The sequence below is a fragment of the Microcaecilia unicolor genome, chromosome 4, assembly GCF_901765095.1.
Source record: "Microcaecilia unicolor chromosome 4, aMicUni1.1, whole genome shotgun sequence".
NCBI lineage: Eukaryota > Metazoa > Chordata > Amphibia > Gymnophiona > Siphonopidae > Microcaecilia > Microcaecilia unicolor.
The window spans coordinates 266426267-266478039 of NC_044034.1; the positions used below are offsets into that span (position 1 = coordinate 266426267).

Here is a 51773-nt window from a genome sequence, read left to right on the forward strand (position 1 = left end):
AACCCAAGTCCGAGTTGTTTGTTTTGGTTTGTTATTTTGAAACTACTAAAGTAGACTTTGAGCTCTATGAGGTGAATAGATGCTAAGACACAAGCAGCATCCAAAGGAGGGACAAGCGAGACTCGGTGGAAAATAGTGGCAGCCGAAGGGGGAGGAGCAGGACTTGGTGACGTATGAGCAAGACCTGGTGGTGACAATGGGTCAGAGTTAGATCACCACACCTGTGGCAATCTCCCCAACAAACCTACCTCAGCTGATAGCTGAAGCACTCACCAGCCTGGTCCTTAACCTTATATCTTATACAAAATAAAAAACAAGAACTCCCAAGTTACTTAGAAATAAAAAGAAAGTTTATTTCAAAGGAAAAGAATAAAGAATAAGTTTAGTTCAGCAGCATAAGCACAAAGCAAGTCTGAAATATAAAAGAGAAACAGTCCAATCCACCCAGTCAGCCCTAAGGCCCCTCCCCCCATATCTTCATTCACCTCTCCTTCCTTTGTGTTCTCAATCCCCTATCCTTCTTCACCTCTTCCCTGTGCTGTCTTCTCCAACTCCCTTCAAAGTCAACTCCATTACCCCCCTTTTTTCTCCCCCTTATACTTACCTTGAAAGAACCAAAGAAATTAACAAGATATATAAGACATGTCAAGAAAATAACTTTATTTTTATAAACACAAATTAACATTAATATACAGATCCATCCAAATGTATGCAAATGTGTCACATAATTGCTGCCAAAACCCAGAGGCTGTGTGTCACATAATTGTTGTCAAAACCCAGAGGCTGTGATTATAGTATTGGATCCATGTGCCTTATTTAAACTGAGGCCCCAAACTGACCAGTACTGTCGGCGTGATCCTTTTATTTGGATTGGGGGCTAAAAAATTGTCTCCTATTGTTTAAGATTCTTTCAACACATCACAATGTTGACTATGGGTCATTTAGTCTGTCCATCTGCAAACAACATCCCTTCGAGTGGGCTAATTCATGCCAAATCTTGGTTAAAACCCATCCCTGGGCCCTGAATTTACCATTTTGAAAATGACCTCACTTATGTCAACGTGATTTTGAAAGGGTCATGTTGAAAAGTGCTGAAAAGTTACATAAGGAGAATGCTTACCGTCTTCCTTCTTTAAAATCTATCTTGAAGGAAGTGTAGTGGAAATAGACCATTCTGAAAATTTGGCCCAAATAACACACTCTAGGTTCTTTTAGTCAAAAATATTAGAGCTACAATTGTGACATTTTTTATCAAATTTATCATGTTTGACATCAGATTTGCCATTCCCTTGTGTGACAGTTGCACTGATAATAGTTCCAGTGTCAAAACAGATTTCTCTGTATTGAATGATATCTTTCTATTTTCTGTGATATTTATATTCCAAAAAGAAAGTTAGAATAGCACACGTGTTGATGTATTATATTGGCTACAGTGATGTCTTAACAGGCAGGGCCTAGTGGCCTTGAAATATATGTTGTATCACTATATGACATGGATAAACCAAGATAACACAGAAGCCATTGTACTGAGTCCTCAAAAACAATTTCAACAAATCCCACAAGAGGAGCATGCCAACTAAAGAATCATTTTCTTCAACAGTTACTATGTGCAAGTATGCACACGTCGACAACAAATTTTTTAAAAAGATCTTTAACTGTAGACTTAGTTGGCAAAGATAGTGGGTAATTTATCTCAAGCAATAAAACATCACCCCCACTAATTTTTTGATTGTGCTATTAAATCTTTCATGGCTTTCTGTAACCAAGTGATGTATCTTGAAATTTTAGTGAAAACAAATGTTTCTAAATTACTCAGCTCCGATGGGCAAGATCCCAGAATTCCTATCAGAAACCATGTACCTTTATGCTCCACAGCAAAATGGCTTCCTCCAGCCAGGCGGCCATTTAGAAGTTCTTGTGAAGTCCCACAAAACACTCTGTTCGTATGAGTGATGTTGAGGATGTTTTCACAGGTCTCTTTTTCAAGAGGTGAGACCTGGAATTGAATGAGGGATCCCTGCAGCTGTCCTTCCTCCTGAAGCTTCCAGCTGCTGACTATGCCCGAGTTCTCCGGCATCAGTACATATTCAGCAAAGTCTCTCTCAGGAATACAGATGGGAAGACAGTAGTCACTGTAGTTGAGGTTTGTGTGGAGTTGAAGAAGTGCAATGTTGTTCTCGCCAGTTTCTGCCACATACCTCATATGTACATGTATGTTTTTCACTTGGATTATCTGTTTACTAAACATTGGTTCATGGTCTTGGATTTTTCCTATAAAGTAAGTGAGTTAGCCAGTGTTAAGAACAATTATATCATGTGCTACAAAAGCCACAACTCATGCCCTCAAAAATCAGATGGCTGACATTTCATGACAATACTGTTCTTTAGAGTTCAGGTCTGCTGTATTTATCAGTATGATAAATATTGCATTATGGGGCTGGGCCAGTAAAATGTACCATAATTTATGCATTCAAAACTAGCGAAGAAGATAATTTTCAAAGCCATGGTTACACTCTCCCCCCCCCCCCCCCCCCCACAATGCTGTCCTCACATAAGAAATGAGATATGGCTTCCTGCTGCCCTTTTATTTCATCACAGGTCAAATCCTGATGATGTAGATTGCTTTGATTGGTTCCCTGAAGCTATTTGATAAATTTAAACTTGTACTAAAAAACTTATTATACCCAAGCCTTCCTTTTGGAATAATACATTGGAGTTGTGGTCCCCGTTGGTGGTGTGCCTCATGACAGCTTACAAGTCATAATTTTATACACTTGTGCCTTGTGTTTCATAACCTTCCTATTGTGTTCCACCCCTCTTCTTTACTACATTGTTCTATTGGCAGCATTAAGGAATGAATTGTATTTTTATACTCTTGTAATTCTCAGTTTGGCTTTTTAGTTACTCTTTTCCTTTTTTGGATTTATTGTAAACTGTTTATATATTTGTTTTTTCTTTGCAGTATGTATCATATAAAGTTGAGATCTCCCATTCAACCTTTCCCCTTTATAGATCTCGTGTTTCTGGGTGCACTGCTATTTCTGTTTGTCTTCTGTTACTGATATTTGTCTACCATTTATGAACCTGTTCCATCAGCCCCGACCAGTGCCTATTTCCTGATTATGAGTTTGCCTGTCGATTCTGTACTGTTCCTGATTCATTGGTGTTGACCCAGCTTATCTGGTCATGTTTCTGGCCTTCAGTCCTGTATTTCTCCAGCTTTCTATTATCTTGGCTCATGCTTTAAGTCCTGGCAACTTCTAAATACCAAGGGCTCAATCCATAAGGAAAGGTGAATACTCGCAGCGTCTAGATTTGTCTGGATGACAAATCCAGGAGTGGGGAACACCAGGGACCATTGTCTAGGCTGCAATGGTCCCTGGTGTTCCCCACTCCTAGATTTGTCATCCGGTTGTAACAGCCATTCTATGGGTACAGCAGTGCTTTACCTACACAATGGCTTTCTATAAAGATTTTCCACACATTAAATATGTGTACAGCCTGTAGGTATGTACATTTTCCATAGTGAGCAGAGGAATTCCTGAGGGTGAAATTGCAGGGAAGTGTACACTTATATGCATACTTTTGAACACTGAAATGTATATTTAATCCCCCCCCCCCCCCAAAAAAAAAAAAAAACATGCACACCAGATACCAGGGGTAAATATGTGCACATGGGTTTTCCTGGGGCAATTTTCAAAGTGAAAATGTGTGTGTACCTTTGCTTTGAAAATCCACAAAGACCACATAGTGAAAAGTGTGCACATGCTAAGTTTTAAATTTGTCCCCTAAATTAGTGCAAGGCCACTCTAGTCCTCAACTGTTGCAAACTAGTATGTGAGAAACAATATCACAGTGACTGAAATGTCAGGGGCCTGGGGAAAGGAAGAAGGGATATAGATCACCTTGAAAAGAGATGATGGAGCCTCTTTCCACATGGGTGTTGTCTACAGACCTCCGACACAATCAGAGGAACTACATAAAGATCTGGTTATAGATATCAAAAGTTGGGAAAGAAGAGAGAGGAGAAAGAAGTTGCTGGGAGATTTCAACCTGCCAGATGTGGATTGGAAACTTCCATCTGCAGAATCAGAAAGAAGTAGAGAGGTCGTGGATGCCTTTCAAAGTGCTCTGCTCATACAAATGGTGATGGAACCCACGAGAGAAGGAGCGACACTGATCTGGTGTTCACAAATAGGGAAACTGTGTCTAATATCTGAGTGGGTGCCCACCTGCGCAGCAGTGATCATCAAACAGTTTAGTTTTGATATAACAGCTAAAGTGGAAGGTAGCCACTCAGACTCCAAGTCCAGGATTTCAACCATGCTAACTTTAGTAAAATGGGGGAATACCTGAAGAAAGAGCCGATGGACTGGGAGGACATACAAGAAATGGAAAGGCAGTGGTCCAGGCTGAAAGGAGCTATAAATATGGCTACAAACCTTTATGTAAGGAGAGTAAATAAAAGCAAGAGAAAAAGGAAACTGATATGGTTCTTCAAGCAAGTTGCTGAAAAAAAAGGCTAATTGGTGCCATGTGAAAAAACTGAAATTGACACCTCTTCTTCGATGATGGCAGCTTTCACACAGCTCTGCCTCTGGTAGTGGTGGCAGCTTCAGCACAGCACTCCTCTTTCTTTCTCCTTCTACCCAGCATCCCCTTCTCATTCCCCTATCCAGTCCACTGCTCAGCATCATCATCCCCCAAGCCCCTTTTGTCTTTCCTTTCTACCCAAATGGGGTGGAAGGACATGGTGGAGGACAGCCGGAATTGGGCCACCTCCTTAAACAGCATGCCCTGTGTTGCTGCACAGGTCATATACCCTGAAAAGCCAGCTCGGCTTTAAGGTTGCCAAATATGAAAACATTGAAAAACTGACTATGTTACCCTTTACCTGCAACAACCTCGACAGAACTTGGGTTATTTTTCTGGGCACATGCAGCTGTAGTCAGCACAAAGTTCTGGTTTAGTATAACACCACTACAGAAATCCTTTCCATCTGAGTTTATTATCAGCACCTTTGAAAACAAAGAATTGGTGTATGTAATGATATATACAAGAAAAGTAGAATCAAGAAATAGCAACCAATGAAACAACTTCAAATAATTATTCAATTGAAAAAAAAAAATAAAAAGTCCCAACATATTTTATTATGCTGCAAAAGACCTAAAGTACAAGACAAGCCACAAAACTTGCAAAATTGCTGTAAAACTCAATACATATAAAGACATTTATTTCTCATTGCTGAAGTTTTGGCTCATATTTTGAAGAAAGTTGGTATTAAAATTCTTTTTTTCTATAGTGTGCTTGACCATTATTTTGTAACACATTTTCATCAAATATTTCTTAATAATTATTAAATGAATCATATAATATATGCTCTATAATTTTGACTCTTCGTTTCTTCTTTTTTTGTCCTGCAGTTCTCATGTGTCCTTTTGGTGTCCATCTAAATTGGAACTTGACCCAGCTAAGACTACACTTGCCATGAAAGCTTTAATTCAAATCCATTTGTGTTTTTACTACTTCCCTTATCAAGTCCACTCAGACAGGCAGTGGTTCTCTTTGAAAGCTGTACCATGTGTTCTTAAGCAAATTATTAGATCAGAGATGTAATTAGGCTTTTTAGTACCTGGGCCAAGCAAGTGTATTTGTCCTGTCTCCTCACCCCTGTCTTGTTTTCTACTCTCTTTTCTCTCCATCCTCTGCACCCTGATCCTCAATCCTTTTTCACATTCTTCCCTTTTCCTTCCCCAGCCTGGATGGTAGCACAGTGGTGGTCTTCCTGTCTTTTCTTCTGCTGGTAGTCCAAACTTGCATTTCAGTCATTTTTCCGTGTCTCATGAGCTTTGCCCGACTCACCCACCCCCTTGTTATGTACCTGCACTAAATGTCACTGCTGAGTGATGACTGGGACTCCCACTCAAGGGCTGTGAATACTGCCATTGCAGTATCCACAGCACGAGGAGGCCAAAGGAGGAGCCTAGGCTGGGAATCAAACTGTGGTCTTTGCACAACACCCAGAACTACCAGGGCCAGCTCTAGAAGGAAGGTTTGGGGGGTATATCTAGTTTAAGGGGTGCTTTATCCCTGGTCTCACATGACCCTTTCCCTACTTTACCCCAGGCAATCCTCTTTCTTCGGTTATCCAACCTGGGAGTAGTCTAGTGGTCAAAACAATGAACTGAGACAATTAAGCTATATAATGTTATAGCATAGGTACAATCAGAGCAGGTACATATAGAAGTAACTAAGTACAATAAAGCACCATTTATTTCAAGATCCATGAATCAGAAACTCTAATCCTGAACAAACTGTGGTCTCTTATCAATTATCTGGAAACATCTATGATCCTAAAATTGGATACAAGAGCAGTAGTCACCCTAAATCCTAAGGAGTTTTCTATTGGTTATTTTAAGATGGATATTTTTAGGTCAATTGGAGGGGCATAATCGAACAGGGCCAGCCATCTACATGGGCGGCCATCTCTAAGGCCGGCCCCATAAAGCGGCATACCTGACCGTATTATCGAAACAAGATGGCCGGCCATCTTTCATTTCAATAATACGGTCGGGGCCGGCCAAATCTCAACATTTGGGCCTGCGTTAGAGATGGCCGGCGTTAGAGATCGCCACCATTGGTTTCCCGCCGATAATGTAAACTAATGGCGGCCATCTCAAACCCGGCCAAATCTAAGCCATTTGGTCATGGGAGGAGCCAGCATTTATAGTACAGTGGTCCCCCTCACATGCCAGGACACCAACCGGGCACCCTAGGGGGCACTGCAGTGGACTTTACAAATTGCTTCCAGGTGCATAGCTCCCTTACCTTGTGTGCTGAGCCCCACCCAAAACCCCCAAACCCACTATCCACAACTGTACACCACTACCATAGCCCTTATGGGTGAAGGGGGGCACCTATATGTGGGTACAGTGGGTTTCGGGTGGGTTTTGGAGGGCTCACATTTATCAAACCAAAAGTGTAACAGGTGGCGGGGTGTGGGCCTGGGTCCGCCTGCCTGAAGTGCACTGCAGTACTCACTAAAAACTGCTCCAGGGACCTGCATAGTGCTGTGATGGAGCTGGGTATGACATTTGAGGCTGGCACAAAAATGTAAAAAACTTTTTTTTTGGGTGGGAGGGGGTTGGTGACCACTGAGGGAGTAAGGGGAGGTGATCCCCCATTCCCTACGGTGGTCATCTGGTCAGTTCGGGCACTTATTTGAGGCGGCCTTAAAAATAAATGGACCAAGTGAAGCCGGCCAAGTGCTCATCAGAGCCAGCCTTCTTTTTTCCATTATTGGCCGAAGCCGGCCATCTCGTAACCACGTCCCCATCCCTCCTTCCGTACCCTGCCAAAACGCTCCCTTTAACTTTGGCCAGCCCTGCGACAGAAAGCAGTTGAAGCCGGCCAAAATTGGCTTTCGATTATACCAATTTGGCCGGCTTTAGGAGAAGGCCGGCCATCTCCCGATTTGTGTCGGAAGATGGCCGGCCTTCTCCTTTGAAAATAAGCAGGTTAGTCAGCTCCCACTTGTGGGGAAACGTCTTGAGCATATTTGGTGAGCCATTTAGAAATGGTGGATGTTCTAGGAACTGGAGAGGTGGACTGTTGTGCAGGATACAGAGTAGAGACCACATCTGTAGGTCTTGTAGATGGGATGTGCAGAGTGCTGTATCAAGAAAAGAGATGAAAATGATGGTATTGAATCTCTAAGCTGCAACTGGAAAATATAAGTGTAGTGCAAACTGTTGGATTGGTTTAGACCCTTTTTGCTAGGACCCAATGCAGCAAGTTAGATAGGGGTAGATGTATTCTCCTTTTAGGCCAAAGGAGTGTTGGGTACCTCAGAAATCTAGTTTGTCCCTAGTATTGTTTAATGTAATCCTTAGCAAATTTGTTAAATAATCTAGGATTATCGTTTCACATGTATGCAGATGATATCCAGATTTTTGTATGTGGTCTGAGGATAAGGATGAAGTTTGTGAGTAGGTTTAATCAGGGGTTGAGAGAAGTTGAGAGCTGGTTATAGATTAGTAAATTGAAGCTTAACCATTCAAAAACAGAGCTGTTATGGTTGCACCGGGCCAGGCTTTTGACTGCCCAGGCATTAGGCTGGCAGATCAGGTTTTGAAAGCTTGGAAGAGATTAAAGTGGTGTTTTATTGACAAATAAGAAAAAGATTGCTGCAGTGATGAAGACATACTGATATTATTTGTGAAATATTCCTTAATAACATTCCTATTTTGAGTAGGTAGAGTTGGCCACATTAGTACATGCATACATTATTTCTCAGCTTGTCTATCGGAACACCTTGTATGTGGAATTACCTAAATATCAACTGTGGAATATGCAGTTAATTCAGAGTATTGCCATAAGAGTAACTAATAGGTATGACATTATATGAACATATTCTTCCCGTTTTAAGGAAATGTCACCATTTGTCTATAAAGCAAAGTATTCATTTTAAATTTTAGTGTTTTAAGGTTTTACAAGGATTAGCTCATGAGGTACTAATGGTTCATATTAGGCAATATAGACTGATTAGGGCTTTTTTGTCTCAAAAGATTTGGTTGGAAAGACAAGAAAGTATAATATTGAGTGAAATGTGGAAGACTGCCTTTTCCTATGTGGGTCCTAAATTTCCTAATGAGGTGAAAGATATTGCCAGTATTTTACATGTATATAAACATTGTAAAGCATGGCTATTTCAGCTGGTCTATGGGCTATGATTGCTGGTGAGAACTGGGGATGGGTTGAGGATGGAGGGACAGCGATGAATAGGAGATAGTTTAGGTTTGTATTGATTCCTCATGCTTGTATTGGATTATATTTTACTGTAAATCATTTGTGGCTTTTTGGAGAAATGATATATAAAAATAAATGACACTATCCTAAAAAATTTACATATTTTGTGACATTCATTATTCAAAAGGGTCTTGATCCTGATCTACTGTACCTGAATGTAGCTCACCTTGAACATCTGAGAAAGGCAGGTGCTAAATCCAAAATCGACCTCCTCCTCCCTCTACCACCACCCTCCTACCATTCTGGATACGTGGTGCCTTATTATAGTAAATCAGAAATGATGAGCACACCCTTTGGATTTATAAGACAAGTGTTATAAAGATCTCAGGGGCCCTTTTATTAAGGTGCACTGAAAAATGGGCTGCGCAAGTGTAGGTGCGTGTTTTGGGCGCACACAGATCCATTTTTCTGGCGCACATAGCAGACACTCATCAAAAATGAAATTACCGCAAGGGCCATGTGGTAGCTGGGCAGTAACTCAAAATTGACGTACGTTGGGTGTGCATATGTGGCTTAGTAAAAAGGGCCCCTCAAAAAGGTGAATATTTAAGCCTATTACCTGCCATGGAAATCTGTTTTGAAGAGTCTGCTTGGCACTGGTTGTCTTTGTTTCCATACTAACATCAGGAGCTAAAATTCTTCCACAGGCATATGGATCTACAATGTTAAATTTGAATATATAAATTATTTTTATTGACCACTTCTACAAAACCTGCTTAAGGCAACTTAAAGGAGAGTAAAATACATGTAGCACAATTTCTACCAAATTTAAAATGCATAGCAAAGTAAATAAAACACATAAAACAACAGCATCCCCTCCACTCTGTTCAACCAGCCCAAAACTCAATCAAATTATCAAATTAAATATGTCCTCCTACAGTGAAGCATATTTCTGAGACATTTAAATGCAAAGCTTTTTATAGGATAAAAGAATATAAAATTATGTTGCATCTCTTTGACTTCTGTTGATGGTCACTGACTTTGAGTTCCATGAAAATTTTGGTTCTTGATCTTATAATTATTTCCTCATTCTGTACCCATGATAAAACCTTTTTATATTTAGGCTGTCTATATTTTATGGACTATGATAGGATGTCCCAGACCTGTCCTAATGACCCTCACAACCAGTGTAGCTTTCAGCATGCTTATAGTCAATATGCAAGGCTATTTTGGTTTAGGTTTATTTAGTAGATATACCACATTTAGGGCTACATTCTATTAAAAAATGAGCACCAAACACTATTCTTTAAACGGCGCTCAAAGTTGGGCATCGTATATAGAACAGTACTTAGCACTGGTATCTGCACCTAATTTTAGGCGTGAAGATTTACACCAACTGAAACCTGATGTAAATCCTACTGCCTAAATTAGGCATGGATCTGCCTTATTCTATAACACTGTGCACAAATTCTAGGAATGCCCCTGACCTGCCCATGCCCCTTCCTTGGCCACATCCCCTTTTTGGATCCACAAGTAAAATTTGTGCATGCATCTTTATAGATTACTGACTACAAACACGCATGCATAAATTCAAATTAGTGCCAATTAGCACTAATAATTGATGGTTTGTGCCTGATTATTGACATTAATTGGCTCATTGAATAAACTGTGTGAGCAACTTTGAGCACCATATATAGAATTAGGGGGTTAGTGTTAATGACAAGGTAGTTTACAAAAATAGAGAGACACTGGGAACTGAGGACTTTTAGATTGGTCTTGTACATCTTCATTGTGGGTATCCTGAAAACCTGATTGGCTGTAGGGTCACAAAAATAAATTAATACTATTACTAATACTATTAATAGTAACATAGTAACATAGTAGATGATGGCAGAAAAAGACCTGCATGGTCCATCCAGTCTGCCCAACAAGATAAACTCATATGTGCTACTTTTTGTGTATACCTTACGTTGATTTGTACCTGTCCTTTTCAGGGCACAGACAGTGTAAGTCTGCCCAGCACTATCCCCGCCTCCCACCCACCAGCCCCGCCTCCCACCACCGGCTCTGGCACTGACCGTATAAGTCTGCCCAGCACTATCCCCGCCTCCCGCCACCGGCTGTGCCACCCAATCTTGGCTAAGCTCCTTAGGATCTATTCCTTCTGAACAGGATTCCTTTATGTTTATCCCACGCGTGCTTGAATTCTGTTACTGTTTTCATTTCCACCACCTCCCGCAGGAGGGCATTCCAAGCATCCATTACTCTCTCCGTGAAAAAATACTTCCTGGCATTTTTCTTGAGTCTGCCCCCCTTCAATCTCATTTTATGTCCTCTCGTTCTACCTCCTTTGCATCTCCGGAAAAGGTTCGTTTGCGGATTAATACTTTTCAAATATTTGAACGTCTGTATCATATCACCCCTGTTTCTCCTTTCTTCCAGAGTATACATGTTCAGGTCATCAAGTCTCTCCTCATACGTCTTGTAACGCAAATCCCTTACCATTCTCGTAGCTTTTCTTTGCACCGCTTCAATTCTTTTTACATCCTTCACAAGGTACGGCTTCCAAAACTGAACACAATACTCCAGGTGGGGCCTCACCAATGACTTATACAGTGTCATCAACACCCTTTGGTTGTTTTACATAAAACTTGACACAAATTTTAATAATAATATATCTGAGGTCCTTTTTACTGCAAAATTCCAATGCACAAAAATTATGCTCTGGACTAAAGGGAGAAGTTATCAATAAGGGCTACCATTAAGGTGGGTTGTTTTGCCACAAGTTGTATTATTTTAGCATATAATCCATTTTGTGCATTGAGACCCTGTGCTAAAATATCATGACTTATAAAATAACCCATTTTAACAAGGGCCATTGTTGATATGTTCCCCCTCATTCTCTTTGGTTATGTCTTCAAATAGGTTCATTTTTTGCATAACATGAAAGGAATGCTTCTGTGCTTGCATATGTTAGATTATCTCAGTCTTTTATATTCACTGCTAATGCTCATCTTGAATTGTGCCAAAAAAGCCTCCTCGTGGTATTCATAACTTGTAATATATACAGTCAACATATCAAGATGTACTTGGATTCTATTTAATCAAACTGGTGACACCCAATACAACTGGGACAATTTCAGGAAATTTCCACCACATTTTCTTGGTCTTTAATTGCATTTATAGTACTTAATGATCTTCTCTGTCTCCATATCTAGTACAGTCACTTGGGACTGACACTTCTTTTAATAATAGAGAAATGTCCAAAGTGTCACAACTTCCTTCACCACAATTTAATCAGGGTCATGATACCAGTGTTTATCTGACACAGCAATGTTGCATTTTTTTTACATGGTTTCAAGTGGAGGAGACACGCTACCTTATTGTGCTGTTCTGTATGCAGGTGTTTTCACATCAGTCGTTCATACCCAGTGATGAGATGTGTGACTTTTTCCAGTTCAGTTCTACAAAATCTGGGTTTTTTTTTTCCTGTTTCAACAGTTTCTTCTTTAAAGGATGTGAACTATCTTGTTTGTAGTCCACTATCTTGTGCTGAAATTATCAGTCTCGTATTTAGGTTTATATTCACCTCTTCTTAATCATTCATATGTCGGGTTTTGATCTCTGTGTTGCTTCTGAAGTAACCCTCTTTATTTCCTTCTTTACACAGTTTTTCCTTGTCTACTGGTTTAATTCTTTTAAATAACTTTTTTTTTTCTTATTTTGCAAATTCTTTTCCTTCCTTCCCCATATGGGCTGGTGAATTCTCCCTCATTCTTTCTATTTATTTTCTCTTTGTGAAATGCTTCACCTAGTTTAAAGATGAAAATTAATTGTGGATGTTTACTTTAATACTTTAGCATATCTTGCATACTTGGATTGCATTAAATATGCCTGTAAGCCTTTGATTATGGCTCTGTTTATTTAGGGAGGTAGTTATTAAGGTGCATTACATCCATAATGCATGTTGTTTGCCCTTTAACACGTGAGCTATATTACCATAATGCGTGTAAATCTAAACTACAGTGCAATAACACTAAGGGGTCTTTTTACTAAGGTGCGCTAAAAAATGAGCTGCGCTAGTGTATTGCGTGTTTTGGGCACATGCAGATCCATTTTCAGCGCACCTGTAAAATAGACCTTTTTAAAATTTTTGCCGAAAATGGATGTGCGACAAAATAAAAATTGGTGCGCGTCCTTACCGCCACCCATTGACTTAGCGGTAAGGTCCCATGTGGTAACCGGGTGATAATCATCTACATGCGTAGAATGACGATTACCGCCTGGTTTCCGCTATGCACAGGAAAATAAAAATTATTTTCTGGCGCGCATAGTGGATGCATGTAAAAAAATTAAATTACTGCCCAGGTCTCACGGTAGCCAGGCGGTAACTCCAAATTGACACACATTGGGCGCACATAGGTGCGTACACGGCTTATTAAAAGGGCCCCTAATAGAATACAAAGCATGCAAATGCACGTGAAATATCTAATTACTATGTAAATTGAAAAACACAGTTTGCAACGAGCACCACAAGCTGCATTATTTCTGGAAAAATAATGCCAGGAACATGCTGACATTATTTTTCTAGTCAAGAACATTGTTCCCTAAGCTACAGCCATTTAAAGGGGCTGGCACACAAATTCCAGAGCTGCCCTCCCTCACCCTTCTCCCTGATGGTCTCTCAGTCATATATACCCAGGGCCGTGCCAACCCGGTAAGCGGGGTAAGCACCGCAGGGGGGCGCCTGCCTAGAAGGGCGCTGCGCCGGGCGCTGCCATCCAGTGCTATTTCAAAATCAAAATGAAAAAAAAAAAAACCTTACCGCGTTGGCGCGTCGGTGCATTAGCGCTTATGCGCATGCTTCTGCTGCCTTCCCGCGCGCAGCGCTCGGCTCTTTGGCACCACCCTGCTTCCCATGCGCCTTGGAGCCTCGCTTTCAAAGGGTCACGTCTGCTGGACTTCCATCAGTTTTTGTAGCCCGCTGGCGCCGAAAATTGCAGCAGTTGTGGAGGCACTGGCCCTCATGGACTGAGTGAAATTTCACTCCCGGCGCACAAGCTCTCCCTATCGCTATGGCCTGCTGGTTCACCCTGAGAGGTCGATTTGAAGCCGGTGATGGCAGCTTGCCTCATATGGGGGGTCGAAGACTGTCATGCATTTGCAATAACCTTCTCCTTTCATCATCAAGGTAAGAAAAAGGCAAAAAACTTGCCTTTAAGAGAACAAATGTTTTCTCGCTAGTCTCGCGGTAGAAGCCAAGCTTAGGGCCATCGGCGGGTGTTTGTACTGCGTGGCTTTCTGCATTGGCGGTCTTTGTCAGCGCTCGCTAACATCGCGGTTACACATGGCTGCTTCAGCACAAGGCCTGCTGGATTGGGGCCGTGTCTTGGTGTGCTCATTGCTGGACAGAGACGAGGATCTGACCCGCTCTAAACCTCAGGAGTTATGGCTGGAGATTGGTCCGTGGATTTGCCAATCTGTTGTAATTAAACAGTTAAGAAAATCTGTGTCCAGCAGAGCTGGTGAGCGGCCAGGCTGCAGTGGAGGGTGTGCAGGCATCTGTTGTGCACGAGGGACATGATTAGTCAGTCTAAAGCATTGAAATGAAATAAATAATAAATGTGCTGGGCTGGTGCAGGTATTAGTTGGTTCACGCTCTCTCGTTGTGCAGATGGTGTATGTATAATCCAGGGATTACTTGAACAGTGCTGTACCCCTGTGCGAGTTTGGCTGCAGACTGACGGAAGCAGAAGGTTAGGTTCGTCTCATCTGGTTGTTGACCAACATGATTGAGGAAATGTCTGATGCTCGATACATGAATGATCTGTTTTGCTTTTGTGGATTTCTTTACGAAATCCGTTGATGAGACAATTTGAGAGAGAGAGATCAGAGATCCACCATTGGCTTCTTGAAGTTGGACACTTCATTTTTCCAGTTAATTAATATTGTGCTGTCTCTTAGTTTTTCCCAGAGACAACCAAGCTAAAATTTGAATTTAAAATCTTAATTCCTTTTTTTTTTTAGGAGGGCCATCGGGGAGGGAAGGGGCAACAATAGGAGAGAAAAATATACCAGAGGGAGGAAGAGTCTGGGAGAGGAGGAAAGAGAGAAAGATAGGTAGGTAGCGGAACCGGGAGCAAGCAGCTAGACGCAATTTAATGTGTTAAAATGATTAATGCAAGTTAAGAATTTTAATGCATTAATTGTGTTAAAATGCGTTAAATGTACAGCCCTACTTTATATATATTTTTGTCCAGTAGTTTAGATTTAGATAAAAAAACATTTTGAAGCCTAGTGTCAGTAGGAGTTGGAGTCGGATGGTTGGCGTTGGAGGTTTGGTATATTGAAAGGTCTATGGAGCAGGGACTGTCTCTTCATGTTCAAATGTACAGTGCTGCGTCTAGTAGCGCTATAGAAACGCTAAGTAGTAGTAACAAATGTGGGGGGGGGGGGGGCGCCAACTGACAGTATGCAGGGGGGCACCAGAGACCCTTGGCACGGCCCTGTATATACCCCTCCCAAAACCCACCCTCTCTATGGCCATACCTCCCAGCACACACCTACCTCCCTAAAAGCCACACCTACCCTCCTGTAGGCCCCTACCTCACAAATTCCCTCGGACTAGAGGTATCAGGGTAGAATCCATCCTACAGAATAGAAGCCATCCTTAGTAGCTACTTCCCTTGCCAGCGTCAAGTTCAAAATGGCACTGGCAACCAGTGTTGTATAGTAGCTAAGAAAATGTAACTAGTTTCTGCACTTAAAGTAAAAGTTTTGTTACTTTTACTTGTAAAGGAGTACAGGATAACATTTGTTACTTTTACTACTACTACTACTACTATTTATCATTTCTATAGCGCTACAAGGCATACGCAGCGCTGTACACCATACACAAAAAAAACTGTCCCTGCTCAAAGAGCTTACAATCTAGATAAGACAGGTAAACAGAACAATTAAGGGTAAGGGAATAATAGGTGAGGTTGAAGGACAGGGCAAGTGACTAGTGGTTAGGAGTCAAAAGCAGTGGTAAAGAGGTGGGCTTTAAGTTTGGACTTGAAAACGGCCAAAGACGGGGCTAGATTCACAGGCTCAAGAAGTCTATTCCAGGCATGGGGTGCAGCAAGACAAAAGGAATGGAGTCTAGAATTAGCAGTAGAGGAGAAGGGGACGGATAAGAGAGATTTATCTACAGAATGGAGTACTCGAGGGGGGCATAGAGAGAGACGAGAGTGGAGAGGTACTGGGGAGCAGCAGAGTGAATACACTTATAGGTCAATAAAAGATGCTTGAACTGAATACGGAAACGGATAGGGAGCCAGTGAAGTGATTTAAGGAGGGGGCTAATGTGAGCTTAGCGACTTTGGCGGAAAATGAGTCACGCAGTAGAGTTTTGGACTGATTAAAGAGGAGAGAGATGGCTAAGAGGGAGGCCGATGAGAAGCAGGTTACAATAATCAAGACGAGAGGTGATAAGAGTGTGGATAACGGTTCTGGCAGAGTTCTCAGAGATGAAGGGATGCATTTTGCTAATGTTATAGAGAAAGAAACAACAGGTTTTGGCAATCTGTTGAATATGTGCAGAGAAGGAGAGAGAGAGGAGTCAAAGATGACCCCAAGGTTACGAGCTGATGAGAGAGGGAGAATGAGAGTGCCATCCACAGAAAGAGAGAAAGGGGGGAGAGGAGAGGTAGACTTAGGGGGAAAGATGAGAAGCTCAGTTTTGGCCATGTTAAGTTTTAGATGACGGGACATCCAGGCAGCTATGTCAGATAGGCAGGCTGAAACCTTGGACTGGATGTTGGTTGAGATTTCAGGAGTAGAGAGGTAAATTTGGGAGTCATCAGCATAGAGATGGTATTGAAAGCCATGAAATGATATCAGAGAGCCAAGGGGAAAAGTGTAGATGGAGAACAGGAGAGGACCGAGAACAGAACAGAGGCGTAGCTAGGTTTTGACGTCTGGGGGAACAAACGTTTGTAAAATAGGCATCAGAAGGGTAGGCCGGCCATACCATCCCACAGCAGAGAAGGTGCAAGTAGACATTCTTGGAAAAGACAAGGCACTGCTAATGCGCCCCAAGCCTAGGGGACACTGGTAGCTGCTTTGGAGTCTCATTGGGATTAGCACATCTTCCAAGGGGAATGTACCTAGGCTACTACTACTACTACTACTACTATTTAACATTTCTAAAGCGCTACCAGGGTTACGCAGCGCTGTACAGTCTAACAAAGAAGGACAGTCCCTGCTCAAAGGAGCTTACTTTGACTCTAAATGCAGAAAACCCAGCATATAAAGCACCAATTATGAGCTCAAAATTCAAAAGATTTATGCTCTTTTCTGAGAGCTATGCCCATCTCTGGGTATTTTGATTGCCTTGCTCTCCCCTCCCATTTTTCCTTTTGCCTAGTTTTCTTTTCACTATCCTTGGTACAATTGTAATAGAATGCTTGGATATCCTTTCCCTCAGTAACAGCAACACAAAATCCTTCCACTGCCAGATACTGTACTGTGTGAAGCATCACAAAAACCTGCAAATATGCTACTCAAACTATGTAGCAAACCTGCAACATTATCAGTTGGGGCTGGAGGCTTCCCACAGGCAGATTACAGCAACAGTTAAGATGAACAGTTAAGATCAAGAAACAGGATGTTCTCACTGAAATTTTGCCATCTATATAGTATAGAACAGTATAGAAAAATCAGCACAAAATACTGAGATTATAACTGCGGTTTGTACCAGCTATAATACTTTTTAAGCTGTTCTAGTGATGTTCAATTTTTATTTCATGATATTTATATCTACATATGGGAAACTTGTAAATAAATTAAAAAGCTATCATGTAAGTAAAACAGAAAAAAAAATCTTTTGTCCTGCACCTTTTAAGGCACTGCCTATCCAACTGGAACAGCTTTAGACCATGCATTTATTTTTTTTTTAATAATCTTTTGCTATTGCTTTAGCATTTGCTATTGTTTTGAGTGAACTAAAGTCCGTATAATGTTCTGTCTCCATGTGCATGGAGGCAGGTTGCCTGTTTATATGTATATGTTGGACATTGTTTATATCAGATTACATTATTTGTAACAGTTTGCAGTGCTTTTGCCCTTAAGAAGGGCAGGAAGTGCTTTTGGACTTCAAACTTAGGGCCCTGTTTTTTAGTGTGCGCTAAAAATTAGCATGCGCTGTGTAGGCACCCATAGGAATATTGTGGGCTCCTACACAGCACGTGATAAAGGACGTTAGCATACCTTTGTAAACAGAGCCCTTAGTCTTCCTGCAGTGCTCTCTGATAGGCTGTTATTGAGCAGATGTCCCTGCTCCCTATGCCTTATGGGATTTTTCCTGTTGTCTGACCCTTGTCCCTATGTATGCTGGGTTGTAGTGGGTCCACTACTTTCTCCAGTAGGGTGGAGAGAATTTGCATGCATGCTTTTTCTAAGAACTGTAAACTGACTTGCTGTACCTTGTTGCATGCTTCCCCCCCCCCCCCTCAAACTACTGTAATATCACCAGGTTTTACCATTTAAAAGTATTTACAACATTACTCTTCAGCACAGTGCTGAGAGCTCCCAGCTTATCTTTGCAGTGAGAGAGATCTGGTTGAGACAGACTCCAATCTGCTGGGCAGAAACTCTTGTTCAACACTTCTGTCATATTTAAAGTCATTTTTCTTTTGTTTGATTTGCATTAAAGAAAATTTTGGTTCAAGAGTTCTGAGTCTTCACATTAATGTTGTATACTCTGGTTTAAGCTACAGTCTATCACAGGCAGTGAAAGCACTGAACAATATGACTTTTCTACTGGCAGGCCCATTTTATATGCACTGAGTCATGCAGTAGGTAATGTGCTCTAACAGTGTTATCGCACACTATTAGTAAATGACCCTGTTATTATGAAAATAAGGTTACCCAGGCCTTCACCATGGGCTATAATGTCGAAACTTCCAGTTAGAGTGGCCGTGGGAGTAAATTATTATTGGCCCGTCTCATACAAGGTGGGCTATTGTCTAACATCTATATAAGTGACTCAGTGAATCACCAGGAGGAGTTGTCAATGAGAGAGCAAAACAGAGCTGAAGTAGATATATTTTTTTCTTCTCTGTAACCTTCTGCAGAAGGCCTTTTGCTTTCCACATAGAACTAGCATGAGGGGGTGTAACCAAGGCAGCAGTCCTGGGCCCCCATGCCATCAGGGAGCCTCTACTACTACTACTATTACTATTTAGCATTTCTATAGCGCTACAAGGCGTACGCAGCGCTGCACAAACATAAAGACATAAACTGGAAGATTCAGCCTTCCGTTGGGCTTTAGGGCATCTGCATCTCTAACACTGGCCCTGGGCCTGGAGAAAGACTTTTACACAGATATTGTACCATACTTACAGTACCTGTTGGAAGGCAGGATTTGTCATCTTCTGCAAGGTCATACCCTTCAGCACAAGAGCAGTAGTAGGACTTATACCCTGGACGGCAAAAGTGTTGACATCCCTCGTTCATCTGGGGGTAACACTGATTCTTAGCTAAAGAGAATATGTATATTTATTTATTTATTAGGATTTATTTATTGTATTTTTTTGAAAGAATTCACTCAAAGTGGTATATAGTGAGAAATCAAACATAAGCAATAGACAAGTACAGCAGTAAAAATATTCAAATAACAATACAAAGTATGGCATAGTATACTACTTACAATGTCAACATAACACGTAATAGAACATTTTAATATCGTAGGGTAAAAGCAAAGATGGAACCTAGAGATAGGTAAGAGATTAAGAAGAGTTAGAAAATAAGGTGACATTTAAAGAAAGTTGCACATGAGGTTAGACAGATGATTAAATGTTATCTCAGCTAGGGGTAAGAGTGGATAAATAATGCTAGTAACATATAGGCCCATTTACTAAACTGCGGTAGGCTAGTGCAGGCCTACCGTGCTCCAAAAAACACTGCCGTGGGATACGCTGAGGCATCCTGTGGTAGTATGCCAATCAGGAAGCACTGATATCATGCTAAAAACAGTTTTTTTGTTTGTTTTTTGGTGCAAGAGACATGTCTATGGGTAAAGATTAGGTGTGCCCTACACTAATCGGGTAGCACAAGTACATTGACGCACACCATCTAATTAGCAAGGGAGTAGCCTAGTGAACTCCCATGGTAATGACCACACGTTAATTGGGAAATTAGTGTGTGCCTATTACAGAAAAATATACAAATGCGGCCATTGTACTGCCATGCTAACAGTGGCTGCAGTGGGTGGGAAACCCATGTGATAACAGAGCCAGACACTTTTTACCGTGGCTTAGTAAAAGGGCCCCGTGGAGGGGCATAATCGAACGGGGCGCCCAAGTTTTTCTGGGGCCGTCCTCGCAGGACGGCTCCGTGAAGGGGTAGGAAACCCGTATTATCTACAAAAGATGGGCATGCATCTTTCGTTTTGATAATACAGTTGGGGACGAACAAATCTCAACATTTAGGTCGACCTTAGAGATGGTCGTCCCCGGTTTTCGGCGATAATGGAAACCGAGGATGCCCATCTCAGAAACGACCAAATCCAAGCCATTTAGTTGTGGGAGGAGCCAGCATTCGTAGTGCACTGGTCCCCCTCACATGCCAGGACACCAACCGAGCACCCTAGGGGGCACTGCAGTGGACTTCAGAAATTGCTCCCAGGAACATACAGTAGCTCCCTTACCTTGTGTGCTGAGCCCCCCAAACCCCCAAAAGAATCCACTCCCCACAACTGTACACCACTACCATAGCCCTAAGAGGTGAAGGGGGCACCTACATGTGGGCACAGTGGGTTTTGAAGGGTTCATATTTACCACCACAAGTGTAACAGGTAGGGGGGATGGGCCTGAGTCCGCCTGCCTGAAGTGCACTGCACCCACTAAAACTGCTCCAGAGACCTGCATACTGCTGTGATGCAGCTGGGTATGACATTTGAGACTGGCAAAAAATTTTTTAAAGTTTTTTTTTTAGGGTGGGATGGGGTTGGTGACAACTGGGGGAGTAAGGGGAGGTCATCCCCGATTCCCTCCGGTGGTCATCTGGTCAGTTCGGGCACCTTTTTGAGGCTTGGTCGCAAAAAAAAATGGACCAAGTAAAGTCGGCCAAGTGCTCATCAGGGACGGCCTTCTTTTTCCCATTATCGGCCGAGGATGCCCATCTCTTCAGCACGCCCCAGTCCCGCCTTTGGTATGCTGCTGACACACCCCCGTGAACTTTGGTCATCCCCGCAATGGAAAGCAGTTGAGGATGCCCAAAATCGGTTTTCGATTATGCCGATTTGGGCGACCCTGAGAGAAGGATGCCCTACTCCTGATTTGTGTCGGAAGATGGGTGCCCTTCTCTTTCAAAAATAGGCCTGATAGTAGCATAGTAGATGAAAGATGATTAATACCAATTGACCCATCCAGTCTACCTGCATTTAAAAGATGCATTTAAAATATTGTATCACATCTGAAATTTCTTACCTAGAGGCTGACTGAATTTCGGTTTTAAGCACATAAGTGTTGCCATACTGGGACAGACCAAAGGTCCATCAAGCCCAACATCCTGTTTCCAACAGTGGCCAATCCAGGTCACAAATACCTGGCAATATCCCAAAACAGTACAAAACATTTTATGCTGCTTATCCCAGAAATAAGCAGTGGATTTTCCCCTAGTCCATTTCCTTTAGGAAGCCTTCCAAACCTTTTTTAAACCTCGCTAAGCTAACCACCTTTACCACATTCTCTGGCAACGAATTCCAGAGTTAAATTACACGTTGGGTGAAGAAACATTTGCTCTGATTTGTTTTAAATTTACTACTTTATAGCTTCATCGCATACCTCCTAGTCCTAGTATTTTTGGCAAGAGTAAACAGACACTTCATGTCTACCCATTCCACTACACTTATTATTTTATAAACCTCTATCATATATCCCCTCCAAGCTGAAGAGCCCTAGCTGCTTTAGCCTTTCCTCATATGGAAGTCGTCCCATCCTCTTTATCATTTTCATCGCCCTTCTCTGCACCTTTTCTAATTCCACTATATCTTTTTTGAGATGCAGTGACCAGAATTGCACACAATATTCAAGGTGTGGTCGCACCATGGACCGATACAAAGGCATAATAACATCCTTATTTTTGTTTTCCATTCCTTTCCTAATAATACTTAACATTCTATTTGCTTTCTTAGCCGCCGCAGCACACTGCGCAGAGGGTTTCAACGTATCATCAACAGCGATGCCTAGATCCCCTTCTTGGTCAGTGACTTCTAATGTGGAACCTTGCATTACGTAGCTATAATTCAGGTTTCTCTTTCCCACATGCATCACTTCCCACTTGCTCACATTAAACATCATCTGCCGTAATACATACTTCTGTCAAAGGTATGCATTATGAATGATGGTAAGAAGGTTTCCCTGGCTAAGAAATTGATCAGTAGACATGATATCCTAGGTTATGCTTAATTTCCTTTTAAGGAAAATCTTCTTTTTAGAGACGTTGGTGAAGACTCTGGATGATACCAAAGTGCTGAGGCTCTCAGATGACCATGGACATTCATCATCCTAGGAAGCATTCTCCAGGGGACATTTCAGAGACTTTAGAAGGTACAGACAGGCTAGAGTGAGTGCCACCCAGAGGTTTTGATTAGTGGGCAGAAGTCAGTCTTTTCATAATGGCTGCAGAGGTAGTCAGAAATCCAGGTCAGGTGTTGCAGGGGCTGTTACAGAACTTATAGTCCACTGTTACCCAATCTAGTTCAAAGCGGATAACAACAAGAGGAACTAGACCATACATCTAGGATCATGCATCAAGTTACCAACAAGAATGAGAGCCAATTTACTTTATTCAAAACATATTTACTAAAAAGATACACTTTAAGCCTCTTCTTAAAGCTGTTAAGGGGCAGCAACGAGACTTTGCTGACTCATGCTCTGGTAATTCCTTTCCTGTAGGAGGCAGAAACCAACATTTCTACCATAGGTGAATTCAGTTAAACTCAGATCAATTAATTCTCAAAGTAGATCATGAGGGCTAAGTCCTAGAGTTTGCCCATCCTCTGTCCAAGATGTTGCTCAAGTCCCCTTGTCATTTGAGTCAAGGTGGTGGTGATAAGAACCACCTTGAAATAAAAGCTTGAAGGCGGTAGTTCTGCTTTCCAGGGAACAGAGAGGGACAGGAAGTTATTCCATTTACTTTGTAGTGCCCAAGAAGGAGTGTTCATTTCATTCAGTTCTGGATTTCAAAGGGGTAAATAGAGCCTTACAAATTACTCATTTTTGTATGGAAACCTGAAGTTGGTAGTTGTAGCAGGTTGGCAAGGGGAATATTTTAGATCTCATGAAGGCATACTTACACATTCTCATCAGGAAAAAACATCAGCATTTTCTCGAATGTTAAGGCCTCAGACAATATTATCAATTACCAGGACACCATGGACCTTTTCCAAGGTGATGGTAGTAGTCCCAGCAGTCTTGCAAAAGAAAAGAATCCTGGAGCACCTGTACTTGGTGATACTCATTCAGGAAGAGACCACAAGGCAAATGGTTCAACTGCTCCAGGAACTCAATTGTGTAGTCAACTCCTTAAAGAGCAAGCTAGTCCCTACTCAGTTCCTAGAATATCTGGGGGTACAGTTCAACACCAAATGAGGGATCTTTTCCTGCTGGATGAGTAAATCAAAAAGATTTAGCTTCCATTCACAGCCTTGTGCACCAAATGTAAACCAATGGTGTGGGACTACTTTCAGCTATTGAAGTCCATGGCATTTGGTGCCATTGGTGCAGGCACTTATCTGGCCCTTTATTTTATTTATTTATTTATTTAATTAATACATTTATAACCTGCCTATTCAGCCATCTAGGCAGGGTACAATATAACACACATAAAAGCACATAAAACGTTACAACCCCCCCCCCCCCCTCCCCACACACATATCCAATACCCCAAAAAGGACCTAAAAACCCACCCTTAAAAAGAACTTGAACACCCACCCCCTCAAGCAAATGCTTTGCAGAACAACCAAGTTTTTAACTGCTTAAATTGAGACAAAGAAGAAAGCTGGCGTATAGCCAAAGGAAGAGAATTCCACAAACAAGGGCCAGCTACAACAAAAACTATATTCCAAACTTCCTCCAAATGCACCTGATAAAATGAAGGGACAACTAGCAAACTCAACTCTTGAGACCGCAGCACCCTAGTGGGATGATAAGCCTGTAAGAACTGCACGAAGGCCAATGGAGTAACACATTGACGCACCTGAAATACCAACAGCAAAAGCTTAAACTTTCATAGCACCTTTCTTTCCCACTGATCTCCAAAGTCTTATTACCTAATTCAGATTCTGCCTCCCCTGTTTTCAGTGAAACACAGTCTTGCTTGGTGGGCTCTGCACCAGCAACTTGAAACGAGGCATAGATTTGGAGTCCCTCCCCTCCACCATTGGTTGGTGATCATGATAGATGCCAGCCTCAGCAGTTGGGGTGGGGGGGGGGGGGCACATTGTATGGATGGGTTTGCTCAGGGATAGTGGTTGTCAATCAATTGCCTAGAAGTGAGAGTCATTCATTTAGTGCTGCTGATGTTTCAATTGCTTCTTTGGGGAAAAGTGGTGTGAGTGTTATTGGGAAATGTAACAGAGGTAGCATATGTCAATTGCCAAGAAGGAACAAAGTCTTGTCTTCAACTCTATAGTCCAGTGTTGGGGTTGGCCAATCATTGATATCATGTCTACTTTTCAAAATGTAAAAGCTCCCAGTTGCAGAAGAGAGTGGTATTTTGAGGGAATAGATGCCTTGGTTCAACTGTGGCCTGTGTAGAGTTTCCTTTATGTGTTTCCTTGGGCATAGTAGTGCTTGGAGCTCCAGATTGTCTGAGGAGACCATGGTATGGCATTCCCATGAGGCTGCTTTATGTGTGCCCTTTTCGTCTGGTCAGCAAGGGGCTGTTGCTTTTGCAATTTTGTCTTATGGCTTGTCTATTGTAAGGACTAGGTTCCTCAAAAGTGGTTATACCTGTAGGGTCATAAGGACTTTCCTTTCCTCTTCTTCCTCGGAGTATATGAAAGTGGAGAATTTGAAAAAACTGGTGTTTGAAGCGTTTATTTTGAAGTTTTATAATAATTTGATTTGATGTGTATATCCCTCTGACATTTTTGCTATACCAGTGCATTAAATAGTTTCTTATTACCTATATGTACATCTTTTAAGTATTTTTATGTGATTGAATATGGTATGTAAATTTGTTAATATTCACACATTTTGTGTATTTTCAGATCTTTTATGTAATTTTAAGTCCATTTGCTGAAGTATGCTTGTTTGTCTGCCTTCTAGACTCCTGATGCAAGCCGTTTAGGCCAAAACATGACTCATGTCTAGGTCTCGGATGTTGTTGAATAAAGACTTTTAGCGTCTGATATATTGTCTCTTCATTACTTTATTTGAGTCACCTTCACTGTGTTGGGACCACTGTTGGAAGCAGGACACTGGGCTAGATGGACCATTGGTCTGACCCAGTATGACTATTCTGGAGTGGAGGACTAGCCTAGTGGTTAGTGCAGTGGACTTGTGACTCTGGGCAAGTCACTTAATCCTCCATTACCCAGGTATAAATAATACCTGTATATACTATGTAAACCACTTTGAATGTAGTTACAAAAAACCACAGGCAGTATATCAAGCCCCATTCTGTTTCCCTTTATGTTCTTACCACTTGCCGCCTCTTAAATAGTGGACACTAAAGACTAGATTCTATATATGGCAGCATAAAAATCAGCACTGAAAAAAAATGCACCTAGGCATATTTTATAAACTATGCCTAAAGTTAGGTGCAGTTTATAAAATATGCCTAGCACCTGTCCATACGATGAAATTCAGTTGCAGGTATTTTTCGCCAAGTAAAACTTGGTATAAATGCCGAGACTAAGTTAGGTGCAGAGTAGGTGTATTCTATATCAGTGCGCATAGATTTTAGAAAAGCCTATGACCTTTCCATTCTACACCCATGGCAATGGCCATTTTTCATTCTGCGTCTTAGAATTTATGCACAAAATGTTACAGAATATGCTTAACAAGTTCTGAACATAAATTCTAATTAATGCAAATTAATGTCAATAATTGCCTGTGAAGTGGCAATTACTGTCGCTGATGGGCTTAAGATAATTAAGTTGCACATGCAAATCAGAATACAACCTGATTTGCATGCGCAACTCCAGTCGCACTATATAGAATCTGGGGGTAAGTGCTTCCATCCTACCTCCAAGCACAGTACTGTGTGCTATCTGCAAATTTAATGTGCCACCTATAACAGCAAATGCTAGGAACATCCCTGGTGGCTGCTGCATTTAACTGGTAGCTCCCATGCAGTGAAGTCCTGCTTTAAGTTGTGGTAACTGCATATTTTACCATGGTTCCATAAAAGCTTTTGGATGACAGTCTTCTGTGCAGTCCACCAAGGATCTGGACAGCTGACAACCGTAGAAGCAGTGCCATTTGCGTAGATCAGTGGTTCTCAACCCAGTCCTCAAGATACATCCTAATCAGGTTTTCAGGATAACCACCTTCAATATGCAAAAGAGATTGTTGCATATAATGGAGCCTGGACATGCAAATCTGTTTCATAAATATTTATTGTGGATTTCCTGAAAAGCTGACTGGCTGGGTGTATCCTGAGGAGTGAGTTGAGAATCCCTGTTGTAGATTTATATGTTTCCTTTGTCTTAAACTCTTCTTGCGATTTGTATTTAATAGATCAGTGAAGAGAGTGAGGAGTCAGGGTTGTAAAGTTCTAAGTTTGTCAAACAGTGGTATTTGTATGAGGCAGTTAGTGCCATTTTCCAGAGCTGGGAACTGGTAATACGATTTTATCATCATTTCAAAATGTATATAATTTTATAATTGTAGGGGCTAGGAAATAGAAATATCATTACTGAACAAAGCAAAAGAACTTATCTTTACATTAATTCAACAAATGGAAAACTGATATTCCTGTATTAATACTTAATATTTGCCAGACTTCTTTTTGTCTCACCATATTGAGGTATATTTGCTTCCTTCCTTTATCCTTATTTTCACAAAAAGGACTTGTATGGTCCCAAAACATTATCTAATTTTCATGCTATACCAATGCAATCAAAAATGCCACAACCTTCAAAGACTTCTTACCAAACTGGCAGTTGTTTCCATTATAAAATTCGGGACAGCTGCATGTGTAGCTGCGAATGGTGTCCTCACACGTTCCGTTGTTCATGCAAGGATCTGAGGAGCACTGTCTGCCATCTAAATGGAAGTCACAGGAATAGTCACATAGGAGTAAATTCTCTAAAGGTTGCTAAAATTTAGGTGCCGAGATGATGACTGCTAAGTGCCAATTCTTTAATGGCAGTTAATATAACATATAGTCTTATATGCCACTGTGGCCTCACAGTTCTAAGCGACTTACAAGAGAAAAGAAGTTGGAGTAGACCTCCACCACTGTTATACATAATGGACAGAATAAAATCAATATGCAGAGATCAATTTAATCAACATTACATAGCACAAATTTTCTGAATATCCAGGCTTTAAGCTTTTTTTTTTTAAAATCTAAATAGGAATGAGCAATATAAAATAAACCCAATGTGTCTCTCCAAATTTTAGCACATTGAAACGTCCAAGAGTGTTTCAGCAGCTTAAACCACTTTTTGCCCTTTGGAGAGGGAGGAACCACGTAACCTGCAGTTTCTGACTGATTTTGCAAAAAAACACATGTTGATATAAATAAGCCAGTGCTTGACCATCTAATATTTTATAAAGAAAACAACCTAGCTTGAATAAAGTACGAGCATGTGTGGGTAACCAGGAAGTGTTTATATAATACTGAGATAGCCTAACAAATTTTCCAAGTGAGAAAATAAGACGAATGCAGTATTTTGATTGGGTGTCATCATAGAATACTAGTAGAAGTCCACATTTACACATGCCTAACTTTAAGCACAATCAATATTGTCCCAAACACTCACAAACCTTTCAATATGCACAGTCTAGATTCACATAATCTTTATTTCTTCAAATTAAATAAATATTTTTAGCGGGGATCATCAGAGCAATTGGGAACAGCGTCCCATATAATTATGCCGCTGTGCACATCTTCATTGATCTACCTGACTTTTATTAATATATATATTTTTAAAGTTCCGTGTTTTTAAGATGGCGGCCGAGTAAGACGTAAGGAAGATAGCTCCGCTGTTACCCGCTCTACTCCTGGAATATTTTTGCCTTGACTACTTGTGAAATCCTAATAATACGAGCAAGTCCCGTTACTCCCTCTTTACCTAGAGCTGGAACGATGGATCACTTCCTCGTACCAGGCACATCGACAGGGACTGGTTCGCTGCTGGAGGGATTAGGAAGAGGCCTGCCGTTCCCCCAGCTTGAACATGAGATATCTTTCAGCCCCGAAATGAGGCTTCCTCCTCCTATGCCGGCTACGACGTCGATTTCGGACCAGAGACCCCTTGGTGCGCAAGTCACGACGGGGTTTTCTGGCACGGGCCCTGAGTCGATGCCTGAAGCTGGGGAATCCTTCTGTGGAGATCGCAGAAGTGAAGCGAGGAGACGCTGTTCTTGTGGAAGAACTCGGAGCAGTAGGAGGTCAATCAGCTTTAACTCCAATTTTCACAACTGATTTCTCAAGTAAGTTGTTTTTACCTGAAAAGCCTCAACAAATAACGTTGGATAATATTTGGGAAGCACTTGTAGGCTTAGAAGCCTCATTTACACAACAATTTACTCAGTTAAATAAGAAATTCACGTTAGATAATGAAAGGATCACTGAAATGGACATGACGTTAAAGTCTTTGGGCAAGGAAGTTGAAACTAATTCTTCTGCAATTAAAAACTCTCAACAAATACAAGTAAATTTAATTAAAGAGAATATGTATCTTCAAAATAGGATTGAAGTACTAGAGAACTATCAACGTTCAAATGCCCTCAGACTGATAAATTTTCCTAAGCAAGTTGCTATTTCCCCATTGATAACCTTCAAGCAGTATTTAACAGAAGCTTTAAAAATCCCAGAAAAAACACATCCACCTATCTCAAAGATTTTCTATATAGAACCGTTTCGTAAGAAAGATTCTTTACAAAGTGAGGAAGTTAAAGCTCAATCATTGGATTTAAACTTGACTCAAATTATTGAAGGAGACAATGAGGGTTTAACAACTGCAACGCTTAAAGTGATTTTCATACTTCAACCGGATAGAGACTGGATACTCAAACAATTTTTTCTGAATAAGAGACCTGATTTCCTAGACTGTAAAATTAGAATGTATCCGGACGTCTCAAGAAATACCGAAAGAAAAGACAGGAATTTCTGAAACTGAGACCAAAGGCAATACAACTTGGAGCATTGTTTTGGCTGAACTTCTCCTGCAAGTGCGTGATAAAACTTAATTTAATTAAGTATGTATTTTTTGAGGCTAATCATTTAAACTCTTTTTTGGAGGCAAAGCTGAGAGACTTACACCCTCCACTATCAGGAACATTAATAACTTCAACTCCATAAATATTGTATATTGCTTGGTACGCTTATATCAGCCTCCATTTGTTAGACTTTGAAGTTGTCTTCAAAAAGTTGAAATATTTTCCTGAAAATTGTGATAATTCTCCCCAATATTGTGGACTATAGACGAGTAATGATCTTCTTGTTACTATAATTTTCCCTTTTTTTTTCTTTGATGTATTTTCTAGAAATTTACCAAGATACTAAATCGTCTTTATCTGTACTCAAGATATTATGCTTGAATGTATTTTGAAATATATGAATAAATAAATAAATAAAAAGTTCCGTGTTTTTTACAAATCATACTTTAAATAGCGTATAGCTTTAACTTTTGAGATGTGTGTTAGTAGTACTTAGCTTTGGTAGCGATTTTTCAACCGAGTCAAACCTCCGCCGACATGGCCAAATTTCGTAGTCCTTTTTTACATATGCATAAGCAGATGATGAGGTGCGAATCTCTTCCCTGAAGGACTATAGAAAATTTGGCAGGAAGTCGGGCTTTTTGGAACTGGATGGATTGCATTTCACAAAGTTTAGAAAATGCTTTTGTATATTTACTGCTTTTGAAACAAACCGTTTGAATGATAAATATTCCTTATACATTGATATTTAGCTGTGGTGATTTTTAATTTGCATGAAACACTTTGGCACAATAAATTTTAGATTAATTAATTTGAGAGAATTTAGTCTGTTATTGAGATTTGAGCCACAGATGCTGCTTTGGCTGCCAAAGTGCCAGTTTCCAATTATTACCCTGCATGGCATTGTAATGTGAGACTAATAATTTTCTCTGAGACACTCTCCCTTCTTTAACTTTAAATTTTGCTTCTGATTGTATTATACACCTTAGTGTTACCACAGGATTTGTTTCACTTTTTAAAATGTTCTATTGTATTTTGATGTTCAGTTATTTGGATATGTGGAGGGGCATAATTGAACAAAAACGTCTATCTCCATGGGCGTTTATCTCCGAGAACGGGTCCGTGAAGGGGCGGACCGAACCGTATTTTCGAAAAAAATAGACGTCCATGTTTTATTCGACAATTTGTGAGCTGGGCGTTTTTGTTTTTCAGTGATAATGGAAAATGAACGCGCCCAGCTCAAAAACGAATAAATCCAAGGCATTTGTTCGTGGGAGGGGCCAGGAGTCGTAGTGCACTGGTCCCCCTCACATGCCAGGACACCAACCGGGCACCCTAGGGGGCACTTTTACAAAAACAAAAAAAAAGGTAAAAGAGCTCCCAGGTGCATAGCACCCTTCCCTTGGGTGTTGAGCCCCCCAAATGTCCCTCAAAACCCACCGCCCACAAGTCTACACCATTACTATAGCCCTAAGGGGTGAAGGGGGGCACCTACATGTGGGCACAGTGGGTTTGGGGGGCGGTTTGGAGGGCTCCCATTTACCAGCACAAGTGTAACATGTGGGGGGGGGGGGATGGGCCTGGGTCCACCTGCCTGAAGTCCCCTGCACCCCCTAATAACTGCTCCAGTGACCCGCATACTGCTGCCAGGGAGGTGGGTATGACATTTGAGGGTGAAAATAAAAAGTTGTGAAACAGCATATTTTGTGGTGGGAGGGGGTTTGTGACCACTGGGGGAGTCAGGGGAGGTCATCCCCGATTCCCTCCAGTGGTCATCTGGTCATTTAGGGCACTTTTTGGGGCCTTATTCGTGGAAAAACAGGGTCCAGGAAAAGTGCCCTAAATTCTCGCTAAAAACGCATATTTTTCTTCCATTATCGGCGAAATGCGCCCATCTCTGATCGCCCGATAACCACGCCCCAGTTCCGCCTTCACCACGCCTTCGACACGCCCCCATCAACTTTGTCCGCATCCGCGACGGAGTGCAGTTGAAAACGTCCAAATTTGGCTTTGGATTATACCGCTTTATTCGTTTTTGTGAGATAAACGTCTATCTCCCGATTTGGGTCGCAATATAGACGTTTTTCTTTTTCAATTATAAGCTGGATAGTGGTTTGACTCTTTATAATGGGGCCATGTAAAATCGCATTTTCATTATTGTCTCCTATGTGTGTAAAGTCTGCATGCTGTTCACAGTGCACACAGTTTTTTCATGCACACAAAGTGAGCGGGGACAGATTGTAGAGGAAAATTAAACAAAAATATTTCAAAATCAAATCTCTTCATATAATTTCCAGTACATACTTTATTCCTGCATTATGCATGTCAGTGGGCTTTTCAAAAGGAAACTTTGAAGTTCTGAAAATGAGCTTGACTGCATTTCCCACAGGGAGGCGCATTATTGCCTTTAAAATGTCTGCAGCTATGTTAGTCCTTTAGAACAAACAATATCATAATACTAACTGAATAATGCATGTATTTAGAGCAGAGTTACAAAAGAGAGGTTAAAACAGCATACAAAATAATACAGAAACAGAAAAAAAGCAACACTGGGCCTTCAGGATTGAGATAATCAATCCTTTTTATTATGAGATTGACCCGACACGGTTTTTTGTACCGACAGCGTTTTTCTGAGCGAACAGACACTACATACCCTAGAGGCACTGTATCCTGACTATTTTGGTCATACATATATCTCTAGGAAAGTCATAAGCAGGAGTTTCTGACCCCTGAGGCAGGTGTTTGTATGCCGAAACACGGCCCGTGTTGGGTCAATCTCATAATAAAAAGGACTGATTATCTCAATCCTGAAGGCCCAGTGTTGCTTTTTTTCTGTTTCTGTATTTAGAGAAGGCAACTAAAAAGATAGAAAAAGGTTATCAATATACAAGGCAATTTCAGTATTAAAATATATACTTTTATTTCATGATTCATTAGGTTTTATGGATGTAGAATGGTGGATATGTTAGATGGGGATCACTTTACAAATGCGTAATAAGAACATAAGAATAGCCATACGGGGTCTGATCAATGGTCCATCTAGTCCAGTATCCTGCTTCCAACAGTGGCCAATCGAGGTCAAAAATACCTGGCAGAAACCCAATTAGTAGCAACATTCCATGCTACCAGTCTTGGGACAAGCTACATACACTAACTGCTGTTACCATATTCTCCGGCAGTGAGTTCCAGAGCTTAACTATTCTTTAAGTGAAAAAATATTTCCTCCTATTTGTTTTAAAAGTATTTCCATGTAATTTCATTGAGTGTCCCCTGGTCTTTGTACTTTTTGAAAGAGTGAAAAATTGATTCACATTTACTCATTCTACACCAGTGTTTCCAAAGTCCAGTACTGGAGTACCCCTTGACAGTCAGGTTTTCAAGATATCCACAATGAATATGCATGAACTTGATCTGCTTGCATTGCCTCCATTATATGCAAATCTCTTTCATGCATATTCATTGTGGATATCCTGAAAACCAGACTGGCAAAGGGTACTCCAGGACTCGACTTGGGAAGCACTATTCTACACCATTCAGGATTTTATAGACCTCAATCATATCCTCCCTCAGCCGTCTCTTTTCCAAGCTGAAGAGCCCAAGCCTCTTTAGCCTTTCCTCATATGGGAGGAATTCCATTCCCTTTATCATTTTGGTCGCTGTTCTTTGAACCTTTTCTAATTCCGCTATATCTTTTTTGAGATACGGTGACCAGAATTGAATGCAATACTCAAGATGAGGTCGCACCATGGAGCGATGCAGAGGCATTATAATATTCTTGGTCTTATTTTGTATCCCTTTCCTAATAATTCCTAGCATCCTGTTTGCTTTTTTGGCTGCTGCTGCACACTAGGCAGAAGATTTCAGTGTATTGTGTACAATGACACCTAGATTTTTATTTTGAGTGCTGACTCATAAGGCGGACCCTAGTATCAGGTAACTATAATTTGGATTATTCTTCCCAATGTGCATCACTTTGCATTTGTAAAGAAAGAAGAAGGCAATCGGTCTACAATATCCACTATGGAACAAAAGAAATGAAGCAGACCTTATTCAAGAACACACAATCTTTAATGAGTTGTATTGAGATTCCTGGGACTCACAATCAGATGCCTGACAAGGCCATATTTCGCCAAGAGTACAGGCTGCATCAGAGGCAAAAAGAACCAGTTGGTGCAAGCCTAAAAGCTCCAGCAATGCTGATCAACGTATAAAAGAAAAGTGGGATGTTTGACCACGGAAAACCAAAGACTGGACAAATAAATTCTTAAAAACAGTTGTTTATTGATGAAAAAAGACTTGACACAAACGTTGTGTTTCGGCCGTTAGGCCTGCATCAGGAGTCTCAGTTGACGGAGAGAGGATAATATAAGCGTTTAGAAGCGCTTGGTGTGGTGATCAATAAGATAGGTCTCAGTCGACGAAAAAACAGTTAATGCAACCATTTAAAAGCACATTGTCTGGTGATCAATAAGGTTGGTCTTTAGAAAGACCTTTTTTCTGAAAAGCTCGCTCATAGACAATCGAGATGTCAGCGCCAAAGTTTAAAACATGCCCATGTCGGACATCAGATTGTGAGTCCTGGAAGCATCAATTCAACTCATTAAGAGCCCCTTTTACAAAGCAGTGGTACCGCTCACTAAAAAAGAAATGAGCCAGGCTACAGCAGCAGCCCGGCAGTACTTCCCATCCTCAGTGTGCTGTCATATCTGGCGCTACAAAAAATATTTATTTTTGTAATTGCAGGTTAGCGCTGAAGCCCTTACCGCCACCTAAATGGGTGGTGGTAGGGGCTCCCCTCCAAAATGGCCATGCAGCAAGTGCTTATTTATTTATTTATTTATTTGCAGCATTTGTATCCCACATTTTCCCACCTATTTGCAGGCTCAATGTGGCTTACATTATGCCATAATGGCAATCGCCATTCCAGAATGAGAGATACAGAGTATTATTACAATTAAAGTACAGAAAATAAAATAAGTCATAAGAAGTAAATATACAATTCGATTCAGGCATTAAAGATCAAGGGTAAATGTAAAACCTTCAACATTCAAAATGTGAGTAAAAAAAAAAAAAAGAAAGACCTACCTTTTACCTGCTGCGGTAAAAGGGGGCCTCAGTGCGTGTCAAGAACATATGCCGATGACACCGCAGGCGCCCTTTTGCTGCAGCTTAGTAAAAGGGGCCCCAAAAACTGTGTTTAGATCTGCTTCTTTTCTTTTGTTTTACTTTACATTTGTTCACATTAAATTTAATCTGCCATTTTTCACAATCCGCATTTGTTTTGACAGCTTTGAATAGTTTTGTGTCATCTGCAAATTTAACCACCTCACTCATCATTCCATTTTCCAGATCATTTATAAATATGCTAAATAGCACCAGTCCCAGGACAGATCCCTGCGGCACTCCAATATTCACCCTCCTCCATTGAGAAAAATAGCCATTTAGCCTAACACTCTGTTTTCTGTCCAATAACCAATTCCTAATTCACAGAAGGACATTGCCTCCTATCATATGATTATTTTAAATCTTTTGAGGATCAAAGAAATGATATTTGGGCGCTCAGCTACAGGCATGAGTCCTTTATTTGGCAGTTTGAACCCTAGTAATAGTTCAATGAAACTACCACTAGAGGTCCAGAGGTGCCCTTTGGAAGACAGGAGTTGATGGGCAGGAGTGACTAGGAGCCAAAGAGGGGGCGGGGGGAATGAGAGCTTTGCCAATAGCCCCTATCAGGAAAGGGGTAGAATATGTCATCTATGCTAGTGTCCCATTCCGGGCCCTTACCGGGAAGCCCCCAGCGGGGGGCGAAGACCGATGGAGGCCGCGGGATCCAGAGCGGCGAAGACCAGCCGCCGACGGGGCCGGCGCTGCCGCGGGTCGCTCCGAGACCGGCGATCCGCTGGAGCAAGCGCCAGTCTCGGAGGAGGGGAGGCGCCGGCCAAGATGGCGGCGCCGGCGTCTCCCTCGATGGAGCAGACCAGAGAGCCAGCCCCGCCTCCTCGCGCCGGATTGGCGCTCGAACAAAGAGACCCCGCCCGCCGGGCCAGCTGGCCAATCCCGGCCTCCCTTGCCTGGCTAGGCCGGAGGGATTGGTTCCAGCTGATCCCAGGGGCCGGCGGGCGGGGGATTTAAACGACGAAACGGAAGGGGACCAATGCTTCCGTTTCGTTCCTCAGAAGCCGACACCGTGGATCCCGGAGTGTTGCCACTTCCAGAGACTGTGTTCCTTCAGTGTGCATCTTCAGCTAGCCGTCCTGCTAGCCTTCCTTCAGCGTGTATCTTCAGCTAGCCGTCCTGCTAGCCTTCCTTCAGCGTGTATCTTCAGCTAGCCGTCCTGCTAGCCTTCCTTCAGCGTGTATCTTCAGCTAGCCATCCTGCTAGCCTTCCTTCAGTGTGTATCGTCTGCTAGCCGTCCTGCTAGCCTTCCTTCAGTGGTGTATTGTCTGCTAGCCGTCCTGCTAGCCCTCCTGCGGAGACCGTGACTTCTGCTAGCCGTCCTGCTAGCCACCTCCAGAGACAGTGTTGTATCTCCTGCTAGCCATCCTGCTAGCCCTCCTGCGGAGACCGTGACTTCTGCTAGCCGTCCTGCTAGCCACCTCCAGAGACAGTGTTGTATCCCCTGCTAGCCGTCCTGCTAGCCCTCCTGCGGAGACAGTGACTTCTGCTAGCCGTCCTGCTAGCCACCGCCAGAGACTGTGTTCCGTTTCAGCTAGCTGCCCTGCTAGCCTTTCCTTCAGTGTTGTGCCTTCAGCTAGCCGTCCTGCTAGCCCTCTTTTCAGAGACTGCGACTTTTGCTAGCCGTCCGGCTAGCTCTCTCCCATAGTCGGTGCTACGGGCTGGCCGCCCTTGCCAGCTATCCTCCAGTGACTGTTCCCTCTCGGAGAGCTAGCCGCCTCTGCTAGTCCTCCCCTAAGGACTGCGTCTGATTACCATCCAGGTCAGCCCTCACCCCGCGGTTCCGGCAGTCCTGCTGGCCGCCTGCAGCTGAGGGCTCAACCCTCGGTGAACGGCGGTCGCCGCGGGTGAAGATTCGGGGTGCTCGGCTGTCCTCTGGGGCCTTGCGGGGCCTTAGGGAACTTGAGAGCTCACCAACAGAGACAGTACAGGACAGCTAGAGTGTGGACTCTTGGGGGAGGGGGTAATGGGTTCTATTTTAGGTGCTGTCCCTTTAAAAGACAATGCGCCTAGCTTAGGGCTAATTATCTTTGTGATTTCCAGCTGCAGCAACAGAAACAAATACTATGCAAGTTACTAACTTGTAATAAAACGGTATCACAGGTTAGTGACTTCCATTGTAAATTGAACGAACTGCAGTAAAATGCTATACTTTACCACTGCTTAGTGATTACCAGCCTTAATTCATCTTTCTGTATGGTCTAACATGAGAAAGATATAAGCAGGGCTGTTAAATGGACTTCTTGTTCAAATACAGGCTTTCAATCAGATTATTTAAACTTTTGTGAAGGAGGATATTCTTATTAAGTATTACATTGCATTGATGTTAGGAAATCAATACTTATTTAAGAAAAGAAAGTCTTACTAATTGTACTTACCAAAATAATTTTTCCAGAAATTAACCTAAAAAAATTAACATATAGATTTGTTTCAATGTCTTGATATATATTTGTTTATAATATATTTTTTTTGCCATACACAATATCTGAAAATATGCAAAGTATAACATTATGCACGTAAATCAAATATACTTATGCAAGCTTTAGTTTTAACTGATTTAAATAATTTTATGTTTTCTGATAAAAGTATTTTAAATGCAAACATAATAAAAAAAATATTAATTTGGATATTTAGCTTTTGTTAATCATCCTTTCTTTTTGCCCTGGTATTTATTTATTTATTCATTTTTGTATCTTACTGTTACTCAAAAGCAAGTTTCGGTTCAAAGTGGCTTATAGTTTATAATTAATTATAATTACCGTGATGGGTGTGTTTACAATTAGATGATACATTGGTGCGGTATAATTTCAAAGTATTGTAGAGCATTGGTATCGCGTGTAGTTAACCATAGAGGTGGGTCTTTAATTCTTTCCTGAACTGAAGATAGTTTGTAATGCTTCTTGTGATCTTGGATATTGAGTAACACCATTTAGAACCCGAATAGCTGAAACCGGCCATGTAGATGGATTTGGATATTATGTTTCTGCAGTTTGGTAGGTGAAGTAGTAAATAGCTTCTGGTACCTGGGTTTGCATTTCTTGAGGATAGTTCAATCAGGTCTATCATATAATTCGGCGACATACCGAACAATATTTTGAATATAAGAGTGCTGGTTTTGAAAAACAGTCTTGTCTTTATTGGGAGCCAGTGTAGCTTTTTGAGTAGTGGTGTTGCTCTTTTGTATTTTGATTTTTTGTATATTAGTCTTGGTATGGAAAACCCACCATTCCAGACGGCATGCTTATGCAGCATAAATACTTAACATATGTTAAATCGATTTAGCATGCAATACGTTTTTTAGAGGTGCACTAATGAACTGAATACGCTATTAATTAATACACATTCTTCCCTTCTTTAACTCTACTTTCCACCTTGCTGCATAATATACCTGAGCAGCCTTGCAGATGTGGTGCATCAGGCATGACCTTTGTGCCACATGGCTCATAGGTATAAAATAGCATGAACAGCATTCAGCACGCATTGAAGCGTATTTTCAAAGCACAGACTTACAAAGATACTTAGATCTGTTAGTGTATACTAAAAAAGACCCCTAAATGTTAGTAATGTTTTTGAAATATATTTTGACTGTGCATTTCAGCTATTATACTTCCGGAGTGGAGGAGTAGCTTAGTGGTTAGAACATGGGGCTTGATAGCAATGGGTGCCCAGTTCAAATCCCACTGCAGCTCCTTGTGATTTTGGACAAGTCAGTTAGGGACTCTTTTCACTAAAGTGCGGCAAGCCGGCACTGCTGCCGGGCTACCACAGGAGCCTGGCGGTAGTGCCTGCCCCCACCGTGATATTTCCAGCACTTCAAAAATGTTTAAACATTTTTAGCCCTGGGGCTTACCGCGGTGTTACCCGGTTACCGTCGGGTTAGAGTGGGAGCCCTTACCACCTCCTAAATAGGTGGCGGTAAGGACTCCCTTGGGAAATGGCTGTGCAGCATGTGGTTAATTAACCTCACAGCCATTTCCTTTCCTTTCTTTTTAAAGGTCTTTACCCGCTGTGGTAAAAGGGGGCTGTAGGACACGGCAAACCCACACGCCGACACCACCTTAGGGGTTCTTTAACTGCAGCTTGGGCTGTATACTCCAAGGCCGTGCTGATAGCAATGGTTGTCACCAGTAAACTCCTTACTTTTACTTGTTACCGAGTACAAGACAAGCATGAGCACTTTTACTTGTAATGAAGTATTATCTGAGCCAGTTTTAAGTACTTTTACTTCATTACATGCTGCTTCATTACAAATAAAAGGCTGAAGTACTAAAATGTTCTCTCCCTCCTCCTTTTCACACAGCTCTAACATCTTCCCTCCTGCTTCCCCCCTCCCCCCCAATATGGTCCTTAAAATTTGCCTTCAGTCTCCAGCAACTGCAGCAGTTAAGAAGTTTCTCTCTTGCCATTTTTCCTTTCCTCACTCCGTGTGTCTAGCAATAGCATTACTCTCCCTCCCCTCATGTAGTCCTTAAAACTTGCCTTCCTTTCTGTAGCTGTCAGCCACAACCGTTAACACAGGCAAACCTCCAGCAGAGTATGCGGCCTTCTTTCTGCCGTGTCCCACCCATGCAGAGGAGGCGGGATACGGCAGAGAGAAGGCGCAATAAGCCACTGGAGGTTGCCTGTTCACTACTGGGACCTCTCAACCTGCCCGAAGTTGTTTGTGTGAACCGCTACGGCTTCATCCTTACCCTGCTAGAGAGTGGAGACTACCTATCTTGATCTTCAATTCTTCAATACTGTGGCTTCGCATTGGACCAAAAAAAAAAAAGCTTTGAGCAGGCAGGTAACTACCAGTAGGCCCTTCTCCTCTGTCTTGTTTGCTGCTGCTCAAGAGTCAGAAGCCTCTGATACAGCTGCATCTTCCCTTAGCTCTGTCTGTGTCTACTCCAGCCAAGGTTAAAAAAAAGTTTTATTTGTATTGCTGGTGGGCTTCTGGGTTGGGGATTGCCGGATTGGGAAGGGAGGGGAGATGTCATCATGCCAACTATGGGGGAGGGGGAGGGCAGGTTTGATGCTGGGTTACAAGGAGAAATAGAGGAGTAGGGAAGGGCAGTGGCCCCCCAGTAGAAAAAGGAACATGGTTAGATGCTTGTTGTTTATCATTTGTTTTGGGTTTTAAAAATTATATGTTTAATTATATGGGAAAATGTTAATTTACTATGTTCACTGCTGTGATACAACTACCATTAGCAGTATATCATATTTAATAAACACACATTTTGTAGTTGCAGTACTTTTTACTCAAAAGTATAATATTAAGCAATTAATTTTTTTATTTTACTTGAGTAAATTTTTAATGTAATTTTTATTGTAGTTTTTACTTTTACTTAAGTAACAAAGTATGCATTCACCTTTACTTTTACTTAAGTACTTTGACCTAGTACTTTCAACAACACTTATACTGTCTTCCTTATTCATAGTTCAACTCATTTTATGCAATGAGACCTATTTAGTAATAATGCATGTATGTGTTAGCACACTTTAGTGAACCCAGGTCTAAATATCGTGGTCCTTGCCAGCTGATTAAGTTTGAAGACTGCAAGCAGAGCCGTAGCGAGGGGAGCTGACACCCGGGGTGGGTTGCCGCTGCGCACCCCCCCCCCGGGTGCAGCACAGCGCACCCTCCTCCCGCTGGAGCGCACCCCCCCCGGAACACATACCCCTCCCCCCCGGAGCGCATTCCTGCGGCGAGGGATGGGCAGGAGGGCCGATCCGCCCCGACTGCACGTTGCTGGGGTGTGTCGGCTCCGCGCTGATTCACTGCTCTCTCTGTCCCGGAACAGGAAGTAACCGGGCAGAGAGGGCAGTGCACCAGCGCGGAGCCGACACCCCCCAGCGGCGTGCACCCGGGGCGGACCGCCCCTCCGCCCCCCCCTTCCTACGCCACTGACTGCAAGAAATCCATCGGAATGTTCTTGTTTGCATTTTCTCTTTGTAATTGGTTTTCACCAATTTTGGAGAGGAATAGTGGTTGTATTTTGAAAGCCGCCTTGCCATTAATTAGTAGGTCATGGTCACCAGCTGCCTTTGTTTTATTTCAACATCTGTAAGACTTCTGTAACAGTAATTCTGAAAGGGGTCCTTTTACCAAGCTGCGGGGAAAAAGGGTCTTGTGGTAGTGGTAGGGGCTGTTTTAACCATAGTGGGTAAAAAGCCCCCCCCCCCCCAAAAAAATGGCCATGCAGTAAAATAACTCTTACTGCATGGTCATGCAGTGGGGTGCACTTACCGCCACCCATTGAGGTGGCGGTAAGGGCTCCCGCAGTAATCTGGTGGTAACCAGGCAGCACACAGCGATGTCCGATTATCGCCGTGCTATTTCCGGGATTTTAATTTTTTCCCCGGAAATGGTGCATGATCAACCTGGAACTACCATTAGACCAGCAGTAGTCCCAGGATAGCGTGCGGTAAACCCGCATTGGGCTTACTGTCGCTTCATAAAAGGACCCCAAAGTGAACACAGTTGCAACCATGAGTAACAGACCAAACAAAGAAACTAGGCATCATAAAATATTCAAATATCTCCTTAAGTTTTGTTGATCCAGTAAAAGAAATCACAATCTTTTATTGTTTTCAGGACCTGTACCACGACAAATATTCTAATCTAGTTTTTCCCAGGGCAAGTGAGGGTTACATCATCTCCCCTTACGTTCCCGCCCGTAACCTCCGTTCACAGGATAAATCCCTCCTCTCAGTACCCTTCTCCACCACCGCCAACTCCAGGCTCCGCTCATTCTGCCTCGCCTCACCCTATGCTTGGAACAACCTTCCTGAACCCTTACGCCAAGCCCCCTCCCTGCCCATCTTCAAGTCTTTGCTTAAAGCCCACCTCTTCAATGCTGCGTTCGGCACCTAACCCTTACCGTTCAGTGAATCCAGACTGCCCCAATTTGACTGCCCCGATCGGACCGACCGTTCACTTGTCTATTAGATTGTAAGCTCTTTGAGCAGGGACTGTCTCTCTTTGTTAAATTGTACAGCGCTGCGTAACCCTAGTAGCGCTCTAGAAATGTTAAGTAGTAGTAGTAGTAGTAGTTACATGCCCATAGATACAATAGGATAAAAGCAGGACTCGAATACTGCTGATGACCTGGAGCCATAGGGCAACCCTGGTGTCCATAGAAAATTGCCATGACAATCAATGCAATGGGAATATCCTTTCTAGAGAAGATGGGGCTTGATGGTTAAAGTAATGAGCTAAGAACCAGCTAAGCTTCAAATCCCATTCTTCCCTCTAGTAATCCTTGTGACCTTGAGCAAGATGCTTTAACTCCTGTAGCCTCAAGTGCCTACTGTAAACTCTTGGAGTTAGAGACCTGTTGTACCTGACATTGAATAATGCTATAAGTTACCTTGAGCAGAGCCACTGAATGGGGGGAGGGATTCCCTTGGGCCGGGCCTCCAAGGGGAGCCCGGCGTAGGGGTCTGTCTCTCTCCTGCTCCTCATGGGACCTGGGTGATTGCATTCCTACAGGAGCAGAAGAAAACTCCGGTGCCAGGCCCCCCTTAGAGACTGGGAAGGAGCAGACTCAGGGCTTCGGGTCTCTAGTTTGGCTGGCAGGGGTCTCCAAGCCCCACCAGCAGAAGCCTTTCTCCAGTGCTGTTCTCTGCCACATTGCCTGCCCTGTGGCGTGTGACGTGAGGAGAAAAGCAGCCGAAGGGTAGGCAATGTGGCAGAGAACAGCGCTGGAGGAAGGCTTAAGTATGTGAGTCGCGGCAGGGGGCTGGCAGCTGGGGCAAAATGTGCCCCCCCCCCCAATTTGGGCACCAGCCCCCCAAACATTTATAGTCTGGCTACACGATGGTCCTATGGGGGTCCAGCCCCCTGCCCCGGGCCTGGCTCAGTCTCTCCACAGCCCTGAACTTGAGAATCCTTTAACGGGGGCTAAAAATCCACAACATTATTATTAGATTTTTTAAAAATACCGTCTTAACGTCATCTTCAAAGTATTCCCTTGCTTCTTCATAGCTGCACCTTTCCTCCAGGCATTCTTTTTCCAAGTGTCCATGAAAAAGTTCCTCAATCAAGAGGAAATTTGCCCGCTTGTGACGGATGACTTTGCTTGCACTTTCAGCTGAGAGAAATACTGAAAAGAAGCATGATAGATGTGGATATTATTAAATTACTTTGACATGTTATTTTAATGTTTCTCCTGATGCCACCTTTCTGGTATTCTTTTTTCCACAGAAAAAAATCATGAACCAGGGGTAGCAAAGCAATTATTTACTTACAAATGTTTGGTAAAATCAAAATGTAAATATTTCAAGACAGAATATTCTCTCAATATTTTCAGTTTATCATAATTTTTGAAACATTTCTTTAAGAACAGAAAAAGGAAATGTGTATTGTAGTCTTTACAGGATGACAGTGAATGGAATATGTGATATATAATCACTAAGTAATTTTGTAAAGGAAAAAAAATAGGTGACAGGTCAGGGTTAGTGGCAGCCTCCATCTTCCACTCCAGCTCCAATGGGAAGAGGAAGCATATTCAAGAAGGCTTTAGGTCAGTGACTTGATGTGACCTGTATGAAATTACCACTGTAATTTACCACTGAATACTGACCCAATCCCTAAGCAGTCTGGATTTTTGGACTTGTATTGTATCACTTATCAATGCACTTAGCTACAGAAAAAATTGATTAGAAAGGTCAAAGTGCATTAATTTCTAGATGACCTTGGAGGTGATTTTAGAAGGCTTGCATTGCTTTCACACATGTAAATATTGGTATTTGCACATGGAAAAGCCACACAATTGCAAATAATGATTTTAGAAAGTTTTACACATAAGAAAGCTGCAGCTGGTACAGTTTGGAAGGGAAGCCAGTTGTGGCTAGGCCAGAAAAGTATGTGTATATTTCCAGTATTACAATAGAATATTTGTATACAAGATGGACATTGCTTGTTTGTACCTGGAGTTTGCACCAGTGATCAAGGGGACAGTTGTGCTTACCTTTCTGGTGTTTAACAACCCCATCTCAAAAATTCCCTAAAAAGAGTTACTTCACTCGACTTCTTCATTGGCTAAACTTGGGAATCCTGTTTTGTAAACTTCGGCATCTACATGGGTAGGTTGCATAATCAGAACTTACACGAGTAAATGTTAGCACTTACCTTAAAAACCAACTCAAGGATTTGTCTGTATATTTCTTACTGAAATAGCTGTTTCCACTGCACATGCAGGCATTTCACTGTATTCCTCATGCCCTTAAAAGTATTCTCAGAAGAGTCTTTTGTAAAGCACCTAGGAAAGTGAGAATGGCCTGACATGGAGGTCCCATTTCCCAACCTCAATGCCCTATAGAAAATCAGGATTCACATTGGTGCCCATCATTTATTTATTTATTGCATTTGTACCCCACATTATCCCACCTTTTTGCAGGCTCAATGTGGCTTACAAGGTGTTAATATGATATAGTCATTACATAGTCTTAGATACAGTTGGTAATAAGTTGAGGGTAAATGAGGATTTAGATGGAAAGGTGTTAGGTAAGGTCGTGTGAGAGGTGTTTTAAAGCACTGGGGTGATTTAAGGAGTGATTTGATTCATTAAGGATGTCTTTTGTAGGCCTTGTTGAAGAGATCATCAGATGATCAGTCCTATTGCCTGATGACTGCTGCAGAAAGAACATATGATGAACTCCATGTTTCATTTTCTTTCTATTGTAACCAAAATGCATGGCAACACATTTAAACAGAGCAGCCGCTGGCACCGCACACGCAACTCAAAGCCTCATTTTTGCACACTTAGGGGCACTTTTACAAAGCAGCAGTAAGGCCAAAGCGAGCTTACTGCACTCTAATCTGGATACACTGTCAGCCCAACTTGGGTGCTAGCGGTAGTTCCAGTCCCAGCTTGCGCCATTTCCCACGCTGGGGAAAATACGGCTGTAATTTTTAGTAGATCACTAACCCAACGGTAATCGGGCAGTGCCACGCACTACCCAGTTACTGCTGGGTTAGCGCGGGAACCCTTACCGCTACCTCAGTGGGTGGCGATAAGTACTCCCCCTCGCATGACCACGCAGTAGGATCAATCTTACCGCATGGCCATGGCTATTTTCAGCCTTTTTTGCCCTCTGCGGTAAAAAGGGCCATAGCACGTGGCAAAACCAGCCCCCATCACTAGCATAGGGCCCTTTTTTTACCACAGCTTTGTAAAAGGATTCCTTGATTTTTCTCACCATAAGGACCCTTTATATTTTTATGCATTAATGCTGCGCACAACTTCACTTCCTGTATCTAGCCAGAGGGTATTTCATTAAAGACGTGGAAGTGTCACGCTCCATCACTTGTTGAACACTAGAGGTCACTAATGATCAGTCCCAAGTACACAACAATGTTTTCTAGCTAGAGGTTGCTTAATGAAAATCACAAATGGGAAACTGCAAAAATTTCAAAGTCACTCGGGGGTTAATACTAGAAAGCAGGCACTAACATTTATGTGCCAGTTATGCATGTAAATGTTTAGAATACTAGCATATACTTATATGTACCATGAATATGCCTATGTGTCATTCTGTAAATGAATACATATCTTATATAGTGCATATTTGACAGGTACTGTACACATAGAGGGAGTCTGGGCTGCATTTCTGGTTGGACTCACAGACATCAAATAGTAAAAGTTATACACGTATCTCTAGCATTTAGGCACAGGTGCTTACACCAGCTCTATGGCCAGCATAAGATTTATTTATTTATTTTATTTATTTATAAGATTTATTAGCTGCACGATCCCTTAATATGTGGCGGTGAACAAATTAACATGAAAGAAAACACATACAAAACATAAAATATTTAAAAAATCATACTTAAGATGCTCTAGCTCAGTAAAAAACTATTTCATATATATCCAGTTATGCTATTATTCTATAAATGAAATTAGGTGCCTACTTTCCTTTAGAGGATAGATACCCTGTTATAGAATTACCTCATGTCTCATGATCTCCTTAATTGTGCTTCTTCCCCCCCCCCCCTCCCATTTTGACTTGTAGTTGACATTTACAATGGGGATTGTAAATTCAACTATTGTTTCTTTTTGCTGAGATTTTTCAGTTCAGCACAACCTCTATAAAATATGAACATAGAAAACTCATGTAGCTGATGAGATCACACCCCTAGCATTTTACATCTCAAAATAGAGCTGGACACAAAAATACCATTCAAACCAAGGTTCTCGGTAAAGCTGTGCAAGGCAGTTTCAATAATCATTCTGTTTCCTATCATCAAAAATGTGGGATACATCTGAATACAGCCAACTTCTACTGTGCTGAGCAGGATGCCATAAAAAAAAAAACACTCCATTAAAAAATAAAACAACCAGGGTAAAAATAATTATTTTCTTTTAGGCTGCAAAACTAGTGAATGGAATTGAAACCGAGGAAAAACACAGTGTTGTACTCAGAAAGTGCTAGTCACCCACCCTACACTACAAGGTTAAAGCAGTATTTCTTTCACGAGGTCCAAATTAACTACAGCAACGAACTACATATGGTAGACTGTACCTGATTGTTCTGACTTGTGCAAGAAGAGAGCCCAGAGAAGAAAGCAAATTGTCTTGATGGGAATTGCCATCTTGATTCTCTAAGGCTGCTAAATAGTAGTAGACTCGCAGCAGTTCCACAAGCAGAGAAAGTTAGTCAATGAATCAGTTAAAGTGTAAAGTTCAGAGCTGCACTAGAAATACATCTGTAAGGGAAGGTTAAGTGCCGCCAGTCTCTGTGATCAAGTGTTATGCAGGACTGCACCAACCTGTCCTAGTGATCCCCTCAGCTGATAGGGTTTTTAGGATGTCCAAGTCCTGGTTTATGGTTTCTCAGAAATGTAACTAGATTACACAGTTCATCTTTTCCACTTTAACTTCCAATACCCTGCTGTAGACAGTTAAAGGTATAGAGAGAGAGAGAGAGAGAGAGAGAGAGGGATTTAAAAGGGTCAGAGAAAACATATTCCTTTACTGTAGAAGAATCAGTTTCAACAATGCTTGAAACCACTTTGGTACCTGACGTTTAGACTCATATTGAGGAGATGAATTTATGGAGTGTAATTTTATACCAGGTTGCCTAGGTTGGGAGGGTAAATAGGTGCCTATTATGAGGGTATGGGGTGATTCCATAAGTGGGCACCTCATTTTAGGTGCCCTGATGCTATGGGGAGAACCCATTCTGTAACAGATTCTGCTACAGCATTTCCATTGTCATGTGTCTTCCTCCTTCTGCAATCTCTTGTAGTTTATGAAGGATTACCTTTTCAGCTGCTACTTTTGAGAATGAAAGTGGCCTTCTTTTCCTCTTACCTTTATTTACTTTCCTTACAAAAGGGGTTGTTGCCCTTAACATAGCTCGTTTCAGTTTTGCCCATTACGTTCCTGCTTCTTCCAGATGTTCCCATCCACTTAACAACTCCTTGAGGGAATCCTCCACCTCAACAAAGTAAGATTTTCTAAAAGCCTAGAACCTTCACTACTGAATGAACACTTTCCACATCTGTCATAATATAGAACCAAACCATGTGGTGATCAATAGATGCCAGATGATCAGCCACTATAATTTCAGAAACACTCTCCCCATTCGTAAACACCAAATCCAATATGGCCCCATTCCACATTGATTCCCTTATCAACTTCTGGAAGAGTTCTCCCTGTAGAGAATTGAGGATCTTCTAGATAATCCTGCAAAAGAAATACCCCAACCAACATCTGACATATTCAAATCACCTGTTAGTAGTACTTCTCCTTTCATAGCTTTATTTTGAATGTTTTCAATTAAATCTTTGTCGTTCTGCCTGTGAAGGAGTACTGTGTATCACATCAATGTAAATATATTTTCCATTCTCCCTTTCTAGATTGACCCATGGTGCTTCTTCCTTACCCTATAAGTCCTGCAATTCTGTCACTTTAATCTTTAACATATAATGCTGCCTCCTCTATTTCTCTTCTTACCCTATCTTTCCTGAATAGATTATAGATTATAACTATATCCCAGTCATGGTTCTCTGTGAAGCATGACACTGGGACCGCCACTAAATCCAAATCAGCTTCTTCCATCACACCCTCTAGATCCAGAACCATATTTCACATACTATGGGGATTAGTATACACTGAAAGAACTAAAAAATTAAATTGCAATAATTGAAAAACGTATAACCATTTGGGTGCTAATATAATATTAAATAACCATATGCGGCCACAAAGGGAGAAAGGATGTGCTCCCCAGAGTCTCAAGCTCAGGTGAGTTTCCTCCACCAATGGACAGATGTTGCGCTCATACAATGTAGAGAGATCTGCAGATAAGAAAATGCCCAGATATCCGAGATCCTCGTCTTCCCACAGTAATGGTAAGGATCCCTCCCACAGATCTCTCACCTGTCTATCGACCAGTAGGGCCTTTGCTTTGTCGAGATTTAGTGTGGAGATCGCACCTTATCGAGCAATCAGACCAAGGAGCACAGGCAATATTTGAGGAATTTTATAGCTTTCTGTAACTCCTTTGCTTGTATAGGTTTGTTGAGGGCCTGCAAGGCTTCCTTGGTCAAGGAGGGAAGGGAAGCAGCTGACAGAAAATCATTAAGATTATCAGAGGACTTGTGTTCATCCTCCCCTCCATAGAGGGAGGAGAAATGGTCAATGGTCTTAACTATATGCTCATGATCCCCAGTAATAGTTCCAGAGGAGTCCTTAAGGGCTGAGACCGCTCTAGATCCTCCCTCCCCAAGTTTTAACTATTTTGCCAATAGTTTCCATGATTTATTATCATATTTGTAAAAGTGACATTTTTGATACAGAAGAGAGTGGGTGGTATGCTCATGGATCAGCATGTTTAGTGTAATCTGGGTAGAATAATAGGTATCCCTATTGGCTTGGAATGGTACCCTAGTGAGTTCTTTTTTGGCACATGACAGCTGACGTTCCAACTGGACAATAATGCTGTTATGCAGGCATTGTGGGCACTAATGTATCTCCTGTCACATTACAGCCTTTGCTGTGTCCCAAAACAAACAAGGGTGAACAAAATGCTGACTATTAGTGGCTAGGTAGAACTGCCACGTATCCTGAAGATACTTAAGAAATCCTGGGTTAGTAGACAAATAGACAGGGAAACAACAAGAACCCGATGGGCTATATGAGGCTGGGGAGTCTAAATCCACCCATACTACAGAATGATCAGACATACCTCCAGGGCCCATGACCATCTCTGACATCTGCTGGAAAAGGTCTCGATGCAAAAGTATATAAACAAGACGGGACAGCATGTCGTGAGCCCTAGAGACATGTATATAATCTCACTCTCAAGGATGGAGAAGGCACCAAGGATCTACCAAATCTAATTCAGTAGCAAAAACTGAAGTACTCGTCTCCCGGCCCCCTCACCCTCGCCCTCCCAGAACTCCCAGAATGATCTTGGCCACTATCTAGCACAAGATTTGCATCGCCCACTACAATCAGGCTCTGTTGCTGATAGGGAAGCAATTGACAGAACAGTGAAGGGTAAAACTGGTTATCAAAAGGCATTGGTCTATATCACACCAAAAGGTGAAGCAAGCACCCTTGCTCCCATATCTTTAACATTGGGTAGGGGGGAGGAGTCAAGATGGCGGCTCGAGCTGGAGGCTCCGCGGTTAGCATGAGCTGAAACTCTGTTTGTTCAACCCTATTTTGTCTCTCTACATGCCGCATACTAAGAGGAAGGGGGTGGTAAAGGGTTTACTACCGTCAGCCCGATTACCTGCCCACGGTCAGCAAACGCTTCTGCGTTATGTCTCCAGCACCCCAGCAAGAACCGGTGAGAGGGACCCCGCATTTGGATTTGTGGAAGGAGCGACATCTCCATTAGGGGTAGAGACATCGTTATCCCCACCGGACTTTAACCCACCGCTTTGTCCTGCACTCCAGCGGTCGAGTATTGAGGACCCGAAGGAACCGGAAGTCGGGGACCGAAGGCCCTCAGACGGAGGTACTCTGCCCCAGGAAGCAGACGTTACAACCATGGAACAAGCGGTTCCATAAGCGGTAACTCTACAATCCATTTGGTCAGCTATTCAACAACTGACGACTCTGGCTACAAAAACTTCTCAGGATATGACTTTGTTGGTAAATAAAATAGATGCTTTAACGCTAGCTCATGAGGATGTTAAAATAGATTTGTCTAATCAAAAATCTGAAATCTCATCTCTGAAAGCAGTAACAGATACTCTGATAAAAGATAAAATTAAGGTTTCCTTAAAATTAGAAATTCTTGAAAACTATAATAGACGTCTGAATCTACGGATTTTAAATTTTCCTGTTTCACCTGGAATCGCCCCGATTGATTTCTTGAAAAAATATTTGATGGAAGTTTTGGCTTATCCTCAATCCGCAATTCCGCCGATAAATAACATTTACTATTTACCTGAACCTAAACAATCTAAGGCGAATCCAACAGAAAAGATACAGACACCTGAACTGAATCTACAAGATTTGTCAGCATTATTAGAGGAATCTATATCAGAAATATCAACGCGAAGGACTCTTTTGGTATCATTCGTCTTTGAGCAGGATATGAATGCCTTATTAAGACTAAGAACTCAAATAAAGAATTTTGTGGCCATAAAATCTGGATCTTTCCAGATGTGGTTAGATCCACACAAGATCGTAGAAAAGCATTTCTTGTCTACAGAGAGGAGGTTAAAGCATTGGGAGCTTCCTTTGTATTGGCTTATCCATGCAAATGTTGTATTAAATACCTGGGAAATAAGTACATCTTTTTTGAACCAGGTCAGCTTAAAACGTTTATAGATAGTAAGAAACTGTCCAGATAGTGATTGATGAGTATTAAGAAATAGTATAAAAAGCTGGGGGTATACGAGCCAGGCCATTTACTTTAATGCATTACTTTCATGTTTCTCCTTTAATTTAGATTCTCCTCTCCTTATATAATTGTGGTCTAAGAAAGCGATATATCTTTTCTTTTTTTGTTTATTTTGCCTATTTTTTTAGAGAAGCAAAATAGTTGTGGAGACTAACATTTCTCCTTTTTGGATTTGGATGAATGATGCTATTTCTCTAATTACATTGCTGTATTTCCGATTTATAAGTACTATCTTGTAAATTTTGAAAACTTAATAAAGACATTTAATAATATAACATTGGGTAGTGACCCCCTTCATGCTCTGCTTGATAACTGAGGGATTTACTAATTAAAATGGCAACTCCACCTCACTGGCCACCAGATGAGGCATAAATCCTTCTCCCACCCAGTGTCGCTGAAGCTTTTGATACTCCCCTTCCTTCATCCGGGTCTCCTGCAGCCAAGCGATGTCCTCCCTTTGGTGCTTTAGTATTGTTAAAATTGTTGTGCATTTAATGGTAGAGGTTATACCTCCCACATTCCAAGTGGTGAGTCTACAGGAACCCAGCACAAATATCTATGGGCATAGTAAAGGACTGCAAGATCAGTAGGATAGGAGAGGTGCCCCGAGATGCTCTGTCTTGCCCCAGAGCCCTGCCCCTGCTATAGAATTATATACAGGAAGTCAATAAGTTGAACACCTATCATCCCCACAAATCAACGAGACCCCGGTGCAGGAACCCCCCCCCCCCCAAAAACCCCCAATGTCACTTTCAATTCCAACCCTCCAACCCATCTATGTAACCTCCCTGTCCCCTCCCCCACCCTCCCACTTTCCCTTCCATCCTTCCAAAAACAAAACAAACATGTTGATCCCCCCCGAAACAGAGAAAGGACACTGAAGTCACTCATGGACTATAGGAAGTCCTCCCCCCCTTCCCATCCCAATAGACACCAAAATACTGTTGCAAAAGACAAGTTAAGTATAAGAAAAAAGAAAAAAAAAACACTGCAATGTGCAATTGCAATAATCACAGAACTGTAATTAAACTAGTGAGGGCCATCCAAAGAACCCTTGAGCATTTTGAAATTGGCATGAGTCTCCTGAAGTACATAACTTTCAGATCTGTAAATGCCTCCATGACCTCACTCACAGGCTAGCCAAAGTGTTCAACCAGTTCTGTGCTGCCTGTGGCGTAGTACAAGAGGCCTATTTGAACCCAGAAAAGAATCCTCAAAGTGGCATGGTATTGGAGTTGAAATCACAATTTGCGTTCCACTAACAGCATGCACACTGGGGAAAATGTAAGCCTCCGAGAAGAAAGAGACACTGAGTAATCTTGAAATAGATGGATGGCCTCACCATCATAAGGTGTCTCCTCCTTGCTTGATTTATAAAGATGAAGAACGGCTGTTTTCTGTGGATATCTGTGAAAATTTTACCATCACCACTCGAGGGCCGTGATCCCCATCTTGTAGCTGACCCATGAGGTGAGCATGCTCAACCTGAATGGGGTCTTCACCACCAGCCTGTGAGAAGGTCACAAGCAGCCATGTTGCTAAGGTGGAACACAGTGAGGCCTCTGGCACCGACTTAGGAAAACCCACAATGCACAAGTTATCGCTCCTAGC

The 51773-nt window shown here is 42.0% G+C and overlaps 1 protein-coding gene across 1 annotated transcript; it reads right to left on the bottom strand.

Annotated features, from left to right (window-relative positions):
* Nucleotides 1-636: 636 nt before the first annotated feature.
* On the bottom strand, nt 637-46074 carry PROZ (protein Z, vitamin K dependent plasma glycoprotein). Its single transcript, XM_030201521.1, has 8 exons — nt 45822-46074; nt 42240-42400; nt 36689-36713; nt 26898-27011; nt 19140-19271; nt 9368-9465; nt 4895-5018; nt 637-2271 (listed from the first exon to the last, which is right to left on the bottom strand). The coding sequence occupies exons 1-8, from the start codon at nt 45889-45891 to the stop codon at nt 1718-1720; spliced, it is 1278 nt and encodes a 425-aa protein (XP_030057381.1). The 5' UTR covers nt 45892-46074; the 3' UTR covers nt 637-1717.
* Nucleotides 46075-51773: the final 5699 nt, after the last annotated feature.

What these genes read in the sequence shown, in the direction of transcription:
- PROZ (XM_030201521.1), bottom strand. Translation starts at nt 45,891, where the DNA reads ATGGCAATTCCCATCAAGACAATTTGCTTTCTTCTCTGGGCTCTCTTC. An exon ending in CAAATCCTGCCTTCCAACAG is followed by an intron (nt 9,466 to 19,139) that starts GTACTGTAAGTA and finishes TTAACATTGTAG; the next exon opens with ATCCATATGCCTGTGGAAGA. An exon ending in TTCTGTCGAGGTTGTTGCAG is followed by an intron (nt 2,272 to 4,894) that starts GTAAAGGGTAAC and finishes CTTACTTTATAG; the next exon opens with GAAAAATCCAAGACCATGAA.